General features: G+C 52.0%; 2 protein-coding genes across 2 annotated transcripts; both read left to right on the top strand.

The window, feature by feature from the left end:
• Positions 1-20,390: 20,390 nt before the first annotated feature.
• DNAJC22 (DnaJ heat shock protein family (Hsp40) member C22) lies at positions 20,391-22,041 on the top strand. Its single transcript, XM_065419072.1, has 2 exons — positions 20,391-21,230; positions 21,862-22,041. The coding sequence occupies exons 1-2, from the start codon at positions 20,391-20,393 to the stop codon at positions 22,039-22,041; spliced, it is 1,020 nt and encodes a 339-aa protein (XP_065275144.1).
• Positions 22,042-24,753: 2,712 nt separating this feature from the next.
• Positions 24,754-68,874, top strand: SPATS2 (spermatogenesis associated serine rich 2). Its single transcript, XM_065419362.1, has 13 exons — positions 24,754-24,836; positions 33,894-34,184; positions 50,191-50,270; positions 50,549-50,657; positions 51,964-52,013; positions 53,292-53,553; positions 53,872-54,084; positions 55,279-55,414; positions 62,287-62,345; positions 63,644-63,753; positions 65,991-66,093; positions 66,945-67,153; positions 67,706-68,874. Exons 2-13 carry the CDS (start codon positions 34,160-34,162, stop codon positions 68,045-68,047), a joined length of 1,698 nt encoding a protein of 565 aa, XP_065275434.1. The 5' UTR covers positions 24,754-24,836; positions 33,894-34,159; the 3' UTR covers positions 68,048-68,874.
• Positions 68,875-69,936: the final 1,062 nt, after the last annotated feature.

Raw genomic sequence — 69,936 nt, 5'->3', positions numbered from 1 at the left:
GGCACTGCAGTGGGGCCAGGGCCGGATTCTGCGCTCAGCTCCTAGAGTCAATCCAGACTGTCCCGGAGTGACCCTGGATTTCCAGCAGGGAGGCTGGGATCTGAGGGTTTGGACGAGGTTTTATTTCCCCTTGGGAAATCCATGGTGAGATCCGAGCTGACGCCTGCTCTCCCTTGCCCTGTGCAGTCCCTGACCCCGGGGCCAAAAGCCCGTCCACATGGCAGCGTTTCACACCCACTGCGCCCTGCTGGAAATCACGGGGCAGGGGGCGGAGCAGCCCCTACTGTATCCCACAAGGAGCCCAGAGCCCCTGCTGGAACCCGGCCCCCGCCCCAAACTGGATGACAAAAGGGCAGATACAAAGTAAAGCGCTAACCCCGCCCACCACACATGCCCCGCCCACTTCACTGGGAAACTAAATCTCCCAGAATCCATTGCCTTGGCCACGCCCAGCCAGCTGTGCAAGGGATTCTGCGATAAAAAGGGACATGCAGGGAGAGGACTGGGATGTGTGTAACCTACTTGCCATCAGTTGCAGTGCATTGTGGGGAGGTGGCTCTGAGTCTGGGTGGGGCTGTCCCAGGACACGAAAGCAAAGAGACACCCGTGAAGTGGATCTCTGCCCTGTCTGGGTCCGTCTGACCCCCCTGGCTGTGTCTCTCTGCTCCCCTGGAGACTGGATCCAACGTGTCACTGGAGACTTTCGGGTTGGCTGGATGCCTGAGGTGACCTCTGCAGGCGTTTGGGGTATTCTTTGTTTCCTTCCCTTGTGCCCTGTCGCTGTCGTCTTCTGGCCGTGGCGTAAAGATCCCGCGCTAACGGAGAGCTGGGCGGGGCTCGGAATGATTGTATTCACGTAGCACCTAAAGGCCGTGACTGAGAATGGGGGGGGCCCTTGTGCGGGCGCTGCACGGGCCCCCCCTGAACTGAGACTGGGGCCCCTGTTATGCCACGTGCTGCGTGTGACACTACACCCCATATTATTATTATGATGACATAATTCTGATGTATTTTATACAAGATTCGTCCTGTGAGGTGTCCTTGGAAAAGTTCTGACTTGCTGAATATGATTCTCCTATGTGGATTCAGGTCGTTTTGTGTCTGAAGTTATGAATATTGAGGCTGTGTCTGTATTTTACACGTCGTCGTTACACCTGGGGATGCTCCCGGTCTAGAGAGCTGGTGGGGAAGGGCCCGTTCAGGGCAATGGGCCATTGGGGGAAACAACAGGCCTTAGGAGACGCTCATCTCCCGCCTGGGGAGCTTCCTGAGCGCGCTACAGACAGCCTATGAGTGATGGCTGCTGTGACTCTACGAGGACATGTGACCAGGCCACATGATGCTGGACTCCATCTTGGGATGCCAGTGTTTTTCCACGGACTGATCTGGGACTCGGGCGACCAGACAGCAACTGTGAAAAATCGGGACAGCGGGTGGGGGGTAATAGGAGCCTAGATAAGAAAAAGCCCCAAATATCGGGACTGTCCCTATAAAATGGGGACATCAGGTCACCCCACCTGGGAACCAAGCTTTGGGAACAAAGGGTTCCCGCCAGATGCTAAAGCTGTATAAGGCAGGAGTGACGGCACCTGGGGTTCTTCACTCCCCATACTAGGAGACTCCTGGAAACCCCTGAGGAACAAGGGCTGAACGGAGGGAAGGGCTGGACCCAGGCTAATGGGATTTCTAGCCTGTGAATGAAGCACCTGGGGATCCCACCCTGTAAAGCAAGTGCAGCTTGGCCCTTAAGGATCTGCAGCCGGCTTGTATCATTTTAGGGGGAGAACCTGCTCTTCATACCAATCTGTTTAGTATATTAAGCTTAGTTTGTGTTTGTTGTTTATTTGCTAGGTAATCTGCTTTGATCTGTTTGCTGTCCCTTAGAATCACTTCATTGTTTGTAGTTAATAAACTACACTCCAACTCACTGGTTTATGGGAATCGTAGCTCGAGGCGAAGGCTGTTGCATATTTCTCTCCGCATTGAGGGAGGGGGTGAATTGTATGAGCTTACGCTGTACAGTTCCCTGTGCAGCACAAGACGGTATCATTTTGGGTTTACACTCCAGAGGGGGTGCGTGCCTGGGGAGCTGGGAGTTGCCTTAGTTGTAGCCGTCCCATGCAGGGGCTGGCCAGAGCCTGCGTGTAACTGCAGCTGAGGTGTGTCCCTACCTGTGTGAATGCTGGTGAAAGTGCAGGCTGGGGGGCTTTGCCGCTTGTCACAGCAGCACTGTGTGAGAGGGAGCCCGGTCTGGGGGCTCAGTGGTACCCCAGTTCCAGGTGGCACCCCGGGGGGAACCCGTCCCACCGTGCAAACCCAGTGGGGACCGTCTGTGGCCCAGAGAGCTCTGTCTGACCACACCAAGGAAGGCTCGGCTCCTCGTCCCAGTTTTTCCGTTGGGGGTTTCAGGGCCTGAGAGGTGAGGGGAGGCCGCGGGGCCCACAGTGAGTCTGTGGCAGAGAGCTGAACCCCAATCTCTGCAGTCCCACGCACCCCTCCCCCATTCTATCTCCCCCTCCCCCAGCACGGGGGCTGCGGGTCCAAATCCCGCTTTGCAGCTCGCTTCTCTCTGGTTCTGTGCCGGGCTCCCTCCACCCCTGGAAGGAAAACGTGGGGTGCCCCTCCCTGAAGCGCAGCTGCGGGGGAGTTGGCTGGACTCGCATTCGCCAGCCCGGGGGGGCCGGCCAGCAGAGCATGAATAAATTCATGAGGCTTTACCATCTCCCTGGCCCAGCCCTGTCACAGGCCTGGCTTCCCGCCCCAGCCGCCCAGCAAAGGGGGCCAGGCGTGTCCCTCGTCCCCTGGCAGGGGGGGGCCTGGATTGGGGAAGGAGGGAATCGCTCACAGAGCAACCTTTGCACCGGCGCTTCTGAGCCATCCATCACAGGCCCCGCAGGGGCGGGCAGCCGCCAATTACACATTCACCAGCCAGCGCCTGGCCGGCCCCCAGAGCCCCCCCTGGAAGACGAATGGCGATGGAGACCTTGACTGGAATTTGTATTGATGGTGTGACTAGTGCCCCGGCCTGCTGCCCAGCGTCACACCCAGCGTTCGCTCGCCGGCCCGGGGCGCTGGCTCCCCCGCTCGCTGGGGGGGATTCACTGTGCTGAATCTGCTCCTCTTCCCTGCAATGGCTTTATTGTTTCCAGCCACGTAAGAAGTGATCGGCTGCTTTGCTCTCCCCTCTGGGCTCTGCCTGGGCCGGACCCCCAAGCCTCGGGCGTGAAATGCTTCAAGCCCCCCGGGCGGCAGGTTCAAGCCCCCCTCCCGGCAGCTCACGCTTGCACAGGAGATAGATTGAGCAATAACGCCGCATCTCCCCCTCGCTCGGCTCCCTCCTCTCTGCCAAAGGGGTGCTGGGGCAGTGAGGGGACGGGGCCCGGGGCTGCAGGGTTGGGCCCCCTGGGCTTGGCCAAGGTCCCCCCAAGTGGGACTAGGAGCCGGGCTGAGTCCTGGGCTCCAGCTCCTCCTAAGGGTAGGTTGCATGGTGCATTGGGGCCACTGAATATGACCTAGGACTGGGCTCAGACTCCTGGGTTCTCTCCCAGCTCTGGGAGGGGAGTGGGGGCTAGTGGTTAGAGCAGGGCAGGCTGGGAGCTGGGACTCCTGGGTTCTCTCCCAGCTCTGGGAGGGGAGTGGGGGCTAGTGGTTAGAGCCGGGGGCTGGGAGCCAGGACTCCTGGGTTCTCTCCCAGCTCTGGGAGGCGAGTGGGGGCTAAGGGTTAGAGCGGCGGGGGGGGGGGGCTGGGAGCCAGGACTCCTGGGTTCTCTCCCAGCTCTGAGAGGGGAGTGGGGGCTAAGGGTTAGAGCATGGCAGGCTGGGAGCCAGGACTCCTGGGTTCTCTCCCAGCTCTGGGAGGGGAGTGGGGGCTAAGGGTTAGAGCGGCGGGGGGGGCTGGGAGCCAGGACTCCTGGGTTCTCTCCCAGCTCTGAGAGGGGAGTGGGGGCTAAGGGTTAGAGCAGGGCAGGCTGGGAGCTGGGACTCCTGGGTTCTCTCCCAGCTCTGGGAGGGGAGTGGGGGCTAGTGGTTAGAGCAGGGCAGGCTGGGAGCCAGGACTCCTGGGTTCTCTCCCAGCTCTGGGAGGGGAGTGGGGGCTAAGAGTTAGAGTGGGGGGGGAGGGCTGGGAGCTGGGACTTCTGGGTTCCATTTCCTGTTCAGGGAGATCCTGCTGGCCAGTTCCCCAGACGAAGGGACTGGGGCCATGAGTCCCGCTCTGCCCCCGCCCCAACGGGCCCGCAGGCCTGGGCAGCCCCAGCTGCAGAGAGCCCCAGTCGGTGCCCGTGGGGGGCAGGCTGCAGCGCGTTGCCCTTCTCTGGGGTGTCTCAGCCAAGTGTGTGACGAATGCTGGGGCCTCAGCCCCCAGCCAGACCTTCCTCTCCCTGGAATTAAGTCTCTCGGCCTCCCCGTACCGAGGTGGGCATTGCCCTGTCTTGCAGCGGGGGATGGACTGTCCTCAGCCCGGGTTACCACTGAGTCAGGGCAGGGACTAGAACCCAGGCGTCCTGGTCTTCACGCCCCCTGCCATCCACCCCGATGGGCGTGGCCTGACGCCCCTCTGGGGCCAGCATTGTGCGGCCAGGGCGAGGAGCGACACACTGGGGGGTAGCAGATGGCTGGGCTGGCCCAGGGGTCCGGCTCCCCAGGCCCAGCCCCCAGCAAGCCCCTTCCCGGAGCGTGCTGGCCCTGCAGGTTGCGGCTCTGGTGTGGGCTGCGGGGAGAAGGCTGGGCCCCGAAGGGGCACCAGCGTGGGGGGGGCTAATCCAGCGTTAGACCTGGGAATCGCCACCCGCGACAATTGTTCCCAGCACAGCTGGGCTCCTTCACCACCCTGTACGGGGTCCCCAGTCCCCCTCAGCTGGGCCCCCTTTCCCATCCCCGGCCCCCCCAGCTACCTACAACCCCCCCATCCAGCAATACCCAAAGGGTGAGGAGGGCTGTGACCCCCCGGTCACCCCCTGCTGTTGCAGTGTGATGGGGCCACTTGGTCCCCCCTCTGTGCGGGCTGCCCCCCTGCCCCCGCCAAGCAGGAAGATGTCACTGGAGGGATCCAGCACCTGCCTCTATCACCTTGGCCAGCACGGACCGCTCCCCCTCTCCTGCCCCCTCCCTGGTAGCTGGGTCAGGACTCCCCCCATCCCCGCCCACGCAGCTGGCTCCGGGCAGGCCCTCCACCCTGCTCCTGGGCGAGTCCGTCTGTCCAGCCACGTGGATTACCGTAGCATCTAGAGACCCCAGCTGAGAGGAGGGCCCCGGCACGCCAGGCGCTGCACAGACACAGGCATTCACCGTGCAGGATGGTTATCCGTCCCCTCTCGCCAGGCCTAACGTGCCCATCACCCTGGGCTCTGGCCTTCCCTCCCCGTGGACTCGCAGCTGGGGAGGCTGGTAGCCCTGAAAGGAGCCTCAGGCCTGGGCCGCTGCGGACAGGGGGAGGACCCAGAGAGCTGCTCGTGTATTCCCAGTAACAGACCTGCTGCCGCCCCCCTCCTGCCCCCTAGTATCAGTCACTTCCCATTACCCTGGCCCCGCTGAGGCGGATTCTTTCCCTGGATGGGCGAGCTGCAGTGCCGCCTCCTCTGGGTGTCTTGGTCCTGCAAATAAACCTGGTCACTTCTCATCACCGTCACGCACCGGTGCTAGGTGTGTGTGTGTGGGGGGGGGGGGGGCCTGGGCCGTGCATCCCGGCTGCTTCCTGCCCGCCGCCTCCACCGAGGGCAGGGCAGGGTGCAAGGCTGGTGCACGGAGCATGTGCGTACAGGTTCCTGGCATGTCAGGTTGAACATACGTACGTGTCCCTTGTGTGCTGGATGGAGCACACACATGTTCCTTGCGAGTCTGATCCTCACCTGCTTTGTATCATGCCTAGGGCGACTGGCACAGGTGCTCCTTGCACAGGGCTTTTGGGCCCCCCTGAAGAGGGACAGCCTGGCTGGCGGGTCAGCCCTCAGTGTGCGCAGAGGGTCCCCTAGGGGCCCTGCCCTGGAGCCCCGTCGCTGGTCTCTCTACTGCCAACAGGCCCGGTCCCTGGGCTGAGAACCCACCAACTCGGCTCATGCAGGCGGGGACTGGTGCTGTCCCTCCCGAGCCGGCGCCCCCTAGAGGGGACAGGCCCCGCGTCCCGTTCCCAGCCCCCCAAGCCAGCCAGTTGCTGGGGCTGGGAGGTTGTCAGACCCTCCTGCTCTCAGGGTCCAGCCTGACCCATTCCCTCCCAATTACTGCTCTGCGCCGGGACCCAGAGACAAATTGGCCTGTCAGCGGCAGCTAGAGTGGGCTTGGCAGGAGAACGGTGCAAATGAAAACAGATGGGCTGCTGCGCCCGGGCCGCCACGCCGCTTAATCCAGGGCATGTTTGCAATCAAGCAAATACTGCCGGGCCGGGGCCTAAATTGGATGAAAATTGTCCTTGAGCGGCGACAATAAAGGGGGCGAGGGGCAGGGCCTGGATCAGTGGGAGGCTGGGGCCGTGGGGGGCACAGGGCCGGGCGGGGGACCCCTGGCAAGCCGCCCGCCCAGCCAGAGGGGAGCAAACAAGGCAGCCCCCAAAGGGGGAGCAGCCCGGGCTGTAGTGAAATGAAAATTGACGCGATTGTCGGGCTTACGGCGCGTGGCCCGGAACGAGCGGAGAGTAATAGATTTGTTAGCATAATAGAGACCGGCGCTGGGAGCTGTTAGTGTCACGCCTGGGCGGACTCGTACATCACAAACTGGCCCCCCGAGGGCTGCCGTCAACAACGCCGCCAGTGCGCTGCCAGCGCCGGGGCCAGCAAAGAGGGGTGCTGGCAGCGCGGGGGGGCGAGCTGGGGGGCTGCTTGGTGTGATGCTCAACAAGTTTTAGGGGCTCAGAAAACGACCTGGAGGCTGAAAGGGGGAGCGAGTGCAAGCCGCGTGCGCCGTGTGGGCGCCCCAGTCGGCTAGCGCTGTCCAGGCGTGGGTCGATGGGGGTGGGGCTGCCCCTCTGGGCTGGGCACTGCCTGGCAGCTCTCTGCAGCCCATCCTGCCCCTATGGGCTGGATACTCACCCCCAGGTCCAGCCAGGCCCCTTCTGGCCCAACCCAGTCCCCATCCCTTCACCAGCCCCCCACTAGTGCCCACTCTCCCACGCGCGTGCCCCCGCACACTCCCGCCCGCGCCTTGCCCCACAGGCAGTCCCCTGCTCCAGCCCCTCCCAGGCCGCTCACTATCAATTAAAGCCCAACCCCTAATTGGTGATCAGGAGCTGGGGCTCCCCGGAGGCGCCCGGGGTAATTAGCAGCGTCCACGCTGCGCCAGGGGCTCCCCCCCGACTCCTGGCGCTCTGCCGGGGGGCGCGCTCTGTGTTTGCTTCCCCCCCCCCCCCGCTCAGGGAGGTTTCTCTTTATTAAGGGCTCCCAAGGAGCGGGCAGGTCCCTGAGCTGTCAGCCGGCCCCGTTTGCAGTCTCCTCACGCGGGGTACGTGGGGCTGGCAGACAGCAATTTAAAGAGCGTCAGGGCAAGCAGCCGACTCGAGGGCAAAGGGGCGGATGAGCCGCTGCCTGATGGCTGGGTCGATAGTGAGTGGAGCCCTGGCATGGAACAGCTGGGGGCTCCCCTGGGCCAGCACGCCTCCTCCCCCCCCAGCCAGTGCCCCCCTGCTGGGAGCTCCCCCCCAGCCAGCGCCCCTCACTGGGAGCTCCCCCCTCCTCCAGCCTGTGCCCCCCTGCTGGGAGCTTCCCCCCCCCCAGCCAGTGCCCCCCTGCTGGGAGCTCCCCCCTCCTCCAGCCAGTGCCCCCCTGCTGGGAGCTTCCCCCCCCCAGCCAGCGCCCCCCTGCTGGGAGCTTCCCCCCCCCCAGCCAGCGCCCCCCTGCTGGGAGCTCCCCCCTCCTCCAGCCAGTGCCCCCCTGCTGGGAGCTCCCCCCTCCTCCAGCCAGTGCCCCCCTGCTGGGAGCTTCCCCCACCAGCCAGCGCCCATCACTGGGAGCTCCCCCCTCCCCCAGCCAGCCCCCCCTGCTGGGAGCTCCCCCCCCAGCCAGCACTCCTGCCCCACTCCCCACGCCGCCCCCTGCTGGGCAGACACGGGAGCACACCGGTTGCCCTCTGACCCTGCTGGCTCCCAGCTCTCTGAGAGCTCCCTCTCCCCCCCCCCCCCCCCGCCAGTACGAGGTGGCTGAAATCTTCACCTGTCACTCAGTAGGGGCGGGAGAGCAGGGCACCGGGCCTGGCTCTGCTCCCTCCCCCCCGTGTAAACCCTCCGTTCGCACGGACCCCAGGGCTGGGTGCTAGGGGCGCTGTGCTGCAGGGCGGGGCGGTCAGTAGGGGGCGCTGTCCCCTGGCTCTCTGGGCTGGGCACTAGGGGGCGCTGTGGTGCAGGGCGGGGGGCTCAGTAGGGGGCGCTATCCCCTGGCTCTCTGGGCTGGGCGCTAGGGGGCGCTGTGCTGCAGGGAGTCGGGAGGTCAGCAGGGGGCGGTGTGGTGCAGGGCGGGGGGCTCACTAGGGGGCGGTGTGCTGCAGGGCGGGGGGCTCAGTAGGGGGCGCTGTCCCCTGGCTCTCTGGGCTGGGCACTAGGGGGCGCTGTGGTGCAGGGCGGGGGGCTCAGTAGGGGGCGCTATCCCCTGGCTCTCTGGGCTGGGCACTAGGGGGTGCTGTGCTGCAGGGAGTCGGGAGGTCAGCAGGGGGCGGTGTGGTGCAGGGCGGGGGGCTCACTAGGGGGCGGTGTGCTGCAGGGCGGGGGGCTCAGTAGGGGGGGCTGTCCCCTGGCTCTCTGGGCTGGGCACTAGGGGGTGGTGTGGTGCAGGGCGGGGGGCTCACTAGGGGGCGCTCTCCCCCGGCAGTCAGTGCTGACCCCCATAGCCCAGTCCAGTGCTAAGGACGGCACCTGTTCCAATCTGTTTCGCAGCACTGATGTATAAGCAGTTGCCATGGCCCACCCCAGAGGTGGCTGCATCGCACTGCTGGGCAGAGAGATTCCCCCGTGCCAGGCATGGCACGGACCCTCCTGGCCGGCGGGTGCACGGCTCCCCCGGGGCGCTCCGGGCTGCAGACGGGCTGTCACGCCAGGCTCCGGCACCTGTCACCTGCCAGCCAGGCAATATGAGGGCGAGCGAGCCGCCTGTCACGAATGGGAGGGGGCGGAGATTCTCTGCCCCCGTTCCCCCCCCCCCCCGTGCAGAGTCACCTCTCTCCTCTGCTTAATGAAATATTGAAGGGCCTGCCGGTGACAGACAGCTGCCTGCCGCGGGCTCGGCGCGGGGACGGATATTGGATTCGGAGACGGACGGGGGCACCGGGCTGGCAATTAGCCCCAGCAGGTCTGGGAGGGGCCGGGCAAACAGCAGCACAGGAGGGGGGTCCCGGGGCCTAGCGCTGCAGCTGGGGCAGGTCTGGGCTGCATCGGGCGTCCCCTGAGCTCCCCAGGGGCTCCCCTGGGGAGCCGAAGTTTCCATGGCAGACAGGGTCAGTGACTCTCACCCCCCCCCCCACTGTGCAAATTGTTCCAGCCCCATGGTGAGCTCCTGGCAAGCACTGGAGCAGCCTCCTCCCCTCCCCCCGGCATCTTCGTTCTCCCCAAACCCCCAGCAAGACCCCGCCGAAGCCGTGTCCTTCCTGAGGGCCATCTGGGGATGGGCAAAAGGACTCCTGGGTTCCATTCCCCGCTCTGCCCAGTGGCCTCTGCGTGAGCCACTTGCCTTCCCTGTGCCTCAGTTTCCCTATCTAGGCAGACAATACAGGACCCGAGTCACCATGTGTGGCCAGGGGTGTAAAACGCTCCTGCGTCAGAGTGGTAACGCCTTGCCCTGGCGCCAGGGGCTGGGCTGTGGCGGATCGGGCCCGGGGGGCGGTGAGCGGGAAGGGGGGACAAGGGGCTCCAGGAATGCTGAGCAAGATTTGGTTATTGACTCACGGGGGAGCCATGGGAGCCAAATGTCCAAGGCAGCCCTGAATGGGCCCCCGGGACAGCGGCCGTTCCACGAGCTGAGCCAGCCGGTCTCAGTCCAGATCTGTAGCCCCTTGGGATCAAACTCCGCTGAGAGGCAACAGCTTGACTGGGCCATGGAGGATGACCCCCCCCCCCCCAGCCCCGACCCCCCACTCCCGGCACAGCAGAGGCACCATGGGGGGAGCTATCCTTGTCTTGCCGACGCAGAGCTCTCCAGGGCTCTCCATCCAGCCCCTTTCCCAGCTGCGCTAGTGAGGTTGGTTTCCGGGGCAGGGGGCTCTGGGGCCGGCGCTGGGCTCAGCGTGTCTCTGTCTCCGGCATTGGGGCTGGCCCGTCCCTGCGGCGACAGGTCATGGTGGAACCAGCCTACGGTGACTGGGCCCCAGGAGAGGTGGCTGCTCCCACGTGGGTGGCTAGGCCCCGAAAAGCCTGGTGGCTGCACACCCACCCGCTCACGTTTGTACATGCGTGTGCAGACACAGTCACATTGGTTCCACTCCGAGCTTTGCGATTCAGTAACGCAGCGTAAGCGGCAGCGTTACTGAACGCGGCTGGTTCCTGGAGCTTTTCTCTGTGGAGTCGCCCTGGCCTCGGCCGACACTCCAGGCCCAATACCCGTGCGCTCCGTGGCTGCTTTGCACCGAGTCCGGTGGGGCTAATAAGGGCCCCCCGGTGCTCACTGGGCTCCCAATGGGCCATAAAGCTTGGCGGCAGGGGGTACCCCAGCACTGGGGGCCTCGCCACTAGCCCAGGCAGCTCCGGAAGCTCACTGGAGCCCTCGGCGGTGGGGAGATTCTGGAGCAGACTGGGGGACGGAGAGGGGTTGGCTGGGGCACTCCTGTACCCAGGCTGCGTCCCAGCTGCTGCGAAGCCCACAGGGGCCGGGACACAGCTTAGGGCATCCCACAGGCCTGCGCCAGCATCCAGTTCAGCAGGTGATAGGGCCCCCCTGCTCCCGCTGCAGGGTGAGTCAGCAGGATCGCCCTGCAATCTGGCATAGGCTCCTGCCGCCCCCTTAGTCTCCCTCCAGCAGCCCCCCAGTGCTGCCTGCTCCCAAGGAAGGTGTAAACCACAAGCCGTGGCCCAGTGAGGCCCTGCTCTCCTGACCCCGCCTGGATTCAGCCTCTCTTAGGTCCTTGCAGAGCGGGGTGTTGACTGAAAAATGTTGGTAATAACCCCCCCCCCCGCCCCCGGAGAGACTCCCTGAGTATCGCTCCCAGCCGAGACAGGCCTGTAGGCCCCCCAGCCCCCCAGCGCTGCCTGCGCTAGTGCAGTGCTGCCCTCTAGGACCAAGCTGATCACGGGTGTATCATAGTCCCCATACTGCTAGCAGCCACTGGGGATTCCCCTTTAGCTGGAGCAGCAGAGCAGAGGCCTGCACTTGCAGGGCCTGGGCTCTAGCCCTGAAGCAGCCGGGAGAGATGATGGAGCCTCCTCGCCAGCTGGGGGACGTCCCCCAAGATTCCCTCTTTGGTCAGTGACTCTGAATCCCCCCTTTTCCCTGCTGGGTCTCCCCCCTTCTGATATTTCCAGGGGGGGGGCTTTCTGCCATTGTCCCTTTAACTGGCTGGGCTGTACTGGGCTCCCCCAGCCCCCGTCCCACAAATGGCAGCGGGGCCGCAGATCACCAGCCGGCCAGCGCCGCCAGAGACGGATTCTGCAAAGCGGCGGGTCCCGGCTCCGGACAAGCGGCGTTGGTTAAGGATTCAGAGGGTGTCGGCCGGAGAAATCCATCTTGGCCCGCCGGCAATTAGGCGGCAGGAAAAGAGCAGGGCGGATGGATTGAGGTCCTGGGGGGCCGGGACGCCCGGGGTCACTCACAGCCCTTCCCTGGGTCGCATTCCCGGGTCGCCCCGTGTGACGAACTGGGACTGTTCTTAATGTGGCCTTTGAATGCTGAGTGGGGAGGTTGGCTGGGACGGTCTGCATTGGGGGATGGGAGACTGGCCTTGAGGGAGGATACCTGAGCATGTAACGTGAGAACCCAGGAAGGGGCTGGAGCCAGGTGACACCTCTGCCCGGGAAACTGGACAAAGGCTGGGGCAGGAGCCGGGGGGGAGGCTGGGGGAGAGACGCTGGAGGGAGTTGGAGTGGTCAGGAGCTGGCTGGTGTAATGGAGGGGAGCCCAGATGGGGCTCTGCCCCCCAACGGGGCTGTGGTGCCCCTGGGACCCCAAGATGGACCTAACTGAGGGGGGTCCTGTTGTCTGTGCCTGCAAGACCTGTCCTGGACTGTGTTCCTGTCATCTAAATAAACCTTCTGCTTTGAGAGTCATGGTGAATCACAGGAAGCCGGGGGTGCAGGGCCTTGTGTCCCCCCACACTCCGTGACACTCCGGCACCGGCTTCTCCTGCCCCTGCCCCATAGCACGGAGCGCTTGTGTCCTGACTGATATCGGCACTCCTGCCCACCGGGCTACAGCGCTCCTGCCCCCCACCCCAGCGCCCCCACCCCCAGCGCTCCTCCCCCCCGCCTACAGCACCCCCACCCCCAGCGCTCCTCCCCCCTGCCTACAGCACCCCCACCCCCAGCGCTCCTGCCCCCCACCCCCAGCGCCCCCAGCCACAGCCCCCCGCCTACACCGCTCCTACCCCCAGTGCTCCTGACCCCCGCCTCCAGCGCCCCCACCCCCAGCGCTCCTGCCCCCACCCCCAGCGCCCCCAGCCACAGCCCCCCTGCCTACAGTGCCCCCACCCCCAGCACTCCTGCCCCCCGCCTACAGCGCCCCCTGCTGGGAGACCCTGGCTCCGGAGTCACTGTCCCCTCGGGTGTCTCCCCAAGTCTGTGCCCCCCCGGCCGGTGGCCCCGCTCCCCTCGCCGCGACAGGCTGGTGCCTTATTGCAGAGTCGCCTCATGTGCACCTGAGCCGCACGCTGACAAATAGACATTTAAATCAGACAATTAGCTGGCCTCCCCGGCTGACATTTTTAATGTATTAATGTGCATCAGCCGCTAATACATCTCCAATTCCCCTACTAACGGCGCGGGGTAACCGGGCGGCTTGGCAGCGCCGGCTTTGGCATTGATATACGAGTCCAGAGGGGCCGCAGCCCCCGAGCTCGCATTAATTACCAGCCAGCTGACAAGCCAACGTGACAGGCCGGATTAGGCGCCGGATTCCTTCAACCAGCCCGGCTGTAGCGCCTGGAACGGCGAGCTGGGCTGGTGGGGAGGGCGGTCTCTGGCCCGTGGGTCCCCGTGCGCGGAGTGGGTGCACATGGCTCTGGGCGTGGGGCCCTGGCTGTCCGTGGGGCCGGGCTGGGGGTGCCGAGAGGGGCAGGACCGCGGGCGGGGGACTGCACAGCTGTGTTCGGGCTCGTCTCTCCAATGAGAATGAGCCCGTGGAGTTCAAAGCCACTAAACCGCCCAGCAGCAAGGAAACTGAGGCACGGGGATTTGGAAGTGTCTGTGCAAGGTCACGCTGGGTCTCTGTGGCGGAACCAGGGATAGAACCCAGGAGTCCTGGCTCCCACCCCATTATAATTCTAGACCCCCCTCCCCCCGAGAGCTGGGAATGGAACCCAGGAGTCCTGGCTCCCAGACACCGCCCCCCAGCCCCCACTCGACCCCGCTGCCGTCCCGCCCCGTGTGTCTGTGACGCCAGATCCCCCTTTCCCCAGGCTGCTTCGTAGCTTGCACCCCAGCCCGGGTCTCTGGTCATGGCTGCTCCCCGCCGTGTGTCCGCGGGTGGGTCCCGTGGGCCCGGCCCGTGTCTCTGTTGGCGACGGGCCCCGTGGAACAAGGTGACAAATGCTTCAATTAGCAGCAAGGTTCCAAAAATCGATGCCTTAAGCGCTGGTGGCCAGCACTGATCAATGGCTCCAATTATGGCTTGTAGCGAGCGTCTGATTGGTGTCAGGAGCCCCCCTGGGGCGGGGAGAGCCCAGCAGCTGGCCCCGGGGCGGGGCACCGCTGTCCCTGGCAGAGCATTTCGGACCATAAGCCTGGAGTCGGGGCGACCCTAGTGGTTAGAGCAGGAGCCTGCCTGGCTTCTAGCCCTGGCTCTAGGAGGGGAGGTGGGTCTAGTGGTTAGAGCAGTGGGGCTGCAACAGCCCCGGGCCCCAAATGACACCCCGGCTCTCCCCCGGGACGGCCCCTGCACCCCCAAATGACACCCCGTCTCTCCCCCAGGACGGCCCCTGCACCCCCAAATGACACCCCGTCTCTCCCCCGGGACGGCCCCTGCACCCCCAAATGACACCCCGGCTCTCCGCCTGGGACGGCCCCTGCACCCCCAAATGACACCCCGGTTCTGACCCATTGGTTTGAGACCAGCCCCCGTCGCATTGCGGTTTGGGGGGGGAGAGGCGCCGGGGGTCCCAGGCTGTGCCCAGGCCCATCACTGTCAGGCACCTGTCTGCAGGCAGCGGAGAAATGCCAAATCCGCGTTTCCCTGACAACCCACAAACCGTGCCTGGGATAAAGGGCTGGAGCTGCCCTGGGGGGCGGGGGTGGGGGGGGGTTAACCCACTGTGTGCTGGGCTGTACTGGCAGGGCTGGCAACCATGTGCCAGCTCCCAGCCCCACATTGGAGCAGGGGGCTGGGAGCCAGGACTCCTGGGTTCTATCCCAGCTCTGGGAGAGAAGTGGGGCCTAGTGGTTAGAGTGGGGTGGGCTGGGAGCCAGGGTCTATCCCCAGCTCTGGGGGGCGTGTGGCTGGCAGGGGCTGGAGGTTGGCGGGGGGGGGCAGCCTGCGGGGGGCGGGGGGGTGCTAGTGCAGGCCAATCAGGCCGTTCTCATTCTGGGCACAGCTCCATCGATCCCTTCGCGTTTCATTCCCAGACGCTAGATCTGGCCCCGCATGGAAACGGCAAATTTGACATTTTAAAATCCAGATACTTAAAAGAATCAATAGGGACCCAGGAAACCCGCCCCCCCACCCCAGCAATCGATCTGCCGGACTGCGCAGCCGCAGCCGGCCCGGAAATGTGTGTGTGTGTGTTGTGTGTGTGTGTGTTGTGTGTGTGTGTGTGTGTGTGTGTGTGTGTGTGTGTGTGTGTGTGTGTGTGTGTGTGTGTGTGTGTGTGTGTGTGTGTGTGAAAATAACCAGCCGGGGGCGAGACCTGAATGGGACCCACTGTAATTGGCTTGGGGGGGAAATTATATTTTGGGAGTGAGGGGCACCAGCAGAGCTGGGGGGCTGGGGGGGGGGGCAGGGCTGGGCTAGCAGGGGCTGCGGGTCGGGAGTGAGGGGCCTAGCGGGGGGGGGGGGGGACTCCAGGGCTGGGCTAGCAGGGGCTGTGGGTCAAAAGTGAGGGGCAGAATCCAGCCCCCACATGCCCCCCTCCTGCTCCGTTCACAGGCAGCGGCTCCTCGCTTGAAAACCCCCGGCCCAGCTGGGCTGCGCTCCGCCTGGCTCCATCCTTGGCTGCTCCCCGGGAGCCCCCCGGGGCAGCTGAGCTCGGAGCCAGCCAAGCGTTGGGCCGCGGCGCTGGAAGCTTCTCGGCCGCACTGCCCATGGGACTTGCCGCGCAGACGCTGCTGTCATGGAATAAGACAGGCTGGGGGGAGGCATTGGGGGGCATCCACAGCCCTGTCAGGCAGCCAGGAAACTCCCGCCCCGATGGACAGACGGACAGAGAGACCCAGACACTGGGGCCCCCAGGATCAAAGGATCCAACCCTCTGACTGGCAATCCCTGCCCCCCCCTCAGGAGCCCCCCAAACTGGTAACCCCTGTGCCCCCCGCACCATGGCTCCCCCCACCGCTCCCCCCCATATACACACCCCACAGCCTCCCTCCGCTCCCAATGGGCAATCCCGAACTCAGAGCTGGGGCAAGACTTTGCAGAGCTCAGGGCCCAGCCCCCCGGGGTTGTGGGGGGGAGCTCAGGACTGTGACGCCTGGTTCCTGCTCTAACCACTACCCTGCCCTGCCTGAACTGGGAACCGCGCCCAGGAGCCCTGACTCCCAGCCGGGCCTTGGCTCCCCGGCACCCTGCTGCAACCCCGCTGGGCCCTCGCTCTCCCCTAATGGCAGCACATGGGGCGGGGGGCGAGTCCCGCTAACCCCTGTTCTCTGGTCCCCTGGCCCCGGCCGCTCCGGCTCCGGCTCCCCTTGAATATTCATCTGCCCCCCCCAGCTCCTCCGAGGCAAAGCTTTTCAGTCCCCCCGCTCCATCCCCCTCCCCCTCCATGCACCCCAGGGCCCCCCACTTCATCCACCCCCTCTCCCCGCTTCATTCCCCCTCCCCCTCCATGGACCCCCCAGGACCCCCGCTCCAGCCCCCCTCCCCCTCCATGCACCCCCAGGGCCCCCCGCTCCATCCCCCTCCCCCTCCATGGACCCCCAGGGCCTCCTGCTCCATCCCCCCCGCTTCATCCCCCCTCCCCCTCCATGTACCCCCAGGGCCCCCCACTTTATCCACCCCTCCCCCCGCTTCATTCCCCCTCCCCCTCCATGCACCCCCAGGGCCCCCCCGCTCCATCCCCCCTCCCCCTCCATGGACCCCCCGCTCCATCCCCCCCTCCCCCTCCATGCACCCCCAGGGCCCCCCGCTTCATCCACCCCCTCCCCCTGCTCCATCCACCCCACCCCCTCCATTCATACCCCTCCACCCCACCATAGCTCTTTAGCCCCCTGCTCACCCCAGGTTGAGCTGGGGTGAGAGAGAGACCCCCCCCCCCCCGTTTCTTCCCTTCCTCTGCCGAGCTGGGCTCCGGCTAGTTCCCTGCCAGTGGGGTGGGTGGGGCCTGGTTTGAGGGGGACATTGTGGGAGCACCTGAGAGGCTGGAGTGGGAGGGGGGGCGAGGGGGGGTGTCAGGGACTAGCCCTGTTGTACAGCTGGAGGCACGGAGAGGAACCGTGTGCACCCCAAGGTCACACAGCCAGTTGGCTGGCAGAGGTGGGCCTGCTCCACCTGGGCACCCCAGGGACCTGCTCCCCTGATTCCACTGTAACAACTAGACCCCCCCCCCAAGCTGGGACTAGTGCACCCCCTTGAGCCAGCCAGCCATGCCACCTCGCCCCACCCTCAGGCCTTTGGGTTCCAGGCCCCCGAGCCCCTGAGCCAGCCGGCCCCGACCCCAGCGTCTGACCCCCGCCCCGGGCTCCGGAACCGCCGCTAAGTCCCCCTGGGAGACTGGGGGGAGGAGGGGGGAGAATGAAATCAGAGAATTCACATGGAAAGCCCCCGCCCGCCATGGGCGAAGGACGGATCCCATTTGCATGGGGGCGAGCGGCAGGCGGCTAAGTCAACAGCGCAGGCCGAGGCTGGAGATTGGGCTGATTAATAATGAATTAGAGCAAATTGGCGGTCTGCTCCCTGCTAATCCATGTAAATAAAGGCGCTGCTGCCACTGGCCTCTGCAAACAGGAGTCTGGGGGCGAGCGCGGCGGGACGGGGGGCGGGGAGACATTGCTAGGAGCCGAGAGACCCTATGAAATCCGCCAGACGTGGCCACTGGCCACAATGACCAGGAGGAAAAATGGCGGGGGGAGGGCTGGAGGGATTAATCAATTGCGGGGGCCAGAGGGGGCTGATGGATTGATTGGCGGGGGACGCCCCCCAGGGCCTGATTCCCAGCCCAGCCACATGTGAGGTTCAGTGGGAGCTGTCTGCCCCCCGCCCCGAGGTGGGAATGCCCCCCCCCCCCCCCGCTGCAATCTAGGGTGCTCAGCGCTCTGCAGGAGGGTTTATTGAGCGTTGACCCCAGCACAGGAAACTCTCAGGGCCTCAGGCCTGGCCTCCCTCAGCCCAGCACATCCCAGTCTCTCTGCATCCAGGTGGGCTCTGCCTGCTCCCCGTCTCCAGCCCCGAGCCCCCCTGCTCCCAGCTGGGCATCTGAGATCACCGGCCCCAGGCCCCGCCTCTGTCCATTGTCTTCTCTCCAGGTAAACAGGGTCGTAAACCGGGGCCTCCTCTCCTCGCTTCTGTCCTCTGGCTGGAACGGGCTGGTTGGGTCACTGGGTCCTCACTCTGCAGCCCATTGTCCTCCCACTGGCCAGAACCGGCTGCGACTCCTGAGCTGGGTCTCCGGGTCGGGGTCTCGGGTCACTGGTCGCTGGGGTCTCCATCCTCCAGGCCATCGGCTGGGGTCCCAAGTTCCCTCTCCGGTCCTGTGTACCAACAAACTCCCTCTCCCCTCACCTCGTTAAACCAGTAACACCCAGGGAAACTGAGTCCCACCCCCTCCGCCTGCAACCATTGGAAAAACAAACACACCCAGCCCACTCCAGTCAGGGCCCTCTCTCAAACTCCGCCTGCCCGTCCCACTGGCTAGGGACTTCATCCCCCTGCCTCCGGCGGTGCACAGGCAGCTCGGCCTAGTGGTTGGGGCCCAGCACGGGGACTCAGGACATCTGGCTCTGCCCCTGACCTTGACCCTGGGCGAGTCACTTCCCCGAGCGTGGCCCCTCTAGACACCCCAGTAACAATACAGCAGCCTAGTTGCACCCAGAGGTGGCTGCATTTCAGTGGCAGGGGGCAGCCACGCATGGCAGGACACTGCGGGTGGCCGGTGCTATAGGAACGTCTGGATCGGCTGCTGGTTAGCGCCAGCCGGGGGCTGCATGGCAGCTCCGGGACGGAAGAGTCTGTGCTGGGAATGACCCCTGGATGGAAACGGACGTGGGTTCCCCATTCGCCGCCTCCGACCTGGGGCTGCTGGTCCGGAGGTTACCCTGCCCCCGTTGTTCCTGCTTGGCTGTCTCCTGCTGGGGGCTTTGTGCAGGGCCCGGGTGTCACGGAGTGTGGGGGAGTCCGGGCCCTGCACCCCCACTTCCTGTGATTCACCGGGACTCTCAGCCAGACAGTAAAACGGAGTGTTTATTAGACGACAGGAACACGGTCCCAAACGGAGCTTGTAGGTACAACCAGGACCCCCCAGTCAGGTCCCTTGGGGGCGGGGGCAGGGAGCTTAGACCCCAGCCTTGGGGTTCCCTCCGTTCCCCCAGACCGCTCCAAACTGAACCCCTCCCCCCAGCCGTCTCACTCAGCCTTCCCCGGCTCCTCCTCCAGCCTTTGTCCAGTTTCCAGGCAGAGGTGTCACCTGGCCTCACCCCCGTCCTGGCTCAGGTATCTCCCTCAAGTGAAGTCCCCCCCTGCTCTCCCATCCCCCATGCAGACAGTCCCAGTAAAACTCCCCTGCGACATCCCCAGGTCAATCCGCCCGGCTCCCTGCTCTGTCACACCTGGGGTGCGCAGGGCCCTGGTCAGGAGGGGAGCAGATGGGGGTGGGGGCCGGGCCCGGCTTCACACTCGAAGGCAAAGAGCTCCATCTGCTGCTTCCCAGCTGCAGCAGAGGCTGGGCATTCCCACGGCCCCGCGGGTCGGACGGCTCCCGGAGCCGGGGGACAGCGTGGGGGAGCCCAGTGGTTAGAGGTCGGGGCACGACTCCTGCCTCGCCTGGCCCGCACGGCAGGTGCAGGGGCGCCCGAGCCCACGGCCCCACGAGACCAGGGCAGGGCTCAGGGCCCTGGTGTGGAAAATCCAGGTGATGGGAGGAAACGACCCTCACGGGCTTAGAGCCAGGTCGGAGCCGGGGTCGGCAGCGATCCCGGGCCCCGAGCGGGGGCGGGAGGGACATGCTGGCCCCACAGCTCAGGCCCTGGGGCAGGGCTGCAGCACCTAGCGGAGGAGTGAGGGTCAGGAGTCTCTGTCTTTCCACCAGACATTTCCAGGGGCCTCACTGACGCCCTCTCCACTCCCCCCAGGCCCCCAGGGCAGCAGAGGCTGCTGGGAAGGCCGGTGCCCTTTGACCAGTGGGTGCAGCTAGAATCCAGCTCTCGCCGAGCCCCACTGAGTCAGCGCCCGGACTCATGGCACATGGGCAAAGTCTAACCCGGGGAGCGTGGGGAGCAGGGGACCAAAGTCCTGGTGGCCCAGCCCCCTCCCTGCCCTGCAGCTGGGGGCCCATGCCTGGGTGGTCGTGCAGCGAGGTACGTGAGCCAAGCCGCAGGGCGGCTCTGGGATTGGGCCGGGGGTTGTTGGGCGGGGGTGCAGTCTGCTCACTGTCCCTGTTCTCCTGGCCTTAGCAGGCTGCGGGTGCCCCCGTCCCAGCTCACGCTGGCCCTGGCTCCAGAGCAGTGGGGGACGTCTAGGTGTCTCCACGCCCCTGCCGGCTCCAATCCCGCGTGGGACGAGGGCTCCCAGGGGGCCCGTGGCGTGGAGAGGGACCTGGTCTGGTGCCTGCGAACGCCGGGGCACTGAGCACACCTGGATGGGGGGCAGGGGACATCTCTAGTTACTGTGCAGGGGGGAGGGGGCAGCCCGGGCCAGGGGTCCGGGAGGGAGGGAGTCAAGGGCACAGAGCCACGGGGCCGTTCTGCCTGTCTCCCCTCCCGGCACAGGCATAGGGGGCAGCTGTGTGACATAGGAGGAGGGATTTTTGCCCCCACGCCCCGTGCTCTGCAATGATCTGTTTCACCCCCCTCCTTTAGGGTGACAGGACACCTGCAGTACTGCCAGCAGCCAGCGGGGGGCATCACAGCAGGATGATGTCGCACCCCCCCAGCCCGGCATTGGAGCCCATGTGAGCCACCCCCACACACACACACGATGGCCAAGCGGCTCCTGGTGACCTACGCCCTGTGGGCGCTGGGGGGCCCCGTCGGGCTGCACCACGTCTACCTGGGCCGGGACAGCCACGCCCTGCTGTGGATGCTCACCCTGGGGGGCTTCGGGGTGGGCTGGCTCTGGGAGTTCTGGCAGCTCCCCGGCTGGGTGGCACGAGCCAATGACACCCAGGAGCCGCAGCCCCGCAGCCCGGAGCCCCCGGCCCTCAGCCCCGTGCGCTTCTTCGGCCAGGTCCTGGTGGGGATCTACTTCGGGCTGGTGGCATTGATCGGCCTCTCCTCCCTGGCTGGCTTCTACCTGCTGGCCCTGCCGCTGGCCGTGGGCCTGGGGGTGCATGTGGTGTCCAGCGTGGGCGACCAGACCTCGGATCTCAGGAGCACCCTGGTGGCGGCCTTCCTCACCTCCCCCGTCTTCTACGGCCGCGCCCTGGCCATCCTGCCCGTCAGCCTGACGGCCAGCGTGACCGCCCAGCAGTGCCGGCGCTACAAACCCTGCCGGGGCACCCACGCGACGCTGCGCGCCCGGCTGTACCACCTGGGCCTGGCCTACCTGGCCTTCACCACCCCGCTGGCCTACTGCGCTTTCTGCAACACAGCCGCCACCGCCCGCTACGTGGCCGACGCCATTGGCGCCGTCTTGGGTTGGCTCAGTTTCTTCCCGACCCTGGGCAGCTTCCTGGAGCAGCTCCTCCTCCTGCCCTACCGCGCCTGGAGGCTGCTGACGGAGGGTGCAAGCTTCGCGGCCGGCTCCTTCCAGGAGTGGGAGAAGGTCTATGAGTTTGTGCAGAGCTTCCAGAGTGAGCGGCAGCAGCTGGCGTACAAGGTGGGGAGCTGCTGGCTCCTGGGGGGAGCAGGGAGGGTGTCCGCGGGGACGAGGGTGCGGACTAGCGTTAACATGGACAAAGGAGAAGTGTAAGAGAGGGGGGTGGGGGCTAGTGATTAGAGCCAGGACTCCTGGGTTCTATTCCTCGCTCTGGGCTGGGGGTTAATGGTTAGAGCAGCAGGGAAAGCAGAGGCCAGGGCTCTTGGGATCCATCCCCAGCTCTGTTTGGGAGGGAAAACAGCGGGACCTGAGGGGGCAGCGGCTTCCAGTCTCGTTTGCATGGAGCTGGTGGGGGTGGGAGTCGTTCAACACCCACGTTCCAGGGGGAGCAAACGCATGTGAATGGAAGCACGTGGCTTCCCAAAGCTTCAGGGCCACATTGAGCACTAGCGTCCCCTAGGGGCTGCGCTGCTCCCAGCGGGCTCGCGTGATCGCCTCCTGCAGGGGAACTCCTGCACTGCCCATCCTTTGCCAAGGCCCAATCTCCAGGCAGGATGCAGTTCCTGGGTCTCCAGTCTGGATCCAGCTCCCCTCCCAATCCCCTAGGGGGAAGGCCCCAGAGCTCGGAGACCCACTGCATCCTTCCCCCGCTGCCAGTCCAGTGAGGTCATTTCTCTTTGCAACCCCTCAGGTCTTGGGCCTCCGGGATGGTGCCCCCGTGGAGGAGATTCACAAGAGTTACCGGGAGCTGGTGAAACTTTGGCACCCGGATCACAACCGCCACCGGGCGGAGGAGGCCGAGAGGCGGTTCATCGAGGTGCAGGCCGCCTACGAGAGCCTCATGCAGCCGAGGAAAGCCAAGCCCGCATGACGGGCAGCAGCCTTTGTGGGGGAGGCCAAGCTGCCGCGCCCCTCCCACGGCTTTGCAGTTGGAGAATGTGCCTGCTTTCTCCACCCAGCCCCCCAGCACTTCTTGGGGATGGCATGAGAACCAGGAAGTGAAACTGACCGGACTAGGTTTGCTCTCACAAGCAGAGTGAAATGCAAAACAGCGACCCAGGTGCGAAGGAAAACGGCCCAGCTGAGCGGCAGTAACCTCAGCTGTTCCTCTCAATCCTGACGCTGCGGCAGAGACGGACAGGGCACCGGGCTGGCACATTGCACTGGGCAGCAAGAGAGACGCTTTCCCCCTCCCCCTTCCTGAGGGGGCAAGTGGCTCGCTGGATGGCAACTCGTGGCCTATGCGAAGGGGACTGGCCATCAGCCCTCCTGGGTGCTGTTCCTAGCTCTGCTGCTGAGTCATCGCGTGACGTGGTGCCAGCCATGTCTCCTGTCCGTGTAAAAGGGGGCCAGTGCCTGGTCCCCAGGTGGGGTTTGAGGTGACTGGTTTCAAAGTGCTTTGAGATCCAGGGAAGGAAGGTGGCCGAGATGGGCTGGGGCTCATCAGAAACCAGGGACGGGGGACAAATTATCAGAAGAGCCTCAATGAAATGGCCAAAAGTGCTCCGGACCCGTCGCTCCCTTTGAGAACAGTGGAATGTGGATCGGGCCCAGGGCGTGTCATAAAGCAGGGTTCTTCTGTTGTAATTTTTGAGGGCTGTCGCTTAGTCTAGTGGCTGGAGCAGTGGCATGGGAGCCAGGAACATGGTTCTAGTCCTGGCTCTGCCACTGACCTTCTTGGGCAAGTCACTTGATCCCTGTTTCCCTTCCCACTCTGTGTCTGTCCCGTCTGTTTAGACTGCCCGCTCTTCAGGGCAGGGACCGGTAATGCTGCATGTCGCTGCTGACACCCCTCCCTGCTGAGCTGTAGCATTCTCAGGGCCAGCCCCATGGCTCGCATGTAGGGACTGGAGTTGCATCAGCAATGTTTTATAGCTGACCAGGCAAACATACACCTGCTTTTGATTTACCAGCCGCTCCTGGGCCCTTCTGAACTGTTCCAACGGGCCAGAGTCCATGTGCAGCCGGGGCCAACTAGCGGCTCCCACGCACGGCTGGGGCCAAAGACCGACAACATCACGTCGCTGCCAACTGCCCTCGGACCAAACTTGGCGGTGGCCTGGGGACTCTGCACTTTGCTGCCACAAACTCTGCAGCCGATAAGAAGGGTGAGGATGGTCTTTTACCCTGCGTTTGGACAGCACCGAGCTCTGCTCTGGGCCTGCCGGCCGCTTGCCCTATGAATAAACAGCACCAATGAAGCACTTTGGGTTGGATGTGGGAACGGTGCATTGATATTTGAAGTCGTTGTGATGCCCTGGGTGCCCAGTAGGTGTCGGCATCAGGCTGCAAGTGGAAAGAGGAGAACCAAAAATAAAGGAAATAAAGCCCTAAGCTGGTCTGAATCAGCGCCAAGAACTGAGAGGACAGATCCCCAGCAGAGAATGCAGGAGAAGGGAGGCGCGTGGGGCTTGGGTTGGCCTGTGTTGTGATGCGTCGAGGGCAGAGATGAGAAAGGCCCGGCTGGGTCAGGAAGGGGTGGTGGGCTCCAGGGGATGGAGCCTTTGGCTGCTGGGTCACTAGTTCCCATCCAGCCAGGACAGGAAGGGCCTGCTGTTGTCCAGCTCTGCCAGCCTCGAGGAGGGCAGGGGTGAGGCCCTGTGTGTGGAAAATCTGGGCAGAACGTGGCGCTGGGGATGCGGGACCCTGGCGTTGACAGAACGGAGATTCCGGAGCCAAAGCTGCCCAGATGGGACCTGGGTGGGGACCAGGCCCTCTGCATGGGACATGGAGAAGGGTGGCCAGCAACCCCAGAGCCAAGGGGCCCCCATGGGAGTAGGCATCATGCATGGGACAGGTGGGGAAGCAGTGACCCCAGGGCCCCCAGACTCCAGGGCCCCCCAGACCAGTGACCCCAAAGCCCAGGGGCACCCGGATTAGTAACCCCAGAGCCCCCCCAGACCAATGACCCCAGAGCCCAGGGACACCGGATTAGTGACCCCAGAGCCCCCCCGGACCAGTGACTCCAGAGCCCCGCCAGGACCAGTGACCCCAGAGCCCCCCAGGACCAGTGACCCCAGAGCTCAGGCCCTCCAGGACCAGTGACCTTTGAGTCCCCTGCAGCCGACCCCGCCCCCCGGCTCCCCACCAGGCTCCAGCCTTGGCACATCAGTGCTGAGGCCAGCTCCCAGCTTCGGCACTTTCCGGAACCAGCTCGGCTCTTTCCGCCAGGTCCGCGGCGGCGGCTTCGGCAATTTCCGGCTCAGCTCGTCTCCCCCCGCCCCGCCCTCGGCGTTAGCCGGCGAGAAAAGGGGGCGGAGCCAGGTATCTCCTGGACGCTGTTGGATTGGTCCTCGACCGTCTCTAGCCACGCCACTCTCCTGGGGCGTCCTCGCTACCCGTACTGGCTCGAGCGCTCTGCTTGCCCATTGGCTCCGGCGCGCAGGAGGCTCCGCGAGGGAGCCTCTCCTTGTCCTATTGGTCGGTGGGACTTGGATCGGCCCCTCGCCGCTCCTTATTGGCTGGCGGGGCTCGGTGTCCCGTGCCGCCATTGGTTGGCCTCGCTGTCCGCGCGCTGGTTTTCCGTCTCTAGCGCTCGCCATTGGCTGGGTGGCTCCTGAGCCCTGTTCCCGTTGGTTGGCTGGGCTCGAAGGCTCTTGCCGGGGTCGGTGCGGGCCCCCGCCCCCCCCCTTCCCCGGTGCCTGGCAGCGGCGGCCTGAGGAGACGGTGAGGGGGGTTGTCGCGGCGGCGGCGTCTGGCTTCCTGCGCGCGCGGCCAGGGCCCGCCCCAGCCTCGGCCCAGGGCCGGCGGGGCTGAGGGGAGCAGCCCGGGCCCGGTGGAGGCGGGTGAGTGCGGGGGGAGGGGCAGTGAGGCAGGTCTAGGAGTCGGGGGGGGCAATAAGGAGTAACGCCGGTGCGGGCCCCTGTGGGGGGCACTGGGAAGGAAGGTGGAAGGGAGCTGTTGGGCCCAGGGGGTGGGCGTAGGGGGCTTGAGGGGGCAGAGCTGATGGGGTGGGCATAGGGGGCTTGAGGGGGCAGAGAGCTGATGGAGGGGGGGTGGACATAGGGGGCTTGAGGGGGCAGAGCTGATGGAGGGGGGGTGGACATAGGGGGCTTGAGGGGGCAGAGAGCTGATGGAGGGGGGGTGGACATAGGGGGCTTGAGGGGGCAGAGAGCTGATGGAGGGGGGGTGGACATAGGGGGCTTGAGGGGGCAGAGAGCTGATGGAGGGGGGGTGGACATAGGGGGCTTGAGGGGGCAGAGAGCTGATGGAGGGGGGGTGGACATAGGGGGCTTGAGGGGGCAGAGCTGATGGAGGGGGGGTGGACATAGGGGGCTTGAGGGGGCAGAGAGCTGATGGAGGGGGGGTGGACATAGGGGGCTTGAGGGGGCAGAGCTGATGGAGGGGGGGTGGACATAGGGGGCTTGAGGGGGCAGAGCTGATGGAGGGGGGGGTGGACATAGGGGGCTTGAGGGGGCAGAGCTGATGGAGGGGGGGTGGACATAGGGGGCTTGAGGGGGCAGAGAGCTGATGGAGGGGGGCTTGAGGGGGCAGAGAGCTGATGGGGGGAGCTTGAGGGGGCAGAGAGCTGATGGGGGGAGCTTGAGGGGGCAGAGAGCTGATGGAGGAGGAGGAGGGTGAAAGGAGGGGGCGATGAGGGTGGCGCTGGGGGGAGAGCAGGCGGAGCGGTGCAGGGGATGACCTGGGGGCTCTGTGATAGAGTAGCGAGAAGAGGTGGGGGACTTGGAGGATGACCCAGCGAGGAGTTGGGGCGAACGGCTGAACGGGGGTGATGAGGAAGATGTACAGCGGCAGGTGGGAGAACATAAAGGGGAGACTAAGGTCACTGGTGTCAGCTGTGTCCATGGGAACGGACTCCTGATTTGTACTGCACACTGGCACATACACAGCCAAGGGTCCTGCTGCTCTCACCATCTCGCCCCTACTCCCTGTGCCTGTATATTACACCCACTTGTTACATCCTGGCCTGTAAACTCTTTGGGGGTCTTGTGTTTATACGACAACCACTTCAATGAGGGCCCGATCCCCATTGGGGCCTGCAGGTGTTACTATCCTGCAAATAAGAAATGATGACTGGGAATGAGGCAGCAGGAATATGTCTGATGAAAGGCAGGTAATACTGCGAGGAGAAAAATGGGCAGGACGGTGCTTGGAATCAGCAGGTTTTTGGCATGGTTTCCCTGACTATTCAAACATTTAACATGTAACATTTAATAAAGAATCTGTTGGGCAGCTGTGTGTGTGTGTGTGGGGGGGGGAATGTTTTACAGGCTGGTTTAGTAACTTTTAGCACTGGCTGTAAAATGTTTTGGTTTTGGTAGAAAACTTCAACAAAACCAAAACATTTTGATTTTGTCTAAATTTACAACTGAAAAAATAAAGTTTTCAGTTTTCTGATGAAAAGTCATTTAGTCGGAAAACAGAAAACTCTTCTTTTCCAATAAAAATATTTTTTTTTCAAGGAAATCATACTTTCCACTAACATTTTTGTTTAATCAAAAACTCGATGGAAAACATTTGACACAATCCACACAGAAGTAATACATATCTATCAGCTAATTTGCCCTGCATCACAAATGTACAGCAGTAGTGGTGGTTGCTGGAGCCACTGTAGTTAAGGGTTTGCCAGCATATACTTCTGTTTTGAGGGAGAGTTGACTTGTGTATTGGATTGTAGATTACTTTTCAAGTGGCTTTCAATTATTTTATGATTTTGCTGAACAACTGCAGTATAGTCCCTAAGCGAAAGGGGCTAATTAGATTCAAGACAAAGGAAGCGGTGACCTGCAAAGAATGGGGATAGAGACATGTTTTTTATAAACTCTTTATTAATACAAAGAAGGTGTGAGGTTTTTTAAATCTGCTTGTTTTTAAGTTTACAATATCAAGTACTGTCTGTTGGATGACTCTTTGATAGACTTGGACCACTCAAACTGACATCACAAGAGCCAGGAGAGTGAAAGCTGAGCAACTGAGAGAAAGGAACTTTCAGTGGGACTTCTTAAAATTCATCATTTATTTGTTGTTAACCCCTATTTAATTTAGGAGATCTTAAGGATTCAACACCTTTGCCCCTTCAGTTAAGGCAGGAGATCTAACAGCATACATTTTCTGAGACTTCCAGTAAGTCCTCTTTGGATGTCTTTCTTCTAATGCTATCTGAACTTTTTAAAAGAAATCTTTTACAGATTATGTTGAAAGAATAGCCAAAAAGAAACCAGCTCATTTTAAAAAAAATTCCTTCTATAGATCAGTGTCGAACAAAAATCTTATTTTTGTGGCTTTCAAACCCAGAAAGCTATTTGAAAGTAATCATGGTGGTTTAACAACAAACAAAAGAGAGAAACTCTGTGTGTATCTATTTGAACAAGCTGCATCTAAAGAGCAAACAGCTCATATCCATTATTACTTCTTGGGGGACAGTCTTGAAGTTTATGTAATGTTTGCAAGGTGCTTTGAGATCTCTAATGGAAGGTTTTATAGAATGAAGAGTTAAGAAATGTTTGCAATAGGGAAGTAAGAATTTTGATAAAGCGACAGTGGTGGCAATGCCTGGAACACCTGACAGAGCATGCACACAGCTGCAGTCCAAAGTATGCCTTAAAGCTTCACAGCTGGTTGTAAGAGACACTAAAATACCATCAGGACAAGAATCTCTATCTCTTTCTTTCCCTCTACATTTTCTACCAGGGATCTGGAGACAGGGACTTCTGCTAGTCTCTGCTCCCTTTACTCAACTCCTCCTTATCTATTCTTGTCTCCTCTTCTCACATGAATATGCAATGTCTTTGTCTCCTCTCATTTGGCTAAATTGTTCTTCCGGCCAAGCTGGGCTGGATGCAGGCCCATCCAGAATGGCTGCTAGAGCATGACAGGTTCTCTTTCTGTACAGGGCCTGATTACACTGTCTGTGTGGCACACATACCTCCCTCAGGACCAAAGAGCTTGGAACGAAACCGTTGAAGACCAGAGTAATACTCAGCACTTTACACCAATACAAACACTTTGCAACAGATGTGAATTATCCCCACATTACAGTAGGCGCATGGAAGTGAATTGACTTTCCCAAGGCCACATAGCACATTAGTGGTAGCGCTGGGATTGGAATTTGGGAGTTCTTGCTTCCAGTTCTGTGACTAGTCACTAGACTACAGCAGTTTTTTTTAATATGCAAGTCTTATAAAAACAATCCTGCATTGGATGGTATCCATTCACTATACAGTTGTGTAAAACACGGTGGTATCTGGCATTAATGGTATAATCTGGCATTAACTAATGCAGTCTACTGGTGGGTGGTGTGGTGATCTGAAATTTGTGGAAAAGTAAAATGGTTGTCTTTTGCTTTTTACCTTGGTATACTGCATCTACATGTGCACACATGTTGTGTGTTTGTGCAACAAATAATCAGTGTGTTCTGAGTGGTGTTTGCATTTTCACTTCTCTAAGGTGCAAGACCGTATAAAACTAGATTGTAAGAGGTATGTATGTTCTAGACTATGTAATGCTTAGTTTGTGCTCTTCATAATCCTTTAATTGAAGGAACAATACAGGTGTGGATTTAAGGAGACCATAGACAGCGACATCTCTATATTTAAATATTCAGTTCATTCTTGTACAAAATAATGAACTGGTTAGAGCAAGATATGTTCCATATGGAAAAATCCTGAATAAAAGTTTGAATAGGATAGTAGGAAAAGATTGTTTTTTACAAAATGATTTTGCTTTCCTCTCCTAGAAACATCAAAGGATTAGTCTGGGGCAGGGGGAAAAAAGCTGCTTTATGCAAACAGAGATTCCCCTGGGGCCATTGGTATTGGAGACACTTTCAGACCTGTGCTCAGAAAACCAAGGAGGCCAGAGTGCATAAAAATTCCCCTCTACCTCTCCCCTCCTCTCCATGCCAAGTTGTTAATAGCACTGTGTATTAAATGTGCCTTTTTTCTTCTGGAATCTGATTGTATAGATTAAAAAATCAGTTCCTGTCATGCTTTTCTAATAGCTTTTACCACTGTCTGGCATGTTCATGGGTGCTGAAACTGGGGGCACTGCCGCACCCCTGGCTTGAAGTGGTTTCCATCCTATGTAGGGTTGACCGCTTAATTCAGTGGCTCTCAGTACCGCCACTATACAAATTGTTCCAGAACTCCTGGACATATTCTGTTCCCTCTTCTGACAGAAGCTACCTAAGCTAACCTGCTAGTATCAAAACATTGAGCACGTTCAGTTTAGTGTGTGATGGCGGCCATCTGGGCTCACTAGCCTGTGAACCAGGTTTAAATCTCTTCTGGAGCGGAAAAGCTAAAAGTCTTCGAAGAGGAATGATGGAGGCCTGTGTCAAGCTTTAATGATGCTGGCAGTTGGAATTATATGGCTTTTTTTGGCTTTTGCTTAAAGAGGAAGTGTCAGAGATCCAGTACAGGCTGACAAATAAAGTGAATGGTGTCAGCTGGGAGGCAGGGTTTTTTGCGGGGACACAGGACACAACAAAAAAGAAAACTTTTTTTTTTTTTTTTTTTTTTAAGTATTCTTAATTATTCTCACTATTCCTACCCCTAGCAGGTATATGAAACCTGTTACGGCTCTAAGTATTGTTTGTGGTAAGACAAAATACGATACTTTGGATTCCTAGGTTAATTTGGGGGCACTTCTATTACATGGTACTTAACTGATCTTTAATCCTGTGTACATGTGTATGTGTTACAAAGGCAGGGTGCATAATATTTTGGATAAACATCTTTGTTTTTTGGGGCCTTTGCTGATGGTAGTCATCCTGGTATCTTGGAAATAGTTACTTTTTGTGAATGATTATAAATTACAAATGGAAAGATTTATCCTAGTAAAATGGTATTGTGTGTAGAATCACACAGACTTCCGTGTGCTTGATCAACAAGATTAAAATAGCTTGGTAAGGGACTACTTTACTCAAAAGCCAATTAGCCAGATGCTACTGTATAGCACGAATTATGTTGTTTAAGCTCAAGAGAGAAAAAAAACCAACACTACTTGCTTGACATCCCAACATGAAAATGGTAAAAATCCTTCTAAGTAGCAGATTTGTCCTTTAGGCTTCAGGATAGTAGCAGCAGAAGCAACTTTTTTAGTTTATTTAATAGATAACCCATGCAAAGCTTTCACCAGGTACATACTTTTCCTCCCGGCAAACATTAGATAGCCAGTGAGTTTAAATATTGACTAATTATCAGTCCTAGACTATTATCGTAGTATTCTTAAAAGAGGCTATGGATGAGTATCTTTTAAAGTTGGTACTTCCTACAATAAAGGCATAAAGAAGCTTGAAAATATATCCCTGCTCATCTTGTTATTCTGTTTGGAAAACATTGTGGTTTTTTTTTTTTTTTACTTCTAAATTTCAAGCTACTTTAGCAATGCTAATTTCTTTTTCACATCCTATTTTATGTAATCAGCTAAGTGACTGCACAGCTCTGGGAACAGCTTAATTGCTCCAGAGCCAGAAAAAGAAGCACAAATTATTGTAGTTTTTTCTTTCTAGGTCCTACATAATCTGTGGATTTAAATTTCATAATGGAGTTACTTAAAATCCAACAAATCAGATATTCATTCATTTTTTAAATTTTCTTACGGTTTTTAAAGGTTAATATTTGTTTTTATACAGATTTTATTGAAATATACCATACCTAATGTCTTAGATGTTGGGATATCTTTTCTGACTAAATACACTATCCTTTTCAATTTTTTTTAACTTGTTCTACCCTTTGGTTATTTTACCGGTCTTGGAATTTAAAGAGATGCTTCCACTTTGTTTTTAAAAACAAAAGTGATTTGTCTAAGCCTTTCATCTAACAACCATGTTGCAATTTCCCTGCTGGTCAGTTATTTACAAGGCATCTGGTTGTGAATGTTGCACAACTTTATGAAACTGAATATTAACATAAGCTGAAGTTGCTTCCGATTGTCCAAGTTATGTTTCCACCCTGGCAGTTTCATTTGATAATGTACTATTGATTCCATCCTTGAGACTATAATGGCCAGCCATTTAATGCTTATCACGTTTATCAATGGCTATATTCCTTTGATCCATTACTAGAGTATCATTTATATGATATTGTCAGGCTTGGTAAAGAATAACTTATAATTGCTGGTAAATGCCTTTGTTTTTTCCAAGACTTAATTACTGCAGTTATTTTTCTCTTTGAAATGAAGACATAACTTGCCTCACAGTTGGAGAGGCTTACCTTTTGCAAAGTGCTTTGAGATCCTCAGATAAAAGGCATTGGAGAAGAGTGATATATAATACATTAGGCTATTTAAATGTATTGCTGCCATATATTGTCTGAATGAGGCATCTCTCTAGCTATTTACTGTCCAGGAATTTGCATTTATAGAAAATCCACAGTCAAAAGTACTGTTAAAAACAAAAAATCAAGGTTAAGACAATCCCATAAAGCAAGGAGCTTCACTTAAAGGGACTGTCAGGTGCAGTGGCAGATTAAACACTGAGCCAATGGGGCGTGGGCCCCTGGAAAAATGGGTGCCCCTGCACCCATACGTGCTCCGCCCGCCCGGCGGAGCCGGATCGGGGTGTGGGGGCTCCCATTTGCTTTGGCTCAGGGCCCCACAAACCTCTAATTCGCCTCTGGTCAGGCGTTATAGATGAAATGTTGCTTCTGTATTTAAAATTGCCTGGGTACTTTCACACACTGCTCTGAATCGCAGAAGCTGTTTTGTTTTCTGAAAGTAAGTGTTGCATAAGACCTTACATTATAGCTATGTTCCTGAAAGATCCTACAAAAATAGACTTCTGGGTACTAGTTCTGTGATCACAAGTGTGTATATATACCACATTCCTTCTCCTGAACAGGAATTATCTTGAAATCCACAGCAATTCAGTTCTAGCATTTCCAATAGCAGGATCCTTGTATCATTTACAGTGTACTGCCTGCTGGCAGCCAGGAAGCAGGCAGGAGGGTGGGGAAATGAAACTTACACGTACTCGGATGATCCAGAGCACATCTGTTTTGAGCATTGACGGTGTTTCTGCAAGCAATGATTTTCTGAAGGTCCTGGCAGTAGGAAAAAGTTCAGCTGGTTCCCTTGTTCTATCCAAATATTGAAGATTTAGTCCTTCACTAAATTTCCTGGCTTTTGTGGGGATCTCATTTTATTTTCAGAATTTCATTTGACATACTCCAAATTTAATGGGTGGGGTGTGCCTCAAGGCACCAGAACCTAACCAATTGCGTTATTTAATTCCAAGAGCTGAAGGCAGCAAGACAGGAGTTTGTATTCCTTCCTTTCTTCCTTCCAAGAGCTTTGCTGACAGGTAAAAGGGCTCTCTTATGCATGCAGCTTTCAAAATACACTGAGTCTTGATTGTATTCTAGCAGCTTCCTCTGTATCTTAGAGCGTACGTCTCGTGATTGTAAAAAGTGTGTTTGAGTTCTGTGACTAGAAGTTAAAAATGTTTTTAACACTTGTATAGTTTAGCTTGGAAAGTTTTAGTTATAGCAAATACTTCATTTATAAATCAAATACATTTGTATAAGCACCTGTGTTGTAGGAATCTGCTAACGTTCAGTTGTCCAGTGTTACTAGTTTCTTGTATTATGTTAGTGTTGCTGCGTTCCCTAGATGTGGTGACAGGTTTCAGTGGTAGCCGTGTTAGTCTGTATCAGCAAAAAAACCGAGGAGTCCTTGTGGCACCTTAGAGACTAACAAATATATTTGGGCATAAGCTTTCATGGGCTAAAACCCACTTCATCAAAGCCCACGAAAACTTATGCCCAAATAAATTTGTTAGTCTCTAAGGTGCCACAAGGACTCCTCGTTTTTTTCCCCCCTAGATGTGTAAACCATATCCCGGGAATGTCTTTAGCACACGTCCCTAAGCAGGGGTTTACTATCAGCTCTTCATTGAGTTTTTACATTTCCTTCTGAATGTGGCTGTAAGGTTTTAGCGGGCCAGCTGGCTCCACAGAGCTGTGCCAATTTACAGTAGCAGAGAATTCCTTATTAGTCCTTTTTTTTTTTTTTTTTTTTTTTTTTTTTTTTGTACCTTGTTCTTTGTTTTGCCTGTCACGCCTGACTGTGGTGACTGCTATCAAGGCTCCTGCACTAATTAATGGGAGCAAGAACAGTAACATCACTGACCCCTTCATTTCTTCAAATTAAAAATAATGCAATGCAGAGCGAGAACTATTCCTGCTTCAGTCAATTGCGGTCATGTTCTTTGCTGAAATAAAGTAACAGAAACTATGGGTGTGGTTAGAGAAAAATCAGAGCAATGTAATGTTGCCTTGCTCAAACTGAACATGCTAACACTACTTAATATGAAGAGAGATTCCTGAATGAAAGTTCTGCTAAATTTTGTCTAATATAGGAATTCGGGCTCTTAGTCCCTTGCATAATGAACCCTGCATACAGAAATTTAATCTCCATGCTACTATCAGTTTAGACAGCTGTTTTTATAATGGGTCATAAATTGGCCGTAATGCTTTTGTGCTTCAATAAAATTGTCTTGTATAGGCTACACTGACTCTCAATTCCAGAACTGCAAGATTGCTGAAACTCAGGGCAAAGTCTTTAGAGACCTTGCTGCTTTGTGGTTAGATTTTCTTTTTTTTTACTGGTAGTTTTACAGTGCCCTTTAAGCAACATAAATGTTATTTTTAAAAAGCGTTACCCAGAAGAGCCCAGTACCCTATGAGAGTTCCTCTACAGACATGGCTAATACAGCAGGAGTTTTCTAACTTAATTCCTTTCTTGTTTGGTTTTTACTTTCAGAATCTGTGAAAAGGACAATGTGAGCTGCTACCTTCAGGCATCCTGATAAGTTGGTGTTGAGAGGAAGGAGCCTAGAGTGCTTTGCTGTTCAGTCAGCAGACTTTCTGACGACTCTAGCTCCCATTTGCCATCCGTACCAGATATTTGCCATTTCCTTTTGATACAAGACGACGTGTGAATTGCAGCGGTCAGCCACATTATTCAAGGGAGAGGACTGTTTTTCCTTCCTCATATAATTAATTGACCATAAAAACAAATACGCAGGGATGTCTAAGAAACAAAATCAGAAAGGTAAGCTTACATGTGAATGAGGCGTTCTTGGCTGGATCATGCATCAGTTAATATGGTTATTGGTTTTGAAGTGATCAGTTTGGAAAAACTTTGACAACCTTGGAGGATAATTGCTCTCCCTGTCCCTTCCAAATCTGATAACATAACTTGTCAGCTTGTCCCCACTACTTTAGTGGACTCCAGATAGTTCATGTTTTTGTCTTGCTTCCATTAACACTTCAGTTGTCATCCAGATAGCATCTGATTCTAGGCAATTCCACTGCAGTGTGAATGTTGCACTGTATTTGCAATCAGCCTGTATGGAAATAATATGTGATCTACTAGAACCAAAATAATCTCCTGTGGGGACACTGTTTTGCTGTTGCATGTGTGAGTTTGAATAGATGTCCATATCATACATTGGACTTGATGAAGCTATGGGCATTCTCTGGTCATTAGCATTTTGTATGATCATTCTTTCACTCCAGAAGTGATGACCAAGTTTGCTTCCTTTCAGAAGTGGTCTGACAGTGTCTTTGTCACATGCTCTGTGTGCCGTTAAAATACTCGTGAAGAATGACTGTATATGCATAACAGCATCTCAAAGTTAAAGGGATACTGTCAAGTTGGAATCTAGTACTTAAACAAAAAATTTAAATTCATCTCAGGTACTACACCTAACTCCAAGCCATCCTGACAGTTTTTGTCTTTAAAATTGCTGCCCTATTTTTTGAAATGTTTCTCTTTTCTTGCTCTGTGAAAGACAACAGGGGAATGGTGGGACTGACTAGCTACATCATGCTGTCAAATGCACAAAGCAAACAAGCTGAAATCCTAGAGGAACATAACTTTGTCTCTAATCTGTTTCAGTCGTAACAATCTTAGGCCCTGATCCTGCAGTGGGATGCTGTGACGGGGTGGATCACAGAAACCCCCTTGGGAGCTGCCACCCGATGTGCAAAGACTACCCCTGCTTCTGTTTTCCCTGCCAGCTCAGGATTCCAGCACCCTGTCTTGCTGAGCCAGCCACTCCTGTCCGGCTCCAACACAGGCCCAGGGTCTGAATCACTTGTCCCGAAGCTGCAAGTTTACCTGAAACCAGCTCACAGGAGTGTGCTTGTCTTTAGCACTCAGATGCCCAACTCCCAATGGGGTCTAAACCCAGATAAATCCGTTTTACCCTGCATAAAGCTTATGCAGGGCAAACTCATAAATTGTTCGCCCTCTATAACACTGATAGAGAGATATGCACAGTTGTTTGCTCCCTCAGGTATTAATACACACTCTGAGTAAATTACTAAATAAAAAGTGATTTTATTAAATACAGACAGTAGGATTTAAGTGGTTCCAAGTAGTAACAGACAGAACAAAGTAAGTCACCAAGCAAAATAAAATAAAATGCGCAAATCTATGTCTAATCAAACTAAATACAGATAATCTCACCCTCAGAGATGCTTCAGTAAGTTTTTCTCAGACTGGACACCTTCCAGGCCTGGGCACAATTCTTTCCCCTGGTACAGCTCTTGTTCCAGCTTAGGTGTTAGCTAGGGGATTCTCCATGATGGCTCCTCTCCCTCTCTGTTCTCTTCCACCCCTTTATATATCTTTTGCATAAGGCGGGAACCCTTTGTCCCTCTGGGTTTCCACCCCACCCCCCACCCCCCACTGGAAAAGCACCAGGTTAAAGATGGATTCCAGTTCAGGTGACATGATCACATGTCACTGCAAGACTTCATTACTCACTTGCCAGCACACACACATACAGGGAGACTCACAGGTAAACAGCCATCTGCAGACAATGGGAGTCATCAAGATTCCAAACCATCATTAATGGCCCACACTTTACATAATTACAATAGGCCCTCAGAGTTGCATTTTATATTTCTAGTTTTAGATACAAGAGTGGTACATTTCTACAAACAGGATGATCACACTCAGTAGATTATGAGCTTTGTAATGATACCTTACAAGAGACCTTTTGCATAAAGCATATCCCATTTGCATTATAGTCACTTATTATCAATTTTTTTATAAAACTATCCCAGTTACATTATATTCACTTATTATCATGTTTTTATAAAACCATGTAGACTGCACAACGTCACACCCTCCTCCTGAACTTACTGCCAGAGACTTGGACACTGACCATGGCGGAGGCAGTATACCTAAAATTCGTTTTTGGGCTCCCCTATGGGGCAGACACTCCTGTGTCCCCCAAAAGGGAAAGAGACCCTGATCCAGCTGTAGGCTCACAGCTACCAGCTATGAGGGACCTTTCGCTGGCCAGCAAAATCCCCCCCCTTTCACTCAGGTTGGGTTTGCTTCCAGCTAGAGTCCTTGGGGTTTGTTCCCACCGCAGCAGTCACCAGGACCCCAACTTCCAGCTCCAGGATACATGTCTCTGTGCACCTCTTCCACTCCATTACAGCCAGGTCATGCTTCTGGGTCTTAATTGCTTTGTTTCTTAAGTCCAGGCTGGTGGGCAGCCTTTTCTTTTTCCAGGTCAGCCTTTTCCCAGGCAAATTGTATATCAATTTCCATTTGTCTTCCCTTGAGACCATCACTCGATGAGCTGGGATACCACAAAGAACACCCTCCTGCCAGAACAGGCACCCCTCCCCTCCTGTCTTGCTAGGTTAGACACTCCAGTCAGCTTCAGCACAGACAGAGGTTGGGCCACACCCATCTGCAGTTCACTGAAACTGAGATGCACTCAGCTCAGGGGTTTCTTAGTTAACAGAGACATTCCTAGCACCCATTGTTCAGTCTTTCTGGGCAATTTGAAACTTGTGTAGTTTTAGCTTCTTTTCATCTTCATTCTTACTTATTTTGCTTCCTTTTCTGTCCCTACTTCCCTTTCCCGAAATAAGCAAACAGAAAATAACAAACCAGTAACCACTTTGTCTGTTCTCCAGCCACCACACTTAAAACTCACTTAAAATCACTACCAGTATCTCAAAGCAATCAGCTGTGCACAGATCCTGCTCGACTACGCCACTGTGGCGGGTTGGATCACAGAAACCCCCTTGGGAGCTGCCACCCGATGTGCAAAGACTACCCCTGCTTCTGTTTTCCCTGCCAGCTCAGGATTCCAGCACCTGTCTTGCTGAGCCAGCCACTCCTGTCCGGCTCCAACACAGGCCCAGGGTCTGAATCACGTGTCCCGAAGCTGCAAGTTTACCTGAAACCAGCTCACAGGAGTGTGCTTGTCTTTAGCACTCAGATGCCCAACTCCCAATGGGGTCTAAACCCAGATAAATCCGTTTTACCCTGCATAAAGCTTATGGAGGGCAAACTCATAAATTGTTCGCCCTCTATAACACTGATAGAGAGATATGCACAGTTGTTTGCTCCCTCAGGTATTAATACACACTCTGAGTAAATTACTAAATAAAAAGTGATTTTATTAAATACAGACAGTAGGATTGAAGTGGTTCCAAGTAGTAACAGACAGAACAAAGTAAGTCACCAAGCAAAATAAAATAAAATGCGCAAATCTATGTCTAATCAAACTAAATACAGATAATCTCACCCTCAGAGATGCTTCAGTAAGTTTTTCTCAGACTGGACACCTTCCTGGCCTAGGCACAATTCTTTCCCCTGGTACAGCTCTTGTTCCAGCTTAGGTGTTAGCTAGGGGATTCTCCATGATGGCTCCTCTCCCTCTCTGTTCTCTTCCACCCCTTTATATATCTTTTGCATAAGGCGGGAACCCTTTGTCCCTCCGGGTTTCCACCCCCCCCCCCTCACTGGAAAAGCACCAGGTTAAAGATGGATTCCAGTTCAGGTGACATGATCACATGTCACTGCAAGACTTCATTACTCACTTGCCAGCACACACACATACAGGGAGACTCACAGGTAAACAGCCATCTGCAGACAATGGGAGTCATCAAGATTCCAAACCATCATTAATGGCCCACACTTTACATAATTACAATAGGCCCTCAGAGTTACATTTTATATTTCTAGTTTTAGATACAAGAGTGGTACATTTCTACAAACAGAATGATCACACTCAGTAGATTATGAGCTTTGTAATGATACCTTACAAGAGACCTTTTGCACAAAGCATATCCCATTTGCATTATAGTCACTTATTATCAATTTTTTTATAAAACTATCCCAGTTACATTATATTCACTTATTATCATGTTTTTATAAAACCATGTAGACTGCACAACGTCACAGATGCACACAGGCAAACCTCTGTGTCTGCATAAAGGAAATGGAGTTCCGTGCAATTGCAGGGTCCATCTGCACGCGAAGCATTGCAAGAACAGGGTCTTAGGGTTACAAGTAAAGATGTTTGGACAGAGGTCTGATATATATATACTTTTTTAAGTCGAACGACCCTTCCAGTATTTCTGCTATTTTTTCCAGCTTCTTGTATAAGTGTTTAGACTAAATTCTAGACAAACGTTTTTGTCCATGATAGAGCTAACGAAAGGTTCTGGGTTGATGACAGGATAAACTGATGTCCTCTCCAAAGAAGTGGCAATGACCGTGCAAGTTTCCTCAAACTGCCTTTGTAAGACACACTTCCCCCTTGCCCTAGGGATCACTTCTGGGAGTGGGAAAGTAGTTTGGTCTCCATGCCAAAAGTCAGGGACTAGGCTAGATGTCCTAAGTGTGTGTGGGGTTTTTCATGAGCCTACTATTTATAATTCTACATGGATTCGGTCATCTGCTGGAACTTTAAACAAGGGCACCAGTTGTGATTGTGGCTGTGGGCACCTACCCACTAGGAACCAGTTTGAAACCACCTAGCTGTTTTATAGACATTGAACAGATGCCAGATGGTGTGTGAGGCTGCCTTGTGGTCACCACTTCCCTGATCTGGATTCAAACCAGAGACCATTTAAATATGATGTCTTTGACATAGGATCCAAAAGTACACTAAACATATGGACATTTCACCACTGTTGAGTAGCCAACTGTACTTGAAAGACTTGCTCCCTGGCTGTGGCCCTCAAAGGTTATGGTTTGGTCTTTGAGATTCTGGCTTACATACCAAGCTTTATCCTACAGCAGAGTTTCCCATCCTGGCTGGACTCTCCCTGTTGCCAGCTGTTAGAGTGCAATGACAGATGTGGTCCACCCTATGAAAAAGTTTGACAACTTCTGACCTAGGCCTAAATGTTATTTCTAGAGTACATGATTTTTCCAGGGTGTGTTAAATGCTAATACTGCATTAATTATGGTCGCATTAGTAGGCTCCGCTGTAATGTCTGGAAATAGATACCACAACTGAATAGTTTATACTAGTGAGTGACATCTCATTTGCAATGATTAGCCCACTTGCCATTCTGCGACGGTATAGTTTTGTATTTCTGTGACAGGATTTGTTTGTATCCCAGAGAACAAAGGTCAGTGGAGAAATAGATGACTATCAGGCGCACGGTAAAGTCAGCACTCATTTATGAAGATATTAAAATCAGTTGGTGATGAGCTGGTGTGTTTCGTTTTTTATATTTTAATGGATTTTTATACCATTTCCACAATTTATGGAAGAGTGAACTCCTGCTGTTCTTCACTGGAGTGTCTTATGGCAAAGTAATAGTGCCAAATAATTTTTACTCAGGGAAATGAAGCTTTTATTCTGTCTCTGAAATTTATATAAACCTACCTGGTTTTCCTATTAATTTACTGTTTTGCCTGAACTGCCAATCTTAAACAAACAAAATTAAGTACCTAATTTATCCCCGACAAAGAAAATAATTACTAGTTTTATCTTGGTGGTTAAAACTGATATTTGTTTTAATTAAAGCCCTGATCCTACAAACACTTATACAAGTACTTAATTTTGATCTCATTGGGGGGGACTACTGTTCCCTATTCAACCTTTCTTTAAGAAAATCTTTGTTATGTACGTTGTGGGTTTTGTTTGCTCCTCGTATCTCAAATGAATATTTATGAACAGGATCATACTGTGACCCTCACCACCATCCTGCTTCCTTACCAAGTCCAGAGAAAAGACTTTCTAGTGTGTTGGGCAACCTTCTTTGGGCACAACGGTCACATAATACTTCATCTCGCATCTCGCCATGAACTGAATGAAGTAGCTTTACGTTTTACACGTGCACTTTTTGACCGGCCAGTTGTATCTGCCTCTCCAAATGACACTAAAATAGGTTTTTGTTGCCTACATTTAATATGGCTTTTGCACAACATGTAGCATCTATAATAGCCACAAAATGTACACAAGTGCATTTCTTTCACAGACCACGGAAATATGCAAATAGCCATCTGGTTTAGTTTCACACCCAGCTGTCCACACTTGATATTCTCACATCCTGTGTTCCAAAGTATAACAGTTACCTCTAGCAAACTGATATTGCCTTGGGCACTGCTGGAGCTATTTGGCGTGGAGAGGTATTCAATATATATACCTATAGGATCATTTAGAATAAGAGGTATGTTGTTAGGTCCGTTTCTTCTTTTGAATTAGCCATCATCTTTTTTGCTTACATACTTTGACTTCTCATTGTAATTATGTAAGTAGCTTTATTCCAGATAATAACTGTTCCTGGTGGAAATAAACTTCCTCCTTTATTCCTTTTCTCTCTAGACCTTACTTTCCTTGTTCTTGTATCTATCTTATGCCTGTCCTCTTTATTGTAGAAGATACAGTGCCGAGGTAATTGTTAATTATTATTCAGACTTTTGGTGGCTGGATTGGTAGCAGTTTTATAGTTAAGGTGTAATAAGATTTCGATTGTAAGCCTTGTGGATACTCTTCAGACTTTCTTTAAAAGAAATCCTTGTGATTTGAATCTTAGTACATTTTCTGAACAGTTGAAGGAAATTGGTCAAGGAATTTTGGGTTTACAGCTAATCTTTCTCAAACCTTTTGCAAACTGTACTGTTTTGGAGAGAGGGTTGTTATAACTCAAATTGCTTGAACAATAGAACTTCAAAATATTGTTACCCAAATTTCTTAAATGTTTATGTAACACTTTCGAAAATGCTTAATGCCCATCTTTAAAAGTGACTTAGGCATTGAAGAGCCAAAATGACTTAGGCACTGAAGAGCCAAAGTGCCAATAACTTTCAGTGCGATTTAGGTTCAAGTGCCTTAATCACTTTTGAAAATCAGATGTAGGCTCCTTTAGGCACTTACGCCCTTTTGACAAATTTACCTCTTATCTTTGAAACATCCTGTCAATTTTCTAAGTATTTATTTTGAACTGACTTGTCTGCTGCCGTAGAATCATTTTATCAATGAACATTTTAATGTGACTGGATTTCACAATTCAAGCTTTTTACCTGAAGAAAGGAGTTCTTGTTCTCCAAGGATTTTCCTGGGAGCTTCTACATTGAACTGGTCTTCTGCCGGAAGGGTCTGGTCCTTAAGTCAGGATTTATCTATAGAAGGACTCTGAGAGGTTAGCATTCTTGGGGAAGATTACTGCATAGGATAATCTTGGATAACTTTAAAATGCTGTATCAAAATGATAGCCATTCAGGGGCTGAAATACTGAGTAATGAATGATTGGACTACTAAATTTCACCGCTAGCAACAACGCTGCACAATTAAACTGATGAACAAACTTGAAGAGAAAAATGCATCTGGAGATAGCAGAGGGGAATTAACCTAGCTAGATAGGGAGCCTGCCTGGGAAATGTATAAGGGAGCATTGGAAAGGGGCAGGGAAAGCAGTTATCTGTGAGAAACTTTAATTGTGGGGACCTGCAGGTCCCTTACTGAATGTGGGTAGCCTGATTCAGTTGCCTACACGAGGAGCCCCAGCTGGGTTTGTAGCAGGTGGCCATGTGGAGAGCCTACAGAGGAGTATTGGGGACACACCAAGTGCCTACAGAGGAGTAAAGGAATCAGGAACATACATGTGGACAGCAAGCAGGGATATAGGGTCAGAGTCAATAGAGATGTTTGAACCTGGACTGAATTTTCAATCAGCTCTTTAATTGTTTTGTTTTATAGCCTTAACTTAGTCAACAGCGATTTTAACTGCTTTGTTTAAAAAACAAAAATCCTGGCTAGTGAAGGAATATTTTTATTCTCGGATATTTTGATGCATCTTTTCCCTCAAAAAAGCCACCTCTGCTCTATAGCAAAGCCTCAGCGAGAACTACTGAAAGATTTGTAAGAGGAGCTGTAACTATTTTTAATAACGCAGCAGTTTTGAAACCAAATCATGGGTTCATCTGTTTCTCCTCCTTGAAGCACCAGAGAGTGGAATTTCCCTCTGAACTATGCAGAAGGATATTTTTAAAATCTTTTGAAAGTTTGCATGCAAAGTATTGGCATATATTCACTTTGTATCTTGTGCATAATGCTGCATTAATTATAACTTTTTACTGAAAGATCTATACTGCAAAGAAACCACTGCACCCTAATGCAGTCCTAGAATCTCCATTTGAAATGTCGTTTCTTGAGTCCAGATGTAGGACTGTATCTGGGTTATACCGTATGTTTCATTTAAACTTGTGACTAACTTCTTCCCTCTGGAACTGCTTAGAGATGCAAAGGAAAGGCACTCTCAGTGGGGCTAACTGTCTGCGTAAATATTTGGGGTAGTTTGGTGGTTCTGCTGATTCATTGCTGCCTGAAATAATAGCATCATTATTTGTATTGCCAAGCTCTTTCCTTCACCATCATTTTCCAGCCGGCCCCCACTAATGCACATTACCCTGCTGTTTCCCGTCGGGCTGGGAGTAGAGCGAAACAGAGGCTGCTGCTTGCTATGAGAGCCAAAGGCAGACGTGTCAGTAAAGCTGCCGCACTCTGGAAAGAGTTCAAAGATTATGCAGGAAATTGACAATCAAATTATGGGGGACTCCTATTAATTTTCTCTTGGTGACCTTCATTAGCAATATTTTTCAATTTATAAATCAAGACCACTTTTTAAAATGCCCATTCTGCGAATTTGAATTTGTGATCAGAATAATTCAGCAGAGTTCTTTCTGCCTCTGACATAGGCAGTAGATTCTGCAGCTCAGAACTTTGGTGGTAGCTTTGTTGATAATACACAAGGGATAAAAGTTTCCAACGTGCTCCTCTGTCATTGATAGGAGTAAAACTTGGCTTGTAAGTAAAGTCAACAGATTTGACATGAAGAGATGCTGCACAGAGGGGAATGGTGGAGTAAGAAGTTGCTGGATATTTTTATACCATAACACTCTGTGTATTGGAGTATTAACAGCATTGTCTTTAGAAAAGTAGCTGGAAATGTGCAGTTGTAATTTAATTTGCTGTCATTTTCCAGCTGCAGATGGGAACTACATGGGGTGAAGTGAAAATTCTGCTGGTTAAATTATGGTTTATTTCTTAGGTTTCAGCCAGCTGAAGGCAGCAGGGTTTTCCCTCTTCTCTTGCTGCATTACTTGCTAATTCAAAACGATGTGCAGGGCTTGGGTTAAAATTGCCAGCTGTGACTTACTGTCACTTGTAAGTAGTAGAGAGCCAGTGACTGCTAAATTGAATCAGTAGCTAATAACTGGATGAGTACTTAGAGATGTTTTGGAATGGTTTCCACCTGTCTCCTGGAAAGGAAGCACTGTGCTCTTAAGGGTACTGTCTTCATACCATCAACTTTCCCTACATCTTATGGGAGTTTTACCTTGGGACTAAACTGTCAGGTTTGAAAAGTCTGGCTTTAGAGTCGAAATGCCATCTTCGCATATTTGGGTAGGCCTCGGCTGTCAGCAATGGCTAACGTAGGCACTCTAGCAGCACTAATTAGTGTACAGAGATTCTCTACCCTGTTGCTTTGTAGCTAGATTATTGGGGAGAATATGAAACCTTTTAAAATATTAATTTTTTTTAGTGCTGTTCTGTTCCATCCCTCCGCCTCCAAATGAACGTATGTCCAGACACTGGAAATGCAGCCTGCTGCCCAGTTAAAAGCTCCGTGTATTCCAGAGGATTCCATTCCCATCTCACAGGTGTCAACCTCGAGGATCCTGTAGCTGGCAGGTCTAATCTGCTCACCTGTGAAGGAAGTCTTTGAATCACCACACGCAGAGTTTCACGGTGGTAGACAGTATAAGACTGTCAATGAGCGGTTTTAATTAAAATTTGATGAGCTGACGACCTTCAAATACAATGTTTCTTATTTCTGACTTTATAGAGGCTGTATCCTACTTGGAGATGTATTTAAAATGTTGTTAGAGGAAAGTAAATGATATTTTTGTCTAGACAGACTCCTTGTGTGCAACTGCCACTTTTTCCCCCTGGCTGACAATACAGTGAGATCACAACAGGGCCCTTGTGCTGTTAAAAATAACTTCCATAGAAACAGATTGAGGCCTCAAGCCTGGATTTCTTTATCTGAGCAGGCTGTACACAAGTGATTTGGGGCGGGAGGAGGAGTTTAAGATACAGGTTTATTAACCAACCTGTCTTTTAAAATCCTATCGTAGTGTTTTCATTTGTGTGTGAATAGGTGTGTGCATGAAAAAGACGTTCTTTCCCAGGGACCACGAAGAAAGGTACAAGTTGCCATTTCAGAGCAAAAACCATGAGGAGACTTTAACTTGCCTTCTCCACAACCTGAAATGCTGTGGTGAAGCTACACTTTGTAAACCTGATGTATGTTCAGTCTTGGTAAAGTGTGAATGTTTCTGTTGCTCTGTGCTGTATGATTGGTGCTGGAGGGGAAACGCAGTGCCCTCTCTCGTGGCTAGAGCAGCAATGGGCAGTTGGGACTAGAGCCCAGATCCCCTAACTTGGCCTTCGACTTGCTGTGTAACTTTGTGGAAGGCACTTCACATCTGTGGCTCCGTTCTCTTACAGGAGCAATACTGCTACAAAGGTGGGAAGCACAGCAAGATACGCTGCTAAAATTCACAAACAGCTATAAATGTGGAATACAACGGGTCTGTCAGTTGCATAAATATCATAGTGTTTATCTAACATTTCAGGTGCACTTTAGCAATGATATTGAATAGATAATTGAGAGCATTAGAAGGAGTGTTGAGTAGTGTGAGATCCTTACGGAATGTCACCAAAGGTGGCAATGTCTCTTGTGCCGTGCCTGAGCATAGTCTCAGGAATGTGGTTTGAAATGAATGAGGATTACTGCACAGCTTTTATAGCTTCTGGTGTGTGTACAGAGAGAAAGTTGGACAGGAAACAACTGTATTTGAATTCAAAATGGAAAGATACATATCTACTGGTGCAGCGGCTCATCCACTAACCTTTTTGTTGAATGCGGTTGGCTTTTCGTCTATCTCTGCTCTGATGTGTGTGCCATGCGTTGGAGGGACTAATCACTGGAGCAGACCAAGTGGTATGGAATGTTGCTAGAGTGGATTCTCTTTCTGATCTCTTCAGTGCAGCTGTTTAAAGAAGCCAGAGTTAATTTGTATGATAAATAGTGGTATAATACAAGCATGGAACTAGATTTGTGATGACATCTTCCTTATTGATTTGCTTCTCTGGAGGAGACAAGGTTACGAACAAAGAAGCAATTTAGGTGGTTAGCATTGTCTCTGGAGTTTGTCACATCAAATCAATGGGATAGCTGCAGTGTGGCTTACATTTCAACACTACAGAGATCTGGCCTAACTTATTCTGCACTAAATGAGTCGTATTATATTTGTACTTGGAACTCAAGCTTTGGAAAAGAACGTGTCTTCACATGAGGGTAAGGTATACGTTGATATGGTGATAACATTTTTAATGGGAGTCAAGATTTTATTAAGGGTATAGAGATGAGTAATTTAACTGCTGTCCCTTCTCTGATGTATTTCAACCATATCAAGCCAGCTCAGCTCAAACAACCTGCTATAACTGGTGGCCAAACTTACTGATCCTCCAAGCCGCATACAACAGTCTTCAGAAGTCAGAGAGCCAGGGTGTGCCTGACGGGGGTTGGGGCTTCAGCCTTGTTCCTGCTGAAGCCTCAAGCCCTGGCAGGTGCACCCCTTTGGGCAGAAGCCCTGAGACTCCCCTCCCTGCTGGGTAGAAGCCCTTACCCGGCCACCCCGCTGCAAGGCAGAGGTCCCAAGCTTCCCCCCCAGTCTGATAGGCGGAGAATGGAGCCACAATTGGGCCACCCCTGCTCTGTAAGAACATGTGGAAGTGCGACTCTGCAATAACCAGTATCTACAGCATGGTTCAAGCGAAGGAAATTCTCCAGGGTCCTTTGCAAGAAATATTCAAACACAAGGAGGGCTTAATCCATTGAGGAGGAACTGGGTTCTAGACATGTGAATCCAGGTGACGTCTGTACAGAATAGTTCTCGCTGCATTTTTAACTCCATGAGCCTTACATCAACTGACATACAACGGCTAAAGCACGTTCTACATAGGGGAACCCTTATTTACATCTGTGCAACCTAACTTCAGTGGCCTTACATAGGTATTGCCTGAGGGCAGGAGCTGGCATGAAGTCTTTAGCTGGGAAATCACATAGTCTGGCTTCATGTGAGATAATGAGGTTTTTATAGAGAAAACCACTGTAATAAATACGTAGATCCCAAACTGCACGCAGTCTTCTAAATTAAGAGCAGTCTTATAATGAATTTGATACATAGAAAGCCACTGTAATCCTTCAAATTGAACTGCAAAGCATTTTAAGGAAAAAAGTTTAAGATCCCAAATTTCTAATATACTAGGTGCAAATGGGATTACAAATACATTGGCATTTAGAAATAGCCACTCTCCAGTTCCTTGCTGATTCCCCGGCAGTTTAATTTCACTCCAGCAAATATCCTCATGCCTAAAACAGATTAGGGAGTGCTAGACAAACACATTTTCTTGAATTTTATCTTCTGTTTATACCTTGCATTCATTAAATGTAACCTGATTTAAAGCAAGCGCTGAGAGTAAGCAGGTTAGACATAAGATCAGTGTATTGTAATCTGCTGTTCCAGGACTGTGCAGCATGAATTCTTGGGGGGTGGAGGTAAGGGGGACTTCTTTGCAAAGAAGAGTTTGAGCGGGAATTGGTAACATTGATTTTTATCATCAACCAGCTTTTTTCAGTGGTACGAACCATAAGACTGTTAAAGGTTTAACAGCAGGAAGTTAGTGGCTTTTGTCTCTGAGGCCTGGAAATCTGGGAAAGTTCGTTCGTGGAATGGGAAGAGAAACCGAGTGAGGCAGGATTTAACCATTCATCGGTATCCTTAATGAGCAGCTGCCCTTTCCATCAAATGTCGGTTCTGTCCCAGTACTTCCTCTGTTTTAAATGCTACATCAGTGTCTGAGAATTAGTGAAGTCAATGTGGTGTCTCAAAATCTAGTGAGAGTTGTTTAGAGAAGGTGAGGGAGAGGTTAAGTTAGCAACTTGGAATTCAGTTGAACTAAAACCTAGAGGCCAGTGACTGACTTGAGTCTAGGTCTTCTACCAGATTGTGCCTCACTCCTAAGTAGTGTTGCCCTTGTAAGGTCCAGCCAGCTAAGCTGTCTGGCTGTGGAGATCTGTCTGAGGCTTCGCAAAGGAAATCAGCAGCCTGCCAGTACAGTGTGCTCTGGGTCAGTCCTTGTAGGGGATGAACTGCACATGAGCAAATCTCTTCTTTGAAAGCTTGCTTCATGCTTAAAAGAAAAAAAGTCCCTGAAGATGCAAAGGTGGGGCTGGCTAGGGGAGGAAAGCATAGTCTCACTTGGTCTCCGTGAAGTCTGACTTCCTCCAGAGCCTCTACAGCTGACACTTGAGTTGAAATAAAGCGTGAGAGCACAGTTAATGTCACCAACAGCTGCTGCTGAGCTGTTTGTATTCTCTCTGAGACGATATGCGCTAAAATATAGACATGAACTATGCAGTCTGAAAGTGGAACAAATTGACAAAATTGCCTGTTCCCTGTCCCCAGAAGACTTGATACTTGGACCATTCAGACCACCACATGTAGGCTCACATACCAGCCACTCATAGGTACGTGTCTAGATAAAATGGCATGTTTTGCAGAGTCATGTGACCCTTAGAGGCTAGTGGGAGCCAAATCTAGTGGAGATGACAGTGCTTTAATGGACTGCCTGCAATAAAATCAGGTCCTTTGTAGCCAGCCCGAAGTCAACTTTGTCAAGCTGGAGTCAACAGCTGCAAACTTGTTTTTAGGTCTGCACTTTGAAGTGTCGGAGCTAGGGTAGAAGACATAAGAGTCCTGATGCAAAGTTTGTTTCCAGCACAGGGTGGAGAAGTGGAAATGTTTTCAGGATAGTTGATTGATTGAAGGGCAGAAAATAAGTGTTTAATTGGAAGTTATAGTAGCACTTAACAGTAGCTATTGATGTTTATCGAAGTGTCTGCAGTTTGTATTTCCAGGTAGGTGAAATTGCTAAATATAGAGCAAAGGCCATGGTGCTTGGGTTACTGGTTGTTCTTTATTATTGAGCCCAATAAAAGCACATTGTCCTAAGATTAGTACAGAAATACAAAAGATGCATTGGGCTGCTTGGATTAACTTAATTTAGTGCGTCCGACCAACTCTGTTGGTGGTTAAAGTTGCTGGCTTGCTGCTGTGATCTACAGTGCTTTTTTCTGTATTTCAGTTGGCCCGGCGCTGAAGAATGAATCAGAATTTCAATGACTTAAGGCTGTAATACAAACTGTAATTCACTACACGTTTAGTTAAAGATGTTGCCAACTGAAATAGTTTGCTTTTTTAACATGTTAGATCATTTTTATTTTATTTGGGGCAAGGCAGGGAGCAACCTTTGGCTTGACGCTTTGGACATTGAAAAGGGTTTATTTAGCAAAATTCATTTTATAAAAATGTTACCAAAGAACAACAGGTGCCAACTTACCTGATGTTGGAAGCCCATGTGCTTTGTCGCATGAAGAAAATGTACTGTTCATGCTAGCCAGTCCACAGGCAATTCTTAATTTGGCTGAGTGTTCCAGATGTTAGAGCTGGGCTTATTGGCGGCAGGATGGAGGTCCCTTCAGCACTGCTCCTGTTCGCAAGCTTCCATGAGGAGATTAAAATTGGCCTATCTGGGTTTGTGAGGACACAACTAACCAGCCAAGTCTATCTTCCCACTGACCTTATCACTTCGGTTCCCCTACCATGGCTTTTCATTCCAGACAGGATCATTTGGAGGCCCTTAGATTTGTCCCACTGACTCTTTGGTTGCAAGGTAGGGTCTAGTGTGCCAGATCGATCTGCTATTGCCTCCCGGTCTGAGGTTAGGCTATAATGTATCCGAGTCCGTGCTGCTATTCATCCTCATTGATTGCGTGATAGAATTAGCCAGTTAATATTGTATTTTTGCAGGTGATAAAGTAAGAGCGATCAGACTGGGTCAGACTAATGGTCCATCTAGCCCAGTATCTTGACCGTGGCCATTACCAGAGCTTTAAGAGAGTGTACAGAAGAGGGCAGTTGGAGTGATCCACCCCCTTTTCCTCTCCAGGCTTCATTTTGGCTAACAGCCACTGATGGACCTGTCCTTCATGAACTTACTCAGTTCTCTTCTAAACCCAGTTACATGTTTGGCCTTTACAACATCCCCATGCAACATGTTCCACTGGTTAATAGTGCGTTGTCTGAAAAAAGGTTGGTATGAAACCTGCTGTCTGTTAATTTAATCGGGTGACTCCTGGCTTTTGTATTGTGGAAAAGGGTAAATAACCCTTCCCTATTCACTTTTTCCACACCATTCATGATTTTACAGACCTCTGTGGTATCCCACCTTAGTCGTCTCTTTTCTTATCTGACCAGCCCTAATCTTTTTAGTCTCTCCTCACACAGAGGCCGTTCCATACCCTTGATCATCTCTGTTGCCCTCTTCTGAACCTTTTCCAGCTCCACTATATCCTTTTTGAGATGGGGTGACCAGAAGTGGATACAGTATTCCAGGTGTGGGCAGACCATGGATTTATATAGTGGCCTTATGATATCTTCTGTCTTATTTTCTATCCCTTTCCTAGTAGTCCCTAACATTCTGTTAGCCTTTTTCTTCACTGCTGCACATTCAGCAGAGACTTCAGAAAACTGCCTCCCGCTTTCTGCTGCCAGGCAAGCGTCTGAGCTAACCTGTTGCCGTAGGTTATTCTGAATGTCTCTTCCTGATGTCCACCATTCACAGCACAGCCTTTCGCTGTCTTTACAGAGCCAACAGGGTTCATTTTTGATGTGCAGTCCAACACCGTGATGGCACAAGGAGGAACCTTTGAAAACATGAAGGAGAAGGTAAGTGTTACTATGAGCAATTCTGTAGCTTTCCTTTGGCAGTGAAAGTGCATCTCTTAGCTATTAATTGAGACATGGGGAAAACATTCACTGACTAAAGTTTTGTTTTGACAGTTTTGCTCTCCAAGATGCATTGTCCTGGCCTATTAAAACCATATCCAAGCGATCCCATGTTCCATACAGGATAATACCCTTTGATGCAAGCTTAGCAGTTACAGTGATGGTACAAAGAAGGTAAGCAAGTGGCAAAGATGTGACTCCTTGTTCCTCTCTTCCAGATCAGTGCAGTGCGTGCGGTGGTCCCCAACAGGAGCAACAATGAAATCATCCTGGTGCTACAGCACTTTGATAACTGTGTGGATAGAACAGTGCAGGCCTTTATGGAAGGTAACGATCTCTAGTTTCGTCATCTGGGTAACTGGGCTTTAGCGACAATGTTTACTGCGGGTTTTGTTTAGAAATAGCACATCTTTTCAGCAGGCACTGTACAGCTTTCAGGAAAGGGCCATATGCTATTTTTATACAGTATGTATACTTTGTGACTGGAGACTCTCTCAGATCTTCTCTGCAAAGTATCCAAGTACGGACTCTTCCCAGATTGGCTTTCCTGGAAGACAATCCAAAGATGTTCCTCTCGGCCTTCCCATCATTTTATTCAGAATCCGCCCCATTAGGTTTTAAGAGAAAAAAAGACAGTTACTTTGTACCAAACAATACCTAATCCAGGAGATATCAAGTATTTAACCATTGCATTTCTTGCTCATGTGCAGAAGAAAAGGGATGTCTGCATCAACCTTGGGGTAGTTCTCTCCTCCCTTTTGAAACATGCTCATGTATCGGGATCAGGTGGCATATTGCATCTGATCGAGTTCCTACCTTGTAGGACAGGAGGTGTTCACCAATGAAACTTGTCTTTTTGCACTTCTTGTCTGTTTCTTGTACTAACCCTCACTCACCGCATGGTGCTTTGCCTCTGGCTAAGGGTACATATGGGTTGTGCAGCTACTCCTAATGCCTGGAACAACTTTATAGAATTGTCCTTGGGGAGGAGAGAGCCGTATAAACCCTCTGACCTGGACTGAAACCCTGTTTAGTCCAAGTTCCAACATTTGTCCCCATATCGAGTGGCACTGGTGGTGATACTGGGAAGCTGGAGTGTCTAAGGGAATTGCTTGTGTGACTTGTGGTTAGCCAGTGGGGTGAGACCAAAGTCTTCACTGTCTGGCTGGTTTGGTTTGCCTTAGAGGTGGAAAAACCCCAGCCTAGGGCTGTAACTGCCCTGTTTGAGCAATTTGTCCTGAATTGTCACTCTCAGTTGGGTCCCTCCAGAACCGCATCGTTACAGAGCCGTATAAACCCTCTGACCTGGACTGAATCCCTGTTTAGTCCAAGTTCCAACACGGCCAAAGTCTTTAGCATGGCAGTGCCGATAGGGGGGTTGTTACCTGGAAGCAGCCAGCACAGAACGTTATATGGGAGGAGTCATTCTGATCAGTGGGATATTCCCAAAGCAAAAACGAAACTGATCCTTTCATTTAATCAGCTAAGAGAATTGAAACGTAACTTCTTTACGTCATTAGCTGCAGGACACATTCCAGCTGGCTCTAGATATGAAGACTCCCTGGTTTTTGTATGGCATGAGTGTAAGAGAGTGTGAAGCATTTTCCAGTGCTTATCTTAAGTTTCATTTCAGGCAATGCCAGCGAAGTATTGAAAGAATGGACAATAACAGGCAAGAAAAAGGTAACCTTTAAAATGTGCTTTAACTTACTTTGCTAGGATCTATATCTCCCTGGCATTTTCTTCTTTAACGGCTCCAGGGCATGTTAGAGACCCAGCATCCTTTATAATTCCATGCTAAATCATGAAGAACAAGGAAAGAAACCACAGGGAAAATATAGATAGATATATTGCTGTGGGCAGAATTGCCTCACATGAGGTAGTCACCAGTCCGGCTAGTCTAACTTACAGCTGAGGTGAAATGCTTTATCTGATGACTTCCCAAGAAGGTTTGAACCCCTCCCCTCCCAAAACACCATAATGCACTTAGTTCAGTTCTACGGTGTAATATTGATGACACTGCCTTGCAGAATCACCATGAAAATTTACTACCTTGGCCACAAATTGTCCTCCCCTGCCCTTTGCCATGATGATGAAAACGCTGCTACATGCTGGTCTTCCTCCCTCCCATCCCCCCCCCCACGCTGGGGGAGAAGTTGTCATTCACTTTGCATGTGTTCAGCCTATTCTGTGTGTCCCGTCATGAACCCTTGGCGCTGAGCAGCCTCTGTTTCCTGCAGCCTCTGCTTTGATGCCCTTCTCCTTTGCAACACATGTTTTGCTCATTGACGGTTTTGCCTGCTAGTCTGTTCAGAGCCCTACACAAACAGTTAACTTAGGGGGGTTTCACTTATTTTTTCAGTGATTAATGCCATCATATCGAAGTACACTACAGTATAAGAATTTAAGCTATGATCATGCCAAACTACTCTCACTAAATAACCAACAAGCACTAAGGAGCAAAACAAAATACTATAGCTCTGATGAGCAAAAAGTGTAGGAGACGTGGGGGAAGCGAGAGGGTGTGTGTGAGGGGTCCCATCCAAGGGCTGATGGTGGGTAGAGCAGCCTCTAGAACGGTGTTGAGTCACTTCTTAGCGGCGGGTAGGTGTGGGCTGAGGCAGGAGATGTGGGATCACCTCCTGGGTCACCGCCACCCAGCAGGATTAACCGCGAGGAGGTAGACTGGAATGTCACTGCTGTGTAACTGATACGAAAGGCAGCGTTCATCTGGTAACGGGGGCATGGCTTCCCCCACGCACCGCTGCAGGGGATAGTGCACTCACACCTCATTAATACCAGGCTATCTCTTCTCATTGTTGAATAAATCCCTCCTGCGTTTATAGGATTGGCAGAAAAAGCGTTTAATTCAGCGATTCCTGGGCAGTAAGCACAAAATGAATTTTCCCTTCAGGAATTAAGCTTAACCTGTTTTTTGTGGGATGGGTATATAATCCTTAGAACAAAAAGAAGAAAACGAAACCCAAACCTCCAGTTGAAGCAAGCCCGGGCCTCCCAGATCCTGGTAAACTGGCATCCACTGAAGGGGAACAGTCTGCAGCTTCCTCTGAGAAGGGCGGGATTAATGGTTACCATGTCAATGGCTCGGCCAATGATACGGAGTCTGTGGACTCGCTCAGTGAAGGCTTGGATACGCTTTCAATAGATGCCAGAGAGTTAGAGGATTGTGAATCTGCCACAGCTGACATGCCCGATGGAACAGGTTAGACTTTCGAAAGTATTGTAGGAATTGAACAGCTCAGTAATTTGTCAAACAGCTATTTTCTCCCTTCTGTTGCTGCTGCCTTTCTCTGTGCCAGTTCTGAATACGGAGGGTTTTTAAACAGCATTAACTCTTTGGCTGTGTAAATACTCTCTTTGCTTTCCACTCTTTGGCAGTTGTCACAGAAAGAAGGGCTGCTCACCCTGTTGATTTAAGTTTTGGTGGGAAGGGGGTTGTTGAGGCTGGAATACTTTCTATGCTCCCTGTTTCAGCTTTCTTTGTTTGTTTGTTTCCCTGAACTCACTTGCTTTTCTACAGCAGCGTCTGAGCTAGACAGTGGAATAATGGACTTTGAGCCAAAGTCACCCGTAATGCACTCTTCCCAGAACCCTCCATCTGTCAGGCCGCAGCCAGAGCAGAGGAATGCCAGCAAGTCTCTGTCTAGGTCCACGGCAAGCAATCCGATGTCTGCTTCCTTGTCTCCAGCAATGCTGGAAGATGTTCCGGTTTCTTCTTCAAACAAGAAGTTAGGTAAGGCCTCGAGGACTTGCACGCGCTTGAGTTATAAAGCTGGTTACCTCCAGCAGGGGTCTGTGGCCACCTCTCTGGTTGTACTGCCCAAATGTAGCTGGTTGCTGGTGGATGGAGAGGCACACTAGCATCCTTTTTATTATCTGGTAACTGGTAGTGCACTCTCCTCTCTGCACAGCTGGAGTCTTGACAGCAGTTTAGCTGTAATGCCTGAAGCACCAAACCCATCTCTACAGCAGGGGTAGTAGATAAGCAGTCAGTCACGCTGCATGTGCTTAGCCTGTTTCTCTGTGTGCCCCATCATAGAGCCTTGAGCCTGTGTGCTCTTTCTCCTCCGTGAGAGTTTGTCTAGGAGCCAAAGCTTCCCAGAGACTCGGTTACAAGAAACGACAGCCTCTGGTTATTTTTCCTTCCTTCTGTTTTCTCCACCTCTGTTCTCTTGTCTCGTCAGCAGGAAGGACCTCTGAGACCCCAATTTTAAACGCCATCGTTATCCTCTGCTTTAGTGAGATAAGAACATCCGGCCCCTAGTGCTGGTAGTTCACCTTCTTGCTGTAATGAGGACCATAATGAGCCGTTGCTAATTTAGCTTGTCAGGGGGTGATGGCAGTCAGGGAGCTGCAGAGACGCACATAGGCATGGTGATCTGCTCTGTTGGAGATCTGAAGTGTAGAGACAAATTTTTGTAACAAATAGCCAAGCCTTTCATCTCTTTATCTTTCAGAGGAAATCGCTCTCTGCATGGATTTGATTTAGCTTCTAAAAGATTTCCCTTCCCCTGTAAACTTTATTCACAACTGGACAATTTTTCCATATGATTCAGTGCTTCTGCTTGCTATTCCTTGAGGTGGGCTTCCATTCAGTCGTCCCCAATCTGTAGCAAAGGAGCGACACACAAGAGATGCATTAGATTTCTCCTGTGTATGAAAAACCAGTGACACATCTGTGTTCTCAGCTGTAAGGAGGAGATTTCGTAAGCCCAGAAAAACTTCCACCTGTGGAAAACTCTGCAGCTGTCCAGACTAAATCCAATGTTTTTGTAACAGGAAAAGGCAGAGGGGAGTTTAAAGCCAAGCAGTCTGTGGTTTTGAAATGAACTGAAAGACTCCTTTATGATTTATCACAATCTGGAAGATTTTATAAGCTAACGTGCTTGGCTTTTTGTTGGTTTTTTTTATTATTTTCTGTCGATAGGTTCAAATATTGAAAAATCAGTGAAGGACCTCCAGCGTTGCACAGTCTCATTGGCACGGTATCGGGCTGTGGTTAAAGAGGAGATGGATGCCTCCATTAAGAAAATGAAGCATGCCTTTGCTGAACTGCAGAGTTGGTAAGTAGAATAGGAAGAGATCCAACCATTAGGAATTGGGATCAACAAACTGAGTAAATAGGAGACCTAATGTTTTACCTCATGGCTCGCTCATTTGTCTTTTCCCCTTGCCCCGAACACTGCACATCAACCGTGTTAAGGAATAAACATGAATTCTAGGGGCTGGCATCTGCAACACCTGTATCAGCCTAGGGCCTGCTGTACCTTAGTACACCTGCCCTCCCAGGCTACAGCCTTCATACGGCCCACGTTGGAGCCACTGTCCACGTGTGCCTTAGACCCACCCCAGCCGTATGCAAGGCTTCAGTCTGTCTGTTTTAAGCCATGACTCTCTGGTGCTGGAATTGACAATAGCAGCCCCCTGTCGGCACTACCCCGATGTCCAAGCCAACACACACACTCTGTTAATCCGAGGAAATTCACAGGCAAAATATTTAAGGTATTTATCTTAATCCTACCAATTATTGCAGGAAACGTGGTAAGAGAATTCTGTAGTTTTCTTCAAAAATATAAATGTTGGGGCTTGGTGGTAATTCCATGTGAAGGGCAGCGTGACGGGTGTGGAGGGAAGAAACCCAGTGGAAGAGAAGAAACGCACATGAGAGATCATCCCACACAACCTTAACTTTGCCCCCTCCCAGGCCAGCCTTCCACACTATGGAACTGCTAAACCTTGTATGTATCATAGCTATGTTATTGAAGGACTTAGTTTAAGATGATGCCCTTTTAAGCTGATAGTACCTATTACACTAGCTGTCTGTGCTGAGTCTGTCATAATTTTTTGAGGAATTGCCCTACCTGATGGTCCCAAATAGGGTCAGTTTTGGTGAAGAAATGTTAAAAACTCACTGGAGTGAGTAACGTTGTTTGACAGGCAGCTAAATATAACTCTTGTGATAAGGGATGAGAGTAGATTTCTGTGGCAGGCTTGCAGATGTGTTAAAACCTGTCTGGTGACTGAGCTGGCCATAAAGAAGGAGTGAAGGTTTTGCTGTAGTGATGTGAAGACATTTGTAACTCAGTTCAAATGCTGTAGTGGTGTGCGATCACCATGTCCTCAATCCTGTAAACATGCACGTGCTTAACTTTGCTACTGTGAGACATTCCATTGATTTCAATGGAACTACTCCCAGGAGCAAAATTAAGCACGTGTGTAAATGTTTGCAGGGATGGGGCCTGTATCAGCAAATGTGTCGATTCCATAAACTGTGATGTCGTCTAAAGACTGTAGTGTTTAAGGATGCCTTACAGATCTGCTTCAATTTGCGCCCAGCTGTGGAGCAGAATTAAGGCTGTTTGGGTGATGTTACCTTTGTTGCCAGGCTTTCTAATTGTTTGGGATGTCTTGGTGTAACCTTAACTTGGAATTTCTGGTCTTTCCAATATTTTGAGATAAGTGTATTCTCAAGAGATTTTCCCCTATAAATAACTGAGATATTTACAATCTTAACTCAGGTTAATGTTTTTATGGATGGGAATTAATACTATTGATTATTTATGACCTGTTCCCGTCGATTTTGTCTGTGGCAGGAGTTGAAGTAATATTAATTATTATTACTATGACCTCCTTCTGTCAGCAGCTTTATCCTCTGCCTCTCTGTATGGACAAAATCTCTGAAAAACCTCTCATTCGAATGGAAAGCTTTAAGTGTCTGGTTCTGTGTCAGTAATTCCTTGCCCTTTGGATTAGAGTCCATGAAACACTCGTGTCTTTTTTTCAGAAAGGGTAAAGATTCAAGTCCCGTTTAGCAGCATTGCTCCGATAAGCTCTGATTGCTGAGAGACAGAACCAGCACGAACCAGGAAACAGTTCCGTGAGGCAGGGATGTTGAGTACATGTCTGGAATGCAGCCAGTGGGAACCTCCTTCAGTAAATGCCAAATGAAGTGCCTCCCTGCTGGGAGGCTGTGTATGTAGGATTGATAAGCCACGGCTCTGCAGCCGGGTCAATTTAACTTTAGAGAGAAGACGACCTGCCCTTTCCCGAAAGTGACGCACTTGCCACTCAGTTGGGAAGTAGGTTTGTGCCTTCGAGTATCGTTTCAACGCCCTTTATGCTCCATGCTTCAAACAGTCAGTATGTTTGTTAACTCCTGTTGGCACAAAACAAGATCTTGGCACTAATGGTGCTCACTGAGCCATCTCTCCTGCTGGTTTTCGGCTGAAGAGTACTTGCCCCAATGCTAGATTAAAAAGCCGTCTGTTCTTTGGGGGCAGGGCGTTGATTGAAAGGCAAAGTTTGGACTCTTGACTTTAGAGGCCGTGCGGGTGGGCTGCAGAACAGCTGCTGGTGCTGTAGCCATCAAAGCTGTACTCAGACGACTGCCATTTGATTGGCTGTTTCATGCCCTCTTACACCCGACTCTTACAGTTTCTCACACCAAACATGAGGCGCTGACCTATGCTTGTAGCTGGACTTGCTCCAGTCCGTGAGGACTGACACTCTCCCCAGAACGTCAGGCCTGTCTCCGTGTGGAAATAGCCAAAGGCATCCTCATGCACTCAGAAGTTCTCTTCAGCCTGTGACGTTTCCACTGTTCAGCAGAGCGTTCTCCAACCTGGGCTCTGCTGAGGCGGTGATAAAGCAGTGAAGTGGGCTAGTCAGTCGGGGGCACTGCGTGGTGCTGTACTGAAGGACTGCAGTCTCCTCTGCTTCTCAGATCCCTCCCTCTGTCTTTGGGTTGGCGTTCAGGCTGGCAGTATTGCCTGGGGAACATATATAATGACCAGAATGCTTCACTACACGGTATGGGGAGAATGGCTTTGGGCACGAGGTGTTGAGCTTTGTGGGGTACGTGGTTCTAGTACTTTGGACATGCTGCACATTGGGCGCTGGATCCGGGAGTTCCACCTCAGCTTATCCATGTCACAGGCTGTAGGTTGCCTTCATTGTCTTGGGGAGGAGCTGCCAGGCAACCTCCAGTCTTTCAGGTACTTGTTCTATGTAAGCCTGAAATAAACCTGGCCCAACCCCCTTTGTGTGCATGTGCAAAGGCCAGCAGCTGTTTTACTTCACTAACGGGCAACATCTTGCAGGCGCTGTTGCCAGAGTTTGGATGCAGCTGAAGTCAGCCCTTCTAACGCTGGGTGAGATCACAACGGTGTGGTCAGCATTATTTCACCTTCCGGGTTTTCCCCTGAATTTCAGCAGCTGGCTGGGTTTTTTCCTCTCTCCTAAACCTGCTTTCTCAGGAGCTGCAATTCAGATCTCTGCTGTGAACTGGTCTCCCCTCCCCCCCACATAGATTTGCCCCTGAGGCAGAGCCATCAAAAAATGAATACTTGTTTCTGAAAGGGTCTGGCACAAGGAGCTTGTTTCACGCAGTCTGGGTTTTTCATTGGGTTTGGATCAGAGAGTCACTCACTCAGTGCGCGAACCTCAGGCAAAGCCACTTGACCTTTGTCCCTTAGTGAGCCCAGCTGTACAATTGCGTAAAGCTCCAGCTGAGCTTTGCTGGGTAAACAAAGCAAGCCTGAGTTTGCCCAGGCCACCCCGCCTGCTTTGGGTTTGCCCATCACCCGGTTTGGAGGCCTGGAGTGCTAAGCCAGGAATGCCTGATAGAAACAGGCGGCTGCTTTAGCACGGGTGAGGGGGGTGTGTGGAAGGAGGGTGCAGCACGGGGCTAGTTCTCTGGGGTGGTCACACGATGCACAGCAAGGCTACTTCTAACCCTGGAGATAGGCAAGGGTCGTTCAGGCCCCACACCCGCGGCTGGATAGTCATTGCTATGCTCTGTCGGGGAACCCTTCCTGGAGCACAGTGTGGGATAGCGTTAGCAGAGTGCAGTCATGGGGTACGGTCCCTTCCTGTCCCCTCACGCTCTGTACCACACGGTCTGACTGAACTGGTTCTGGTGTGGCTGGGAATTGTCAACCGGGCACGGTGAAATCGCTTCTGGAGCTTTTTAATTTTGTGCTTGTTCATTACTAGTAAATGTGGTGTTTGTATTCTGGTAGTGCCTGAGCACCCCAGCCAGGGTCAGGGTCCTATTGTACTGGGCACGGACACACTGTCTGCTCTGAATAGCTCACAGTCCTAGAAATGTAGGGCAGAAGAGGTCATCTAGTACATCCCTCCTGCACCGAGGCAGGACCAAGTAACCTTCGACCATCACTGACAGCTGTAACTTGTTCTTAAACACAGCCGGGATTCCACGCCTCCCTTGGAAGCCAATTCCAGTACCTAACTATCTGTCTAGTTAGAAAGTTTTTCCTAATATCTGACCTAAATCTCTCTTGTTACAGATTAAGCCCATTACCTCTTGTCCTACCTTCAGTGGACATGGAGCACAACTGATCACTGTCCTCTTTCTAACAGCCCTGAACATAGCTGAAGACTTCTCAGGTCTCACCCACCCCCACCCCTCAGTTTCCTTTACTCAAGACTAAACATACCTAGTTTTTTTTAACCGTTTCAGGTTTTTGGAGTCTTTTATCACAATTGAGCTTTCCTCTGGACTCTCTCCAGTGTGTCGTCAACACCAGGGGCAAGTAGCGTGGGACAGTTCCCTCCCGTGTCTTACATCCAACGCTCCTGTTAACGCAGCTCAGAACGTTAGCCTGGTTGGCTCCTCTTCAAATTGTGGTCCACTATCACCCCTAGATCCTTTTGTGCAGGACTTAATGTGCAGCCAGTTACTCCCCCCCCATTTTGTATTTGTGCATTTGGTTTTTTCCCTCCTAAGTGCAAAGTACTTCACTTGTCACTGTCGAATTTCATCTAATTAGGCAACACGGACGCAGTGATAAGTAAACAGAGAAGCACAAGGTGTGGTTCAGACAGAATTCTTAATAGAACTTGCCTCCCTCCCCTCTGAGACACGGGAGAGCACGAGCATTTCAGATGTACTGTGCTCGGTGCCCACTTCCAAATGGGCAGTAGAATAAAGACCCTCCCCGTTTGGTGCGAGTAAATCCTTCTCAATGAGGAGCACTAAGTTCTGATCCTCTGGGTACTATAACTGCAGAGATGCCCCTGTAGCCTGCTGTGATGTCACACCTAGAAGGCAGCGAGAAGCCGCCCTTTTGTATTGCGGAAATATCAGAAACTGTAATGAGCCTAAGTTAATGAATTGGCTGGTAAATGTATTCGTAACATGCTGGCTGCCCCGCTCGGTAACTTGGTGTGTCACAGGGTATGGACCGGTCAGTATGGACAAGTGAGGCGTAAGAGTGAGAATGAGTGCAGAGGGGGCCTTATAGAGGAGGGAGCAGAATGGAGACCTGAACCCCTCCCCATCTATATCTGAATCCAGACTGTGGGCATTGGCCTTTCCTCCTTTGCCTCCACAAAGTCTGAGTAAGGCAGGTTACTCAAGTGCCCTTCTCCACATGACCTGTTCCTTTGAGCAGCAGCTACGGGAAGTGCCTCCTTGTCTGCTCTTCGGTGGTTGAGCTGAGCAACCAAATGAGCGAACTGAAGAGCACTTACTCTAGTCTGAACCTGGTCCTCACCTGAAGTTCTAGCTAGAACTGCCAGTGCAGGCTGCCAGCTGAAGGTCTTGGGGAATTTTTAGTCTCCTAGCAACAGATACGCATCCAAGTCACAGTACAACTTACAGGCAAATGAGGGAGGGAGCTTCATTGTGATCCTCTTGGTTTCGCCTTTGCTGGAAAGTTGTTACAGTCACAAAGGGCTTTGGGGGGGTCATGCCGTGTACTTTGACATCTGTGGGCTGCTTTCTGTGTGTGCTGACAACTGGAGGCCAGAGTGGTGTCTTAGTTGTTAAAATCTTGAATGTCGTGTGTGTGTGTGTGTGTGAGAAATCCTGAGCTTGTCAATTCATTCGTAAGGTGTGTTCAGCTGTTAAAGTGCCTCTGTGATATGAGCAGAAGCATCAGCATTCAGCCTTTGTGGTTAGAGGAGAAAGTCCCTCCCCCCAGTGCCTGCTGCTTTGCCATAGCGAAGGCTGGAGAGTTGGTTTGAAGGGCTAGAGCATCAGAGCCAACTGTTAGCTTTGGGGCTTTGCTGGGATTTCTTAAGTCTTCTTTCTGTTGCTGCACAAAAGCCACGTTCGTACCTTCTCAGCAGCCTCTCAAAGGTCTTCCCTCAAGCCTGCCATGTGGCTAGCCAGAACAGAGGGAGTTTGCTTTTTAGCATTGTGTTTCATAACAAGCCCAGAGAACTTTGCCTGTGCGTCTGGCCCCGTCCCGGTGAGAGCGTGAACACAAATCACCTCTCTAATGAGGCTAGTTACCGACACCGTCCACATAGAATGAGATGGGGCAACGCGAGACTAAAAGTATGTCCCCTGCTCTGTCCTAGAGCTCAGCTCCTACTGACAAACGGTTCTGGAGGGAGTGTTACCTAGTGGTAAGGTCGGGGCCTTGGCCATCAAGACTTCTGGGTTCTGCTCTCGTGCTGCCCCGGACTCAGCCTGCGACTCGAGCAAGTCACTGCACCTCTGTGGCCTAGTTTCCTCATCTGTGAAAAGCGGGTTTTGCTGCTGCAGGTCTCCAGAGCCCAGCTTCGCGCAGCAGCTTCACCATTGTCGTACGGGGATTGCCCTGGCAACAAGCACAGTAATTTATATGGGCCAAAGTGAAATTGGGTTTTGTAGTGCTAAAAAAATTCACCCGGAGCCCTCCAACTTCCAGACCAAACAGTAACATGAGAACATTGAGGTGCGTGCTAGACTTCCCGTGTCTGCTCATTGGAACACCGGCTTTCTGCCGCCATCTGCTGGCCTGTTCTCTGCCGATTCTGACCAACATCTAACTGAAGAGCTTCCTGCTTCTGTACTGTATGCAGCTGGCCACGTAAAGGGAGGCCCCCCCCCAAAATCCTTTGGTAACTTGCTTTGAATTCTGGGTTGTTTGTGAACTCAGGCTCTTGATCAGACCTTTTGATTCCTGTCACCTTCTCTTCTTAGCCTCATGGACCGAGAGGTAGCGCTACTGGCCGAAATGGACAAAGTGAAAGCAGAAGCAAGTAAGACATGTTTTATTTTTTAAAAGTGGCTCATCTTAGAAGCTGGTGCTGTTCCACTCTACCAGCAAAGTTGAACAGACACTGCTCCAGTGAGAGCAGTGTGTGTAGTACATCTTCCAACTTCCATCGTTCCCAGGTAAACTAACTACACACACACACACGTTTAAAAGTTTCTCTCTACAGGTTAGAATGACATTTAGCTGTTAAAGGGACACAAATCAAAGTTGGTCACAAGCTACATTTGTTTTGTTAAGTTTGTTGGGCTTCAGCGCTGTAAAAATTCTAATTCCAATGGAAAGTTTCTTTTAAACAAACATCCCTTTGTAGTGGTTGCAATCTGACCATTGTGTAAGAGCATTTACAAGAATAAAGTGAAATTCACTAGCCTATTTTTAGGTTCCAATGAGAGAAATGAGTGACATAAATGGTGAACAGTCAAGTAGATATAAGATCCTTTCAATTTTAATAATCTGGGGTGTTACAAAGCTAAGGAAATATTTTTAACCAGATGAAGTAAATATTTATACCTTTCTTTATATAACCATTGTTTTTTGTACTTGGTCTTAATGTACCAGGTTTGTTTTGAATCTGGCTGAAACTTGCAGTGCCACCAAGACTTTACCTTATCTGGTACCAGATAAGGTATTGGTTAACTATTCTAACAAAAGGCAGAATATCTGGTTTGTGGTTGGGTATTAAACAATTTCTCCAGATCGTTGCTTTCTCTGTGATGCCCCAGTTCCAAAGGTGGTTTTGTGCTAGGAAGCAGAATCCCTGGCTGCACAGAAAGTGTAGGCTGAAGCTGAGGGCATAAATTCCTCTTGGATGTCCGCTATCTCAGTTCCTGGTATTGTAGTGCAGATCAGCTCAGCAGCTGCCCGTCAGTGCAGGCGGTCTGGGGTGATCAGGAAGGAAATTAAATTGGAAGAGAGACAGGCTCTGTTTTCGTGGGCGTGCCAGTTAAGATGTTGGTGCTGTTGACCCTCAGAAGTGCTTGGGATTTAATAGAAACAAAACCCAGATCTGTTCTTAAACTCACTTTCCAATGGCTTCCCTAGCAAGGCGCTCTGGTGGTCAGAAACCATTAAAATCTGGACAGTGTCGTTAACTTGGAGATTACAGAGTGGTATTGTGGTGGTGCTTGACTGGTCCATTTCTCGACCCTGCACCCTCCTGTGCTTAGCTGCTCGTTTGGGTGCTCAGTTAAACCTTGTGTACCAGTGAGATGCTTTGCAGACTGACTCTTCCTTCAGCATTAATTCTACATAAGCTTTGGTCTTCCTTTCGTTACTTTTCAGTGGAGATCCTGGTCAGCCGACAAAAGAAAGCTGGGGCACTAAAGAAGATGACTGATGTTGCCGTGCGCATGTCAGAGGAGCAGTTGGTAGAGCTTAGAGCTGACATAAAGGTGAACTTTTCTTCTCCTCCGTCCCATTACAACAGGCACTGGCATGAGAGCTCTGACTGCAGCGCATCCCCAGGCCTGTGTTTGGAATGAATGTCCTTTTGCATATACTGTAATCAAACGTTAGTTATGCCCAGTGAGTCAGGTAAGTGCTAGCTTCCGCTTACTGACACAGAAGTGAAGTGACCATTGAAGGACACAGAGATTTAAAATGGAGCCAAGGTGAATATTTGGGAGTTCTAAGCTCCAGTCCAGGGTATACATAAAATCACACTGCCCGTCTTATGCAGAAGTACATTCAGGGCAGCACCTGTGTCTGTAAATCTTCCATTTCTTTTCAGCGAGAAATAGTAGTTCCCAAAACACATTCACTCCTAGCGGTGCGCATGCACATTGTCCAGGACAGTGTAGTAAGCTTCAGTACACTTTGTCCTGCATTTCTTCTTACAGCATTTGGTTGGCAAAATACTGACTTCAGCAAACAAAGGGCCTTTTGGTCCTTAACACCACTTAGCTCAGTTCAGCTTTTAACCGTTTTGAATTGGCCCAGAACGGCTTCTGGTACCTCGTGAGCCTTGTCCATGTGGGTTTGCCTGGCAATCTCTTGCCAGGGCTCGCAACACAGTATGTGCTGACATAGGCTAGCTGCTGATGGTTTTGGGTTGGTGTCACTTCTACCAGTATCAGCAGGCACCTGACCGCTGAGTACCGTTGTATTCAGACAAATGCACTTATTTCTACCACCAGAGGTCAGTAAAATGTTATCTACAGGCTGAATTTTTGATACTAAACTGCTCAAGATAGTTAAGACCAAAGCAGACTGTGACGAACTTCAAAAAGATCTCACAAAACTAAGTGATTGGGCAACAAAATGGCAAATGAAATTTAATGTGGATAAATGTAAAGTAATGCACATTGGAAAAAATAACCCCAACTATACATACAATATGATGGGGGCTAATTTAGCTACAATAAGTCAGGAAAAAGATCTTGATGTCATCGTGGATAGTTCTCTGAAGATGTCCACGCAGTGTGCAGAGGCAGTCAAAAAAGCAAATAGGATGTTAGGAATCATTAAAAAGGGGATAGAGAATAAGACTGAAAATATATTATTGCCCTTATATAAATCGATGGTACGCCCACATCTCGAATACTGCGTACAGATGTGGTCTCCTCATCTCAAAACAGATATACTGGCACTAGAAAAGGTTCAGAAAAGGGCAACTAAAATGATTAGGGGTTTGGAACGGGTCCCATATGAGGAGAGATTAAAGAGGCTAGGACTCTTCAGCTTGGAAAAGAGGAGACTAAGGGGGGATATGAGAGAGGTCTATAAAATCATGAGTGATGTGAAGAAAGTGGATAAGGAAAAGTTATTTACTTATTCCCATAATACAAGAACTAGGGGTCACCAAATGAAATTAATAGGCAGCAGGTTTAAAACAAATACAAGGAAGTTCTTCTTCACACAGCGCACAGTCAATTTGTGGAACTCCTTGCCTGAGGAGGTTGTGAAGGCTAGGACTATAACAGCGTTTAAAAGAGAACTGGATAAATTCATGGAGGTTAAGTCCATTAATGGCTATTAGCCAGGATGGGTAAGGAATGGTGTCCCTAGCCTCTGTTTGTCAGAGGATGGAGATGTATGGCAGGAGAGAGATCACTTGATCATTGCCTGTTAGGTTCACTCCCTCTGGGGCCCCTGGCATCGGCCACTGTCGGTAGACAGGACACTGGGCTGGATGGACCCTTGGTCTGACCCGGTACAGCCGTTCTTATGTTCTTAATTAAAACCCAGATCACCGGGTCCACTGTGTTCTCCCAGCAACAGTCCGTCCTAGACCAGCTTTGTTTTCCCCCATTGGACTATTGCTGCTGATCGCATCCAGAGCAGATTCGCGAGCCACCCTGATTTCCGTAGGGCGGAGAGCAGCAGATTGAGCGGCTCTGAGATTGAGTTACCTGGAAATGTTAACTTCTGGCGGGAGGCTGCAGACACTTGTTTGGTTGCACATGTGTAGGTGGAACTGGTGCAACAGAGCCCATGCTACTCCAGCGTGACTCGTGGCGTTAACTGTAAGCTTTCTTGGCAAGGCTCTCCGAGCCGTGCCTGACCTGAGGCACTGTTACCAGGCGAGGGAAAAGGCTCTGATCTCAACTTCCCCTCTTACGCGCCGGTTTGTCACCAGGCATTAGCATAAAGATTGTGTTAACTTGCAAGCGTTTTCTTTCCCATCAAGCACTTTGTCAGTGAACGCAAATATGATGAAGACCTGGGCAGAGTGGCACGATTCACCTGTGACCTGGACGCAGTAAAGAAGAGCATCAGCTCGTTTGGGCAAGGTGAGCTGGTCTGAGGCTGCAGGTGAGGGGTGCCTGGCCGAGAGCGGGCAGCTATGGACAGGGACAGGTCCTGTTGCAGAGGAGAGAGTTCAGAGGGGCCCCTGGATTTAAACCAGGGGCCAGTGGTAGAGCGTTGTCGGGGCGGGCTCTGCTCTGGAAGAAGCTTCCCCTCTGTTCAGAATAGCCGGCGTCTGTGGCGCTTCTGCATGCTGCAAAGGCCCTGTCTCTTCACCCAGAGCTTTGGGGCAAGCCCAGATTGGTGGTGGGGATGGGGAGGGTAGCAGTCTGCCGGCCGTCTCATGTTTATGTTTCATTTATGGTGCGAGAGCATCTTTGGCAGGGGCCCCTTGTAGCCGTATGTATAAATGTGAATACATGAAGAGCATTGACAATGTGGTGTATTACCAGAGTCTGTCCAGATCCTATTTAAACCCCACAAAAGCTCTTCAAAGGCTGGTCAGTTCTCTCAGGCCCTTAAAAGTCATGCAGGAGCTAAGTGTTCTCCTTCATCAGGAATTTGCTTAGTTTGGGGAAGGAGGGACACGTGTAGTGATGAAAACGGGACAGGATCCTGTCGGCTTTCGCTGGAATGTGCGGTGCGTTCCGGGTCCAGTGCCAGTCAGGGCCCTTTCCCGGGGCGTTGTAACGCCGAGGTGCTGACCCCGGCCAGCCGAGCTTTAGCACAGATCGTAGGCTGGTCAGCAGGTGAGGAGGTAGTGTCCGCTCTTCCCTTCATGTCATGGAGTGAACAGCGCTGTCGCCCACAGTAGGTGAGATTCAGGGGGCATGTGTGTGCGTGTGGAGGGGCGTGCAATTCCTTTACGCCATCCTTCATTGTGTTTCCATTTCAGTTTCCCATCCAAAGAACAGTTACTCATCCAGATCACGCTGCAGCTCCGTCACGTCCGTGTCCTTGAGCACCAGTGATCCCTCCACCCCGGAGTGTGCCTCTGCTCCCAGCCTTCCCACAGCAAGCAGGAAGCCCCCGTCCTCGGCAGAAACACCTGCAGCTGGAGCCGGAGCCAGCGCCGGCAGCCGTCCATGCCAGCCTCACCGAGAGGTAAGTGACAACTTCACAAGAGAAGCCTTTAAATACGGCATGGAGCTCAACCCCAGCTCGGGGCCGTTTCCTCTATATCTAATGGGTCCCTCCTGCCAAGTGCCTTGTCTGAGGGCAATTGTCGTGCCTGGTGCAGACTGGGCAGTGGCAGTGTGCCCTGCTCACAAGACAAGAGGGCACAATAAAAGTCCAGGGCATCACAGCATGGCTGGAGGAACCTTGGCTTTTCTCAGAGAGCAGCACCCCCTACTTCTGCAATGGCAGCTGTCGGTATGAAGTCAGCCACAGCTGCATGCTGCAACATCTCCTGGGGAGGAGCACGTCTCACCCACTACAACACCCGCCTGTCTTCTGAGACAATCCCCTGAGGTGCCACTGGTCTAGGGGGCTTCCAGGGTGGCTGGAGAGGAGACAGTAATCAGCTTTAGGATCATCCAGGGCCTTGGCACGAGTGGTTCATAGATCTCTGCTGCATGTAGCTCGCTCTTTGCAGCTGCCGGCTCTGCTAGTCTCCTCTCTCCAGTCCCTTGCCAGCCCTTCTTTCTGTTTCAGGCCTTCCAGGGTAACAGGAGACAAGGCCAGGGCTACCGGCCCCAAGGCCAGCGCCATAACGGCCCCTCCAATCCAGGAAGACACGACAGTACGAACCGGTACAGAAATGGGCCTTGGTATCAGTCCAGTTCCAGGTCTCAGAATTCCCAGTTCCGATCTCCAGGGATTGCTACTGACCCTGGCCAGACTCATTCCACGGGAACCAGTGGAGCTGGTGCTGCCTCCCTGGCGAGCCAGCCCATCCCCTCAGCACAGGTGCATCCAGGCGCACCCAGCACAGACACCGAGGGGCTCCCACAACGTAAGCCAAGGTCAAGCCAGCCTGAAGAGGCAAATTCCTGAGAGGATCCAGATCTCCATTCCCTCCAGAGATTCGGCTTGATAACTGGACTGTAGGAAACTCCTAGCTAGAGCTATTAACAAAGGAATGTTTACACTCCTCTCTTGTGCCACGTTTTTCTCTCCTCCCTTGTGCGTTTTTCCTTCATTTTCTTCTCTTTGTGGAAGCTACTTAATGCGTCTCCATACGCGCTACTGCCATGTGACCGGTTCATGCTTTACTGGGAACGCACCTTGCAGCTGCCAGATCTGCGGCTTCCCCTGGGAACTCCACGGATCTCCATGGCTCCATTTCCTTCAGAGTTATCCAGGGAACCCCAGGCAGAATCCGAGCCAAAAATAACCTTCCAGTTATGGTCCTTGGTGAGCCAACCTGTGGGCAGAGCCCCACCCCCCAGCCAGCTCTCACAGGTAACCGCACTCGGCTCATGCTGGCAATGACGAGGGTCGCTGTGAAATGTGAGTGCTGGGCTTTAACTAGGGTAGTTGGTCAGACCGGAGGGAGCCAGATCGAATCTGAATCCCAGCAGTAGCCCAGGCTGAAACTGGTCACCCGAGTCCCAAGCCCTTGTTATCGGGACCCTTCAGTGGAGCCAAGCAGCAGGTGTGAAGGCCCAGCATATTTCCTGTATACATTTAGATATTCCCTATTTTTAATGTTTGGGGAGGGGGAGGTGTCTTTATTTTATTCACCCCCTGCCCATCCCTACCCCATCTTGTCCCTAAACTAAATTTATAACCATAACAATTAGCAGTGCTAATCCTAGGTAACACCAGTCAGAGATTGCTCCTGGCATTCTTGGTAGTTGTACAAATAAAGACGATGCTGACGATGGACACGTTGAACTGTTGTTGTTTTGTGCTTTCCTGTTCAGTTGCTCCCGAGCTCGGAAAGGATGGGATAAGGAGCTTTCGCTTCTGGGGTGAGTGGTGAGGACTGAAAGCAGGTCTCTGACCGCGTGTTCTCAGGCTTAGGCAGAATGAGTTGGAGAAACTGATGTGGCTGAAATTCCACATGGGTGATTCTGTAGCGGCCTGTTTGTAGGGACAGTAGAAACCCCCCTGGCTCTGCAATGACTGCAGCATAATCCCCCAGCGGGCATGTCTGCCAGGCATTGCACCATCCCAGCGCTGGCTGGGGTCGTTAGCAGGTCTGAGGTGAAGTGCCTAGAACTTAATCAAGACTGAAAATGCCTCATCCCTCACCTGTTCGTGACAAGATCTGAGCTGTGGCATTGCAGATCAGCCAGCGAATGGGAACTTCCGGCTGGAGAGCTCGGCTGGGTCGGAGGAGGCTGGGCATGGTGGAAAGAGGAATAGTTTGACTCTTGAAATGGGGACCTCATGTGGAGTCCACATCGGGGTACCTCGACAGCCCCTCCCAAAAGGGAGATGCTGATAGCAGCAAAGTCTCTCTGTGCAAATTGGTGCATGAATTACGGCATTGTGGTTGGGATTGCACCAGAGGAAGTGATTTTCTTCCAAGTCCTTATTTCTGGGCGTCTAGAACATCCTCAGACATTCCTGTGGTGGTGGAATTTCTTATGCCTGGCCATTAAGTCCTTTCAGGGTTTTGAGTCTGGCAAATAGTTTTATTAAATAAGCCCCCTACTTCTGAGCTTTAAATGTTCCGGCGGCATTTGAGAGCGGAGAACGTGGATGGCTTCCGGCTAGTCAGTGCGCCGTCACTTGGTGACGTTTGAAAGCGTGTCGTTAAAAAACCCAGGTAAATGTCTGTAAATGTAACATAGGTGCAGCCCTTTGCCATGCCTCAAGCTGCTCAGAGGAGAGCCTAGATTTGCATTGTCTACACATGTTTAAAAATGTGCCTTTTTTCCTGGTGTAGACATGGCCTCTTGGCTTGACCTCTGCAGCCTTCTCCACCCAAAGGC

This window comes from Emys orbicularis, chromosome 19 (genome assembly GCF_028017835.1).
Source record: "Emys orbicularis isolate rEmyOrb1 chromosome 19, rEmyOrb1.hap1, whole genome shotgun sequence".
Taxonomy (NCBI): Eukaryota; Metazoa; Chordata; order Testudines; family Emydidae; genus Emys; species Emys orbicularis.
Note: the sequence above shows the minus strand (reverse complement) of the source record. Positions and strands in the feature narration are given on the sequence as shown.

Excerpts from the sequence above, each read along its gene's own strand:
- DNAJC22 (XM_065419072.1), top strand. The coding sequence starts at position 20,391 with ATGGCCAAGCGGCTCCTGGTGACCTACGCCCTGTGGGCGCTGGGGGGC. Across the intron at positions 21,231-21,861 it reads GGCAGCAGCTGGCGTACAAG|GTCTTGGGCCTCCGGGATGG; the intron begins GTGGGGAGCTGC and ends GCAACCCCTCAG.
- SPATS2 (XM_065419362.1), top strand. The coding sequence starts at position 34,160 with ATGTCTAAGAAACAAAATCAGAAAG. Across the intron at positions 62,346-63,643 it reads CAAAGTGAAAGCAGAAGCAA|TGGAGATCCTGGTCAGCCGA; the intron begins GTAAGACATGTT and ends GTTACTTTTCAG. Across the intron at positions 66,094-66,944 it reads CATCAGCTCGTTTGGGCAAG|TTTCCCATCCAAAGAACAGT; the intron begins GTGAGCTGGTCT and ends TTTCCATTTCAG.